The sequence below is a fragment of the Acanthochromis polyacanthus genome, chromosome 1 (genome assembly GCF_021347895.1).
Source record: "Acanthochromis polyacanthus isolate Apoly-LR-REF ecotype Palm Island chromosome 1, KAUST_Apoly_ChrSc, whole genome shotgun sequence".
Lineage (NCBI taxonomy): Eukaryota > Metazoa > Chordata > Actinopteri > Pomacentridae > Acanthochromis > Acanthochromis polyacanthus.
Genome location: NC_067113.1, coordinates 24178448 through 24240057, shown reverse-complemented (window position 1 = coordinate 24240057; position 61610 = coordinate 24178448). Strand labels below are relative to the sequence as shown.

Genomic DNA, 61610 nt, shown 5'->3' with positions numbered 1-61610 from the left:
AATCATTTATATTGTATGAGCCAATTTTCATGTGATTTCATGCGATGTATTTAACTAGGGGCGTTTCACTGTAATGTTTATTCATGTAAGTTTTTAATCTTTTAACCCTTTAAAAATAATCACATTCATAGGCTTCTGTATGTTTTACCATAAAGAGTGATAAGATGTGATGCTTCTGTTTCAAAAATAGACATTCTAAGTGTTTCCAAGTTTACTTTGCATCATTTGCTTACATTTAAAGTACCCAGCAGCCACAACAATACAGGTGACAGCACATGTAAGTGAAGCTGACTGCAGCTTTATTATAAACTAACACAGATACTGATTTGCTGTAGTGTTTATTAATCTGCCAAGGAGGAGTTATGTGACGATCTGCGTTGGTTTATCTGTCTGTTAGCGACATTACTCAAAAATGGATAAACACTCTCTGAACGCTCTCAGTACCTTTCGAGTGTATATTCTTATGTATGGTAATTTCTAAAAATGTAAAAATGTATTACCGTGCATTATTATATAACAGCTTTATAATGTAACATCAGCATTCATGTCAACAAAGCTCATTTGATGGATTTGCTTGATTGACAATACTTGAAAAATATTCTTATGTCTCTTGATAGTATTTTAATGTTTACAGTAACTTGTTTGAAGCACTGAGAGATCAATTATCTGTGCAGACTCATGCAGACAATGGAACAAAAGTCGTCTCATTGCAGAAGACGGAGAACAAGGCCTCCTGCTTATCCGACCTACCTGATGATTGCGGAAGGTGATGACGTGGAAACTGTCAAAGCCCAGAGTGCACAGGCTAGTAAAGGCAGACCAGCAGTTTACAAGCATGGTTATATATTCATAAAGAAAAGTTGCTGTATCATGATGTTTTATGGTAGGCGGCTAACTAGTTCCTTCCTCAATTCTTCCCCCCAGGAGGAGCCAACATTCATGGCAAAGCTCCTCTACTACGCTCTCGTCTTTCTCAGGGTGGCTCAGTGGATTACCTTTTCTTGGCTCCTGTCTCACCTCCACATGGGCGCTCCGTGTTTCCTCCTGGCCATGACTTCTTGGTTGTATTCGAAGCCGATGAAGAGTGCTCTGAAATGGGCTAAGAGGCGTCTGAGAGGTCCAGATGCCTGAGCTGTCACACTGCCACAAATAGATGCATGAGCAAAATGAAAGGAAAAAAAAAAAATCTGCATTTCAGTAATTTCTGTCAGCGACTTCATCTTTTATTGATAGCATACAAATTTGCTAAATCACTTCATTCCTTTGTGGGTCTTTCCTGCTTCAGGCCAACAGAAGAATGCAAAAATCCTAATTGTGTGTTGAGACCAAGACACCACTGCAACAACAGCTTTAGGTTCCATCCATTTTATTGAATTTATAGACTTTCAAACAAACTTGTACAAATTGCAAAACAGCTTTTGGTAACATGTCATTGTTCTCTTATTATCGTTATTAGGAAATAAATTAAGTGGATTAAAAGTAAACATTGTGAATAGAGAACATAAAAATACAACAGAAAGAATAATACAACAAAGAGCAAAACAAGAAAATAGAAAGAATGAAAGAAAAAAGAGGCAACTGTTTTCCACAAAAATCCCAACTGCATCTCGTGTGCAGTAGACAAGCTGAACTGCTAATCAGGCTAACCGCTGGTCAGTGTAATGCAGTACCTCCTAGTAGTGAATGACACCACATTTTGAAATTTACAACATCAGATGTGTGCTATTTTGCACTGTAGTATTGTCTTTATACACCAGGTGGCGACACAATCACACAGCCTGGCCTTACCGCCCACTCCCACCTCCATCAGTTTTCATACCCTGCACCTCAACAGATTGGGTGATCTGAAAGAAGGACAGCTGTCATTTTACTACGAAGCCTCCAAAAGCAACCTGTCTTCATTGTGTTTGTTTTCAGATGGGTGTATGCATTCTGCACTAAATCATTCAAATACTGTGGAGCGATTTCTGAAGCTAATGCATCAGTTTTTTTGCAGATCTGTCTTGTTTTTTAACACTGTAGGGCTGAATATGATTGGTGAGACACTCACAAAAGTGCAACCAGTGGTTTCTTATCCTCTCCATACAAAGATCAAGATTTGCACAGCACTATTCTATAAACATGCACACCATGTATTCACTGTCTGCATTTAAAGTCCATAGCTGTTTTATTCAAATCAGTGTTCCATACATTTCACTTTCCACAGACACAAAATTCTAAACTTTCCCCCCTCATCTTTCACTATAAATCCAGAAGATTTGTATGGGGGAAATTATCTTGATGAGAACAAATAATAAATACACCAAGGAAAATGTCAATACCAGCTCTGTGTGAAGAGCAGCATGTTTTTGTGTGGGAGTGGAGTTGAGGCACAGGGAGGCATAACAGAGTGGAGGAATTGATGCCCAGAGGGCGTTGTGTTCGGGTAGAGCGTGTCCACTGCCAGCAGCATCTGATTTAGCCTCGATATTTCATTCAAGCCGGTCTGTTCACATTCTTTGCTACTCACGGGGAGGTGCACTTTGTCAATGGTTAAATATATAAAATGTGCTCGTGCACAACAACTGCAAAGTGCACTGCACATGCCATAATGAGTTTAAAATGTTAAACTGCAATATAAGAAATGTTATTTGTGTCTATGGACTTAGCATTGCACAGAAACCGCAGTCCCAAATAAAATACACGGGAAGGATTCTCTCTGCTTTTTGAGAGGTCAAGGCAAAATAATGTTCAATCTCCGTTTTGGTTCTTTGAAGAACTGAGAATTATTTTCGGTAACTTGGTCACATAGCCCCTCTACATACAGAAGGCATTTCCTCACAACAACACAGAACCTCAGAAAACTTCAAATAGCATTGGAAGTAAAACCACCAAAAAGATTATTTGTTAATAATATCAAAAATACCAACAAACAGGCAAAAAAATAAAACAGATTGGTCACAGCAAATTTATGTACACATACACATTAAGAAAAGAGCTGTCAGTGGAGTTGAGGAAGGGTTGGGTGAATGGGGGAGAAGGAGGAGAAAGATTTGGGCAATTAGATAAGCCCTGTATCTTCGCTATACAGGGGAGTTACAGGGGTTGCCGCGATGGCAGACCAGGGACGGACGAGGTGAGAGGGAGAGGGAGAGTCGCGGCTGTACGTTCACCTCTTCTTGGGGGCTTGGGTGGTGCGGGGTGGGGTGACGGGCCGACCAGAGTTTACACCACCGTACTGGTACTTCGCCTTCTTCTCTGAGGGCTTCAGGATCTTTAAGACACGAAGAGAAATGAGAGAGAGAGAGAGAGAGAGATGAATGTGTGACCGGTATTGAGACCGGTCAGACAAATATCAACAGTTCAAATAAATGGAAATTGAATTCCTAACACTACCTGGAAAGAACACATGAGGGACTCATCAACACTCATCATGCCGCCTGCATTGTCAAACTCCCCGCAGTAGTTTGGAGCAGAAAAAAGTGTGACCAGTTGGCGTTTGGCAAAGAACTCGTATCCATCCTCCACAACCTGTTAGACAGAAGACACATAACGTTATTCCAACGCCTACAGCGATCAATACCAAGAAACAGATCTTCGGCTAGTTTCACGATCCAACTTCGCTATCAAGGTTTGAGTGTACCAAACCACCTACAGCTGAATCGATATGAAACGCCCAATGCAGAGCCGAAATAGTCGCAGCTAATTTAACAATAACAACTCTTGTGCTTGTGTAGTTCTTCAATCAGTTAATGTAAAAGTTCTATTCCTGTCAGAACCGATAAGCAACATTTTTAGGTCATTATAAAAGGTAAATACTCTGAATGTTAGTGTCACGAATGCATTGAGTGCCTTGTCATTCTGCGCTTATGACTATTTTAAATACAAAAAAACAACAACTGAATGCTTGTATATAGAAAGACAGTGGAAGAAGAGATGGAATGGGAGCAGGAAATTAGGGGCTACATAGTTGCTAATAATATGTTTAGCTTATGTTTTAGCTTTGTCTTCTCATCAGCAACAGTAATTAAAATGGAAGTCAGGTATCATTAAAGTGAATGGATGGGCAATTATAAGTCTGAGAACAAACAAACAAAAAAAGCCCACAAGATCAATTTTCTGGCTGTGTGTTTGCAGCCATTTTCACTGCACACCCAGACTCTCAAACTTAATTCCACTCCTAATTACCTGGTGGGCTCTGCAGATGAGGTCCAGGTCATGGCGGTTTAGAAACTTGCTGACCACATCTGCCCCAAAGGTGAAGGAGACACCACGGTCGTTCTCTCCCCAACCTTGCACGTCCTTATCTGGATCTGACCACAACAGGTCGCACAGCAGGCCTGGGAGACACGAAGACAGAATACAAATGGAGATAGGAAGCACAGAAAACAGGAGAGAGTTGAGAGGAGAGCATAAACAGACATCGAGCGGAACAAAGTGCTAAAAATCCTACTGACTTTTCTGATGTAACACAGAAGATCTACTGATGTAATAGTTGTTCACTCAGGAAGAGAGGAGCTGGGTTTTTTCCATTTAAACATAAACTTACATTCCCAAGGAAGCGAACATGTTCACTATCAAGTACGTGCAGACACATAAGTACCTGTATCAGGCACATCTGTTGGCCTCATGATCCTGCGAATCTGCTCCATTGACTGCAAATCAGGTGATAGGCCTGAAATAGATAATGAAGAGGTTAAACTTCATTGGAGATGCCATCAATGCATTTCCAACAATGGCTTCTAAATACTACAGTTCCAAATTGGGACGTGGAGAAAATTAGCGTCATGAGGAGCTCTCTCACCTCCGTGGCAGCAGAAGATCTTCTCATCAATGATAGCAGCAATGGGGAGGCAGTTAAAGCAGTCAGTGAAGGTCTTCCATAACTTTATGTTGAACCTGCGCTTGCCTGGTGAAACGAAGAAACACATATTTTCAGCACTAAGTTATTTTTGCTGCTGAGGACAGTTTGTGTGTATACATGTGTGCAGCCCTGAGGTTATCTCTACGCACACTCATCGTAGAAGCCGTAGATGCGGTTGATGGAAGCACACTCATGGTTGCCCCTGAGCAGGAAAAAGTTCTCTGGGTATTTGATCTTGTAGGCCAGCAGAAGGCAGATGGTTTCCAGAGACTGCTTCCCTCTGTCCACGTAATCACCCAGGAAAAGGTAGTTTGCCTCTGGAGGGAAGCCACCATACTCAAACAGCCTCAAGAGATCTGTGTACTGCCCATGGATATCACCTGAGAAAAGATGGAAGAGGAGAGGACAAGGTGTTAATTAGGGGTCGTTAGAAGGAAATAAGGTGGGAGCTACTTATAGACGAAAACAAGAATTTAAAATAGAAGCAGAAGCAGTGGCAGCATTTAGAGACCATGAAAACATACTAGAATATTATCAAAGCAACTACAGGAAAAGACAAAGACCACCAACTACTCAAAACCACATTCTCACTCTCATGTATGCACACACATCCCTTTCTCTCTGAAGTTGTTCTGATTGAATCAGAATGCAGGTTGGTAGGATTATGTGACTTTACTTTACTGGAACTACAGCAGCAAACCAAAGGATACACACACGACATGAACCATTACAACTGCCACCAGATCAATGCTGTAGCCGGCGGGCAATGAGCCACCAAGGGAAAGAAGGCTCACAATCCAGGTTAATCAAAAAACATGAAGGACGCACATACCCTCATCCACACGCACTTCCACAGAAGCTAACTTTAATTTTAACAACTCTCCCAGGACTCGGGGTCAAACTCTTCTGTGTTTGACATTAGCCGGGCAGTGATGAGTTGGAGTTGCTCTCATGAAAGCACAGGATCTCTGCAGAGGAGACTCGCTTCATCACCTAGCCAAGACCTGCTTCCTTTTATATCCTCTTGCACCAACTTAAGGGTTGCTCTAATTTGGGCTAAGTGCTCCAGACACAGATAACTGCAGAGAGCTGCACCAGAACGGCTGAGACAATAATAACAGACCTTATTGTGACCAAAACAGAACGCAGATTCATGTGCCACACTCTTTTTATGGCAATGCTTCATTACAAAATGGCACCAAATACAAATTAAAATGAAATAAGTCCTTGTTAGGTCTTGCAGCTGTCTGACCCTGAGATTAAAATGACCAACAAAAACGGAAACTTTATACTGAAGTCATTTTACAGTGCCCGTCAGGAATCCATGCACCAAAACCCAAACCGCAACTGGCACCAAAACCTACATGGCAACAGGCTTCTGCTTATTTTGGTCTGTATTTTAAGATGGCATGCAAAACGTCTCTGTGCAAATGAATGATTTCAGGAATACTTCTGAATGTTTGAAGTCTAACTCTGTCTTATACTTAGTCCCCATAACGTTCTTAGTTGATTTGTGTTCCACCATCTCTTTGCCCTGAACACACCTCAGGTTACCGTCTATTTTGATGCAAATACTGGCTATGCTATCAACATCACAATCCTTCACATTAATAATACAATACAAAAATTTCAATGAAACAAGTCATAAAGTATTAACACGGTGTTCTAGAAACATAATCCAGGTCACAAGCGGTTGGTATGAATTCAGGAAAGCTTTGAAAATGTCCAGACTTTAATTGTTGTTTTGACTTGTATATTTTTTTTTAGAAAGGAGACGGATGAGATGATGAAATGGCAAGTAGGGATCCAATGTGTCATTATGGCCACATTTCTGTTTTCTAATTAACATTACTTTAGTGCCACAATTACAAAATTAGTCATTTCATTATTATTTTATCTTTAGGCATACACCGCAGTTGTGCCAAACTTGCTAAAGCTGGAACAGACTTCAAAACTGCAGAAACCTACAAATGTCACGTAAAACACGAACACACCAACTTTGACCAACACAGCATGTTTTAAAGGCTTGGCAGTGAAAAAACAGCACGTACTGAACAAGAAAGTAAATACAGAGGACTGAGTAAACACAGAGGACATCACACAGAGAACAATACATGTTGTTTGTGCCAATACAAAAACAGACAAGGACATGAGAAAATAAACAATTAGCATAGCTCATCTATGCTGCAGAGTCTGCTCAGAAAAGGATAGGGAATGTAGGAACAAAGCCACATTTGGATAAACTGGTAGATGGACAGGCATGGCAACACCGACTGTAATCTCTGAGGAGACAGTTGGAGGTGAGTGAACTGGGGCTTATTATAAGAGCAGATTTAACTTCAGCTGAGCTGTGTTACTGTAGTAAAACCTGGATAAACCGGATTATAAAATGATACTCTATCATTCAGCTTTGATTTCGGTATTTTTATTTCTCCCTTCCCCACTTGTGATGTTGACTATGCTCATTTTAAACATGTTTAAAATACAATAAATCAGTTGTAGGTGGAATTAGTTCACACCTACTATTTGATTAGTTAGTTTTACACTAAATATCCTCAACTCCTCATGAGGAGTTGTTGCATTTTATATTTTTTATTCTACAAGCACTTTTTGTTTTTTACTTGCACCTTAGCTTGACTCTTCTACCACATGTAGTATGTGTGAACTACTGGATACCTTGAATTTCTCTACGAGAGTGAATAAAGCCTCCATCTATGACTAAGTTATTACTGAGTGTAAATTGTGAGCTGTTTTTCTTTTTATGGGTCAGCCTCTGCATGCCCTCTCACAAGGAACTGTAGGACGACAGTGAGTAAATTATTTACTTGACCTGCTCTGCAGTGTCAAAACAGTGTGAAAATAGCAGCAGAGAGATTTAGGTTTTAAAAAGCAGACCGAAAGATGGAAAGCTAAAAAAGAAAGCCAACAAATTAAATAGACAAAAAACAATACTAAACCTGAGGTCAGTGTTTAAACGAGCACGATTTATCTTTCAAGACAACACAATATAATAAAAAGTTCAAACACAGCCCCACGGTAATAAAAGTGCACAGCGGTCCATTACATGCCACCCATATGAGGTGCATAAATGGATATTCATATCAAGCCAGCCATCAGGGCAATGGTACTTAAGTAGTAAAATTGCAATCAAATGCACCGTTGCGTGACCTCGTGGAAAACAATCAACTAGTTCAAGAGCACCCACACAAAACCACAACACTATGATGGCAAACACTGAATAATACAGCTCAGAGAAACATCTAAATGAAACAACATAAACACTAAACTACCGGCCTGTCTGTTTTCATTTATAACAAGATGTGAAAGTATCACCTGAGGAATCCATATAACACCTCATGATGCAGGTGTAAAACTAAACAACACAAATAAACCTGTAATCAGAGGTTTGATACAATGAAAAATGCAAACAGTGAGCACAAATCAAATCAAATTCAGGGCAAGAAATAAATTCTGTGATACTCTACTAAAATATGACTAGCTGCAGTTTTTTTTTAAATACTAAAGTATGTCTTTGCTCCAGCCTATGCTAGACACAAAACTTCTCTTCTGCTTGAGAAATCATGTCTGGCCCAACTGGCCGATGTCAAACCCTGTCAGAGCTTTGCTGCTCTTAAACTGTGTCCATTTTCTCTTGTCTGCCAACATAAAAAAATTAAGTAGTCAGCTCAGTCATTTTAGAAAGAAAATCTAATTGTCTGGCAGTGAATTCTCTCAAATTCTCTGATTTAACTACGACGGTGAATGCATGAACAAAATGTATTTTAGTCTGATAGATTTGCAATCAACTTTGAATGAAGAATACTTCTAAATTAAAATAAAGATTTTAACCACATGAACCCTGAAACCATGTTTGTGCTGCCTTTGCTCTGTTCATAATAGTTTTTAACAGATCCTTTCCCAGTGTAAGCACCGCAGTCCTTGTTAACTGCAAAAATGTTCTGTGAAGCTCACATGAAGCTTATGCTCCGAGCAGATTGAGCTGGTCAGATCAAGTGGATCTGCTGCAAAGTTCCAGTGTTTCTAGAGCAAAAATTCAGCTTTATATTTCCCTTGCCAGCATTTTCATGCTCAAGCCTCATATTAGAGAAACACTCTACTGATTCATCACTTCCATTAAAAGCACATTAGGGTGGCAAGAATGAACAGGAGGGATAATTACTGTGAACAAAATCTGTTTCAAAGTCCTATCCTTTAACTTTTACATTCAAAGCTGTTGTAGTGAACTAGAAAATGATTTCATCTCATCACCTTCAGTCGGTAAAATGTTTGTGTTAATTCTCAGTAGGAAATTCAAAGCATCTTATTCACCTCAGATTTACTCACATACAGAATATACAGTGTGCATCCTTTTGGTCTTCCTTCAGCTAATGCAACAGGTTAATAAACTACAATATTTTCTGAATCAGTCCAATCCTGTTATGTTCAACATGCTCTCCATTTTGCAGACAACTATAATCGCCGGGTGTTATTAATCATCGTCATTGGCCTACATTATTTTGACAATAAAACTGCTATTTAACACATCCCCGCAATGATGGTTTAATCATTATTATCTAGGTCACTGAACAAAGAACACCATTGTCAATAACACTGAATAAAAATCCAAGTTATGGATTTCACTTTATTTGAATAGATGATAAAGCCAAACAGTGGCAAAGCTGCAACAGTGACATTAAGGTGATACATGTGAGAAAGAGCAGGCGCAGAACCTGATCCGAGTGGTCTTAGTAATAATTAAAGACATTCACTGTTTGGTCTTTACAGTCGGTGCCGATGCTCAGGAAGCCTGCCGTCACGGCCGAGGGTTAAATGCAGCTAATCAGTCTAGGGTTAGAAGTTCAGCAACAATGCAAAGAAAGTTAAGTAGCGAATAAAAAATTTAACACAGTGACGGATAACATCACCTAAAACTCAAGTCTATGTGGAGGAAGACATTTGGGGTCTTTACAAAGCCATGTAAAGTCAAACATGTGGATACCATCACTTTTCCATTATTTAGAGAAACAATCAATGGGACTTGATTAAAATGCTACTTCCAATTATCACATGTATCACTTAAAAATAGAAATGGAGCTATCTGAGGCTGATACAATACTAGACCTGCATAACAACAATTTCACAAAGCAAATGTGTGTGAGGGAAGGAACTGGTAAACAGTATATGAGCTTGTGTACTGTATTTTCAAGGACTTGCACATATATTAAACAGTTCATAGCTGTTTGCAGTTGCAGCTCTACACTGGAGGGAAGAGATAAAGCATGTGGGAGTGTGCTGAGATATGCAGGAGCGAGCTAGAGATAGTGATAGCTATTTCAGCTGAGGAAACAGGGAGCTCACTTGTGCATGCGCTTCTTTGCTTGTTTGCAGTCTGGCTATATTGTGAGTGTAAGACCGTGACACACAGTCTGTGTATATGTATGGATATATGTAACCTTCTGTAACACACACAGGACAGCTGAGTCAAGAGAATAACAGTGGTGTAATGTATGACCCGGGCTGAGGCAGTGTTGTTCAGCGCTTTCCTCACGTTTATGGAGTTTGCCAGTCAGTGAGAAAAAGCGCCCAGCAAGGGAGGACTGGAGGCATGCCATATTAATCAAAACTTATTGTAAAAAAAGTAGCCGGCTGGACTTAAATGAATATTCGGCTGTTTGGCTGGCAGCCAGCGTGTATGGAAAACTCTGGTTATCCGTTCTGGTTACATAAGTAAACTCTGAGCTGCATCAAAGAAATAGATTGCTGCTCTGGGCTGTGCAGATCAGGCTTTGTGGTCCGTGCTCTGCAGAGTGGGAGTTCGTCATTGGTGCACCCAACCCATCGGAGTCAGAATGTAGCTTTCTGCAAGAGCTGTACTTTAAAAAAAATCACATTATTCTGTTGTTTGACATTTGTGAAGGGCCATAGGAAAATATTCAAAACATATACAGTACTTGTAAAATCAATTACTGGATAACAGAGAAAGCAAACATAGAAAATGCCAACCTTCTTCCTTTCTTCTATGCACAGTTTGAAGGCCTTGTGTTTTTCTTTAGCTGGTATATGACTAATTTCTCATTTTCACTGCAGCATGTCAGTTTAAGTAGTGGTGGGATACGCACGGCGGCACTGCATTGATCTTCAGAAATCAGATATTTTGGCAGGCTAGAGTAAATAACTGAAACTGTATATTTTACAGTCATTTTCAGATTATTCTTACCTTCCTGTGTTTGCAAACCACTCAGTCCAGCCAAACTTTGAATGCATAGTCAGACCAGAGAATATTACGCAGCAAAGACAGACAAACAGGAGAGCAGCACAAAGCAGCAAGTAAACAAGCAAAAGCAAGCATGAGATGGTGAGAAAATAAACTTTAACAAGAGCAGAAATGGAAAGCACTGACCACAGATCTTCAGGGGGGCCTCAAGCTCCAGCAGGATGGGCTGGCTGAGGAAGATCTCCCTGGATTTGATGCAGAGGCCCCGCACCTCGGCCTCCGTCATCTGGACTATCTTCCCCGGACGGCATCCTCGCACTGGAGAGGAGAGAAAAAAACACAGTCAGTGCTATCAACAGTTGCTATCAGTGCTAATAAAGAAAAACCTGCAACCCCCAAACACCACAAAGTTCATCAGAAGGAGGCCATGAGAGAGTAATTTTTAACCTCAGGGGGGAAAAAAAACACTTACAGCAGAAGCAAATAGCTATCTTAAAAGCTGATGAACTGTGGGCGTAATGACTCTGTAGCTTATAGCTGCTTAGTCTCAGCCATACTTTAGAAACCCACTGCATACACTATGAGAGCAGCTTGCATCTTCAGCAGTGGTGTGGGTTTATTGGCTGTGTAGTTGCACTGTTAGCTTAAGCCTACTTTCTGGCATTCTGCCACAGCTCTGAGAGCAGATTTATCAAAACGATGAAAACAGGAGCAAGAACTGGCGTAAAACGCTTGCTATGGTCAGCAGCTGAAATAGTAAAGATATGACAAGTGAGATTATACGGAAAGAAAGTTGCTTCCTTGTCATGTCAGCTGGAGACCAGAATATAGACATGAAAGTTTATTTTGGCTCTTAAAAAAGTCTGATATACTTGATATTTGTATTTTATTTCTGGCTTGGAAAGCTTACTTGGTGCAAAATGAACCGTTTAGGATGGAAAGAAAAATGATGAACAAGCCCAGAACCAAAGCATTATGTAATAACTAACCGTTTTGTTATTGCCTTAAAGCTAGACGCCCACTAAAGAGTCCAATACAGTGCAGCTGAGCCTCTGGAAAGGATGACAAATTCTACATGCGTCAAACAGGGAGCAAAAATGGATTAACTAATGTACTGATGATGAATTCCCAAAGCTTAGTCCACATGTTATTGTGCGTATAGAAATGTACACAAGCAGACATAAGCTACTTACACAATATATGCAAACTTCTTTACTGTCACTGTTTCATGAGTCATCGAATCCAAAAAAAAGTTTGAGAGAAGTAACAGAACTAGAGGAATGTGGATGCTCACAGATGGTGAATCTTGAGTGCCAAAAACTATTTGAGGGCTCCACCAATTTTAATTATGGTGCTTTAAACCATCAATTTTCCTTATCCACCATCTACTGTATCTGCACTGCCTTGTGCAAGCGTGCCGCGCATGGCAAGAAGCATGAAATTGCAGAAGTAAGGCTCTTTACTCAGCAGCCAGGCCTCATCAGAGCAAGAGTGAGTTAAGCTTGGATGCTTAGCCTGCTCAGCTTTAACACTGAACCCTTTACAGTTCACACTTGCACTCTGCAGACTGGCACTTTTAAAAGAGATTACGTTCCTAAGAACATTGAGGGGCAAAGGCTAAAATGAAGCAATGCCATGGATTTGCAACCATCATCAACCAAATCACTGTTTGTGTGTGTCTGAAACTTTGTGACTGTACACATGACTGGATAAAGGAATGCTGTGTCCCCTAAGTTTTAATTGTAATGAGTAAATACTCTTGCTGACACTTGGCTTTCCCTCAAGACCGAATTTTCTCAGACAGCAAAACATACAGTAAGCTACTGTGTGATGCTGAGATGCAGAATAAAGGCTCAAGGCCTTTCAAAGTGCCTTGTTTGGAAACTAAACACTAAACAATTTTTAGTCTCTTGATAGAATTCTGTATATGTGTGCTGAACTTTAGGAAATATCAGCAAAAAGGGGTTTTTAACTGTTTTCAGAGCAGGCTCAAGACCAAAACTTTATATAATTCCACTCCTTTCCTTTAGAAAGTCTAGAATAGGAATCTACTGGAAAATAGTTCCGCCTTGGTGGCAGCATTTCACTCATCGTAATTATCAATTTATCAGTTGCTATCAAGGCGTGTGTCTTTATAATACTCACTAATGACTCTGTATGAAACCCACACCACTAACTACAAAGCCAAGCACTTATGTAACAGGTCTATGTGGTGATAACATCCAAATTAGTCATTTGCTTTGTCAGCATTACAACAAAAAACAATCACCATTGTCTTTTATGCACCACCAAGAGCACAACAACAGTGAAAATTTATGAAAGATGCCAAGTCCAACTTGTGATAAAATTTGAGCAACATAATCAACAAGTCACCGTGTGAGCTGAGTGCCAAGAAATCCAAGATCCAAGCTACCCAGCTGAGAAGAGAGGCAAGCCACAGTCACAGTCTGCAGATGAATACCAACTAGATGAAGACTATGACAGTGGAGATGCAAATTGGTATTTTTTAAAAGACATTAACTGTAAGCTTTATACTATCATTTTTTATTGTTTTAGTTTACTCTATTTGATGTTAACTTTTTAAAAACCAACACTGCAACAAACACAAGGAAGAGGCGGTGTGACAGTGTTTACCAGCAATAATTGCACATAACAAATCCTAGCATAACATCTTGTCTCATCCCTCCAACAGAGTCACACCTACTGATGGAAAGTATGCCAAGGACAGCTGAATTTGCCGTAGTGGTCTGGTCTGACTCAAAGGATATCTCACCGGGGAACAGAAAAACTGCCTGTCTTCTTTGTAACAGGTGGATAGCCAACACAAAAGGACTCTTGCACATCTTTCTCTCTTCCTAGACCAAAACTTAGCCCTCACACACCAACAAATGTCCAAAGTGCAAAAGCAATAATACCTTAGACATGAACTTTTCTCTAGACTGACCTGAGAAACATACTGCTTTGACACTTCTTTCTAAATTTGATACCTTCCATTTGCCATTCTCTCTTGTACTTATAATAACACATAGACATTTAAAGGGAATGTGAGCATGAATCAAAACAACATGTCCTCTAAAATACACACCTACAAACCAAATGACCCAGAAAAAGGTAAAATGACTCAAAAATCTTACTATTTGGCACCAGAGGATCTAGTGACAAGGACATTTAATATCAGATGAGAGGATTAGCAGTATATTTTGTGTTTTATGTTTGAAATTTCGTTCCACAGCTGAACTATCTGTCCAAAAATCCCTTCACAAGAAGGTGACATTAACCAGGTCACCAATGGAAACTGAGCTTTAACTAAATCATAACGTCAACTGTCAGGTACCGCGGATATAGAGCTAAAATTCAACCGTGTTAAATGAAAAGCAAAGATTGCTGCTGGCAATCGGTGTTTCTGTATTTTGTGTTATAAAGTGTTACCGTTACAGGTTACACGCAAACAGAAAATCGTCCCCTGCCCCTCCTTCTCGACACCAGCCGTTTATAATTGAGCAAATGAACCAGAACGCCGCAAAAAAAAAAAAAAAAAAACACCAGAAAGAAAGTTTAATTAATGCTAAAGTATAAACCACGACGTGATATGTTAGTAGCCGAGAGAAACGTAGATATTACTGCGCAAACTGAGACATGTAGGCGTTCACTGCGTACACTGTTTATAAACACGGCCAGCTAACGGTAACGTTAGCCGGAGCTAGCCGGGCATAGATCGTTAACGACTGACTGACATTAGCGCTACGAGCTAACACTTTCCGGCGTCCTGTGAGGCTACCGCGAATAGCTACGAAATCACTCTCAGACCCAGTCTAAAGGACCCAAACGTACACCTCTGCTTAACATAAAAGACTGCAGTAAAATAATTCACCTTCCAGGAGCCGAGAGATGAGGCTATCCACGTTCAATTCACCCTCCGCCATCTTCACACTGATGTAGTACAATGTAGCCGGTTCGATCCCCCCCGCGGACACCAGGAGACGCTGTTGCAAAAAAAAAAAAAAAAAAAAAAAAAAAAAAAAGCCAAACATAAAAGGTAGATGCCCCAATTTTCCCTTGTTAATTTAAATTGATTTCATATTTTATATCATTATAAAAACTTATCAACGTTAGAAAATAGCTGTATTATTTTGTATTACTTAAAATCCCTTGTATTTGCTGCACTTGCTACTTATTTGTCTTCTTGCACTTCCTGTTTACTGTCTTGCAGCACTTGCTTTTTCTAACCTACATGTTAGTGTTTACTCTCATGCATTAAAAAACAATCTGAATTTCTATTAAATGAAAATCCATTTGGCAATGAAACTATCTCTAATTCTGCAACAAACTAATTTGCACCCAGCATATACTAATATTTTGAAAATGTTTTATTTGCATTGCTGGGAGACTAATAATAACTATTGACAGTCATACAGTAATTTAAAAATATGTATTTACATTTAAACTTCATGTATTATTGGTCTTAATTAAGTAAAAAATATTAAGGGTATCAGAATATGTACCTAAAGTGTGAAAAGTACAGTAATTGAGTTACTACGTGAACCTGTTTATTAATTGGATTATACATTTGAAGAATAAGTGCATCATGTGTGTAAAGTAAATCCATTATATACGCTGCTAAAAAATTATTAGGAGTTAGGTACGATATTTTAACCTGAAACCTATGGTGAAGTAAAATGATAAAATAGCAGGGAACGAAAATACAAATAGGTCAAAATTGCATTTCAGCACTTCAGTAACTGTACTTTTCACCACTATAAGTTTGTGACATCATAAACAGAAGCCGTGGTTGCTTTCATCTCTATAAGCAGGTCATAAATACACACGTGGACAAAATTGTTGGTACCCCTCAGTTAAAGAAGGAAAAACCCACAATTCTCACTGAAATCACTTGAAACTCACAAAAGTAACAAGAAATAAAAATTTATTGAAAATTAAATAATCAAAAACAGCCATCACTTTTGAATTGTTGATTAACATAATTATTTTAAAAAACAAACTAATGAAACAGGCCTGGACAAAAATGATGGTACCTCTATAAAAGATTGAAAACTATTTGACCAGAGTGACATGATTAACTCAGGTGTGTCATTTAATTGACATCACAGGTGTTTCCAAACTCATAATCAGTCAGTCTGCCTATTTAAAGGGAGACAAGTAGTCACCCTGCTGTTTGGTGAAAAGGTGTGTACCACACTGAACATGGACAACAGAAAGCGAAGGAGAGAATTGTCCCAGGACATCCGAAAAAAATTTATAGACAAACATCTTAAAGGTAAAGGCTATAAGACCATCTCTAAACAGCTTGAAGTTCCTGTGACAACAGTGGCTCATATTATTCAGAAGTTCAAGACCCACGGGACAGTAGCCAACCTCCCTGGACGTGGCCGCAAGAGGAAAATTGATGACAAATTGAAGAGACGGATCGTTGGAATTGTATCCAAAGAGCCCAGAGCAACCTCCAAAGAAATTAAAGGTGAACTCCAAGGCCAAGGTACATCAGTGTCAGATCGCACCATTCATCGTTGTTTGAGCCAAAGTGGACTTCATGGGAGACGACCAAGGAGGACACCACTGCTGAAAAAAACTCATAAAAAAGCGAGACTGGAATTTGCAAAAATGCATGTTGACAAGCCACAAAGCTTCTGGGAGAATGTCCTTTGGACAGATGAGACCAAACTGGAGCTTTTTGGTAAGGCACATCAACTCTATGTTCATAGACTCAAAAACCAAGCATACGAAGAAAAGAACACTGTCCCTACGGTGAAACATGGAGGAGGCTCAGTAATGTTTTGGGGCTGCTTTGCTGCATCTGGCACAGGGTGTCTTGAAAGTGTGCAAGGTACGATGAAATCTGAAGACTATCAAGGCATTCTGGAGAGAAATGTGCTGCCTAGTGTCAGAAAGCTTGGTCTCAGTCGCAGGTCATGGGTCTTCCAACAGGACAACCATCCAAAACACACAGCCAAAAAACACCCAAGAATGGCTGAGAGAAAAGCGTTGGACTATTCTAAAGTGGCCTTCTATGAGCCCAGATCTGAATCCCATTGAACATATGTGGAAGGAGCTGAAACATGCCATTTGGAGAAGACACCCATCAAACCTGAGACAACTGGAGCTGTTTGCTCATGAGGAGTGGGCCAAAATACCTGTTGACAGCTGCAGAACGCTCATTGACAAATACAGAAATCGTTTAATTGCAGTGATTGCCTCAAAAGGTTGTACAACAAAATATTAAGTTATGGGTACCATCATTTTTGTCCAGCCCTATTTCATTAGTTTGTTTTTTTAAATAATTATGTTAATCAACAATTCAAAAGTGATGGCTGATTTTGATTATTTAATTTTCAATAAATTTTTATTTCTTGTTACTTTTGTGAGTTTCAAGTGATTTCAGTGAGAATTGTGGGTTTTTCCTTCTTTAACTGAGGGGTACCAACAATTTTGTCCACGTGTGTATGCATGCTTTATCAGACAGCCATATTACGTCAGGTCTGGACTGAGCAGTCAGTCACACTAGATAACTTTCTGATGTATAAATTACTGCAAATGACTTATTTCAAATGAATCCAAGCAATTTCATGACAGTCAAAGGCAATTGTACTTTATTTCAACAGAAAAAAAAAAAAGAAAAGCTGCATAATTACATTGTCTTTCCCAATACCACAAATGTACATTTTTTAGATACAGAAAGAGTAACTTAATTTAGTTATGAGGCAAGTATGCTGCATTTACATCACATTTATCTCACAATGTTGGCTAAAAGCATCCCAGTGCATTTAAACATATCTTCATTTGAATCAAAGTAAATATACAAAGCAGTAATAACTTAATGTGCAGTCAGTGAATGCATTCTATATTTTTTTTCAGAAGAAATCCACTCATTTGTAGTGGTTAGTGATTTTATTGGTTCATTAAATTAGTTGTTAGACCAGCTACAACATTTAAATACACACCTCACTATAAACATTTTCATTTTTAATGCAGGACTAACAGCAGAGTCTCATTCAAATTTCTTAATTATTGCTTTCTTTACGTACAGGCTGGTGTATATTTTCTACCTTTGCACCCAGTAATATTTTTGTAAGTTAAAGGATTAAAAAAATATTTGTAGTAGTCATGATAGAAGACCAAGCCATCATATATTCATCATGATGTTTTATGAAAAACTGCCTCACCAGCAACATTGATTTTAAATGTTGTCAATGCTGTTTTGTCTTTCTTCATTTTTTCCTTCAATCGTAACACACAAAAACACAATAAAAAGCACTTTAAAACCCTGTGCCCTTCATCTCTACTGTAGCCAACTTCGTCTTCTTACTCTTTCTCTTGGCTATGTAGAAGAGGAGGAGCCAGGTGGCAGCGCAGCCTATTAGAAGGCCGACAACAGCCAGCACAGCAGCGAGCCACACTGGCACTGTGTTCGAGCAATCTGGGGGGAGAGGTTTGGCGGAGGTGGTCGTCGAGGGCCTTGTAGTGGAGGTGGTCGTCGAGGGCCTTGTCGTGGAGGTGGTCGTCGAGGGCCTTGTAGTGGAGGTGGTCGTCGAGGGCCTTGCAGTGGAGGTGGCCGTCGAGGGCCTTGCGGTGGTCGATTCTGGCAAGCTGTTCACCCTTGTGAAGATGTAAGGATGCTCCTGGAAAGCACAAATAAGAAAAACGAGTCAAATTCACTTCCACAAACTAGCATATACACAACTAGGTCAGCTGTAGCATGTGAGAAATGCTTTCTCACCTCAGTTGGGCACTTGATGCGATCTCTGGCATTTGTGAAAACGTTGTATGACTGCTTTTCACCCACTGGTTCCAGCTAGAAATTGAAAAAAAAAACAGAGATATATCTTTGTTTATTTCATGCCCAAATTGCAGGGAGATGTGGTCGTTTCAAAAAGGCTTCATCTAAAACCCTGCTCCTGTCAAACATGGTTAGCCCTATTACGGTTTGGGTTGCCAAACTCACCATGTTATTCCACAGATTTATGGCCATCTCAGCTTGTCCCCGTTCACTGAAGTGGAAACAGTCCTCAGAGAAGTAGCTGTCATCAGGATAGCCATCCTTTGGGAGTAAAACATCACTGTTAGTAGCTGCAATGTGCTCCGAAGAGAAGGATTTCATACTATCCTCAAGGTAAATGTTTATATATGTAGAAGTGGAGACTTACAGCGGTCACAGGAACGATGGTGTTTCTAAAAAAGGCTGGACAACCGCAGCAAAATCCTCTCTGCCATCATAGCGGCCTGAGTACACCAGTCTTTCAGTCCTGACCTGACAGAAATAAACGCCGATGTTGTCACACCTAATGCAACGACCCAGTTTCACCCACACGTTTCAGAAAGCACACATTTCGGTGTCATTGCTCCTGTCTGCTAACCTGTATCTCCCGATTAAACCATTTTATTTCAGCCAGTTCTGGTGAATCCTCTCCCGGTAAAAGGAAGCATGAACAGATGAACCTGTGGATCAAGAGCAACATCAAAAAGGGATTGTGGAAAATGAAATGCTTTTATAAATGTTAAGTCATCACTGCTTACAACATAACATATTTCAAACTGGAAAAGAATGTGGCTTTATTATTGATTCAATCATTAGATAGTCCTTTATAAAATACCGAATCATCTTGTTCTTTACTGCTTTGAGTAGATGTGAATGAAGAGAAGTGATTTTGACTTGGATTCAGCGGTCCTGATTTAATGAAGAGTTGATTTAGTAAAAGTGGAAGGATGAGCTTACGGTTGCAACACATTGCACCCGAGACTGTCTCTTTTAATCCTGCGAAGGCCTTCAATTTCCAGGATCTCCAACACATTGACAATCACTCTGGGAACCTACAGTCAGACAACAGTCAGAAAACATCTTTTTTTTTTTTTTTGCAGATTCAAAATCAGAATTGATCTTTCCAGGGATGATAATTGAAGATATATTTACAACATCAGGTAAAGGACATTTTGATATTATTGCCTAATCACCTCTTGGTACAGGAGATCCAAGCTTGCCATCATGTGATTGCTGAAGTTCTGAGGTGAAAAGGTGGCCTGTGGGTTTGAGACACAATTTAAAAGGATATTCATTCATTCATAGCAAACACGTGTACACAAGCTTACTGCCGTGACCGGAGAAAAGCAGCATAATGAAGCCACGTTTGAGAGAAGCTGGCCAAGTTTGGATCCAAGCGCGGATCAACCAAAAAGAGAGTCACGCAACATGTAACAGCACAGCAGCAACAACTAACCCTAAGCTGTCACTACCACAGTCTCAGAGCTCATCTTAAATTGATGCTGCGCTTTCATATTCTGCTTCAAAGCACAAACATTAAAAGAGAGACTACCCTGGCAGTGGAGCATGAGGAGAGTAATGGAGAGAGAGAAGAAAAAAAAATGAGAAAGGAAAAACAGAAAGAGAGAAGGAGGGAGCGAGACGGAGACAGGATGAAGAGAGTCTGGGTTGACTTCTGTGTTGTTTATGCCTCTTGGAGAACAAGGCCTGTCACTGTGCCTCGTGAGCTTGTTTAATGCAGACAGAGGCTGAGATCGAGGAGGGAGGTTGGGGGGTGTTGATCTGTGTTGGAGGGGCAAAGTGACAGAATGTGCTCATTGAAAAGAAACCACGTCTGCTCTCATCTCACTGTGACACAATAAAACAATTAAGGGAGGGCCGCTCACAAAGCTTGATTATTCTGCTCCAGTGCTTAGTCCCATTTGGAGAGTGATATCATGAGACAGCTCAACACAGGGCATCGCACAACAGCACAGGGGATGTTTAGCCTCTCTACTACAGCAGGAGATTCTCCTTCTTCAGGGGGGAGTGCTTTAAAATGTCCTTCATCCATTGGATTGACCTGCGCTTCCTGTGACGACTTCTTAAAGCAACTCACCCGGTCGTTGCAGTACTGACACAGGTCATTGCCTCCGATGAAGATGGTCACAAGCTTCCAGTCATTCTGAAAATCCACCGTCTATTTCCATTGCATACATGGTGAAAGATTCAGAGAGAGGCACAATGCGAAGAATAAATTACCTTCTTTTTCTTGGACATGACTATGAAATATTGAATCAGTCGTTAATGAATATTGAACTCACAGATTCATTTTTCATGGTATCAATCAAGGTTCGAATCTGCCCTGGGATTCCTCTGTATGTAATGATACAATTAATGCCCATGAGTGTACAAAATGCTCACAAAATAACACAAAACCTGACAGCTAAAATGTTAGAACTTACGCTATTTTAGCACCCGATATAGCCATGTTAAAGCCAGTCTCATTTTTCCCTGTTCCCTTTGACATTCCTTTGATTGTAGGGTTGAACTTCTTAAGGATATCTGATGTAAAAGAACAAAACAAGTGAAGGATTTTACTGCGTAAAAAGACACAATTCTAGCTTTGAGCCAAATCTGCCATCATGTGGTGCTAGTGTGCATTACACCTCAACAGACACGACTTACTGGGTAACGTTGTGACTGTTTCAAGACTGTCATCCCCTCCGATGCTAGTTAATAGAAAATAGACAGTCAGTGAATGAAATGCTCACAATGCAACGGACATGAATGTGTTTATGAAGTTTCTGTGCAGTTTCTCACCTCCATGACACTCCTCTGTACTCAGTTCTTAGCTGCAGCAGAGTTTCAGCCCTCGCACCAAAGGCGGCCTGCGTGCAGAAAAAGCTGGTTACAGTATCGAATCACTTCCAGACACATTTTTCTCCTTCACCCTCAAGCTCATTAAATTGACATTGCTCTCTTGGCTTATACATTAGCTGATTTATAGCTTCCTATAGGGAAATAGAATTGGGTAACTGCATTGATCCACTGGTGGTACTATTATTACTAACACCTGATGCATTAAATGGCATTATTTAAAATGACAGACTGTTACTAGCTCTAGTGCACATCCCAAAGATATGAAATATGACAGGAAGAATTTTGTATAAATATAGAAACCCATCCATACGACAAGAAAATGCAGTAGTGCTGCCATTTGTTAATATTATTATATCACGGGTGATAATATTTATGAAATACTGAAGATTAGGTCATGAATTAATGGGATGTTATTATGTTTTATGGCATCTAATTTAGTGAAAGAAATTAAAATAAATGAATGAAGGATAAATAACTCCATAAAAATATCAAATGAAGAAAAATGGGAGAGCAGCCGAGAGCTCAGGGGAAAAGTTAATAAGTGGGTAATAATCTTTATTCAGCAAAACATTTACAGGATTTGTTCCATTAAATCAAATCTTTGGTCTTATTCTTGTGCACAAACTTACTGTCAAAGAGTCTCCTACAGCGCCCACTACCTTGATATCAGCTGGTCGAACCCTATGAGCTAATGAAAGGTCAACATGAGTGTATTTAACATTGAACCCTTATATTTCATGTGACTGAGTATCGTCTGCTTGTTTACCTGAAGTGGGCACAGAGTTGGATGGAGCTGTGTTAGCGCACAAGAAGTCGCTGCCCCAGTTCTACAGAATAGCAGAGACACATCACAGGCATTTCTAATTATAATCTGTTTCTTGGCATCATGCATAAATAACAAACACTTGCCTGTCTAAAGTGATGCAGTGTGTGAAAGACAGAAACTATAACGTACTGTAACTGAAGGAGGAGTGGGTGGAGGACCAGGAAAAGTGTAGTCGCTATTGACAGAAGTCCTGAAGTATGGGTTGGCCTAGTAATGAAATAATTTAAAAAAAAACAAAAAAACATTGATATGCAGAAGTAATAAAAGCAGCAGTGTATAATTTACAGTGTCTCATAAAGTGTTACCTCAGAAGGGCATTTCAGCTCAATGCCTTCTGTGAAGTCTTGTTCAAAAGTCTTGTTGCCCACTGGCTCCAGCTAAGAGACAGTGAAAATCGGAGATTTATTATGGGACCGTTTTAAGAGAAATTACCAAAAATATAAAAACGGGAAATGTCTTTTAATGAAGCAAATCCCACCATGTTATTCCAAAGAGCACGAGCCATGAGAGTGTGAGCTTTCTGGCTGAGATGGAAACAGTCAGGTGAGAAATACGTACGATCAGGCCGTCCGTCCTTTAAAAAGAGAGGAGGAAGAGTTAAAAATACAAACAGCTAAATGAAAACACGAATGTTTCAGATCTGCTAGTTTTTTACCTCTGTATAGGGGAGGAAAACTTCTCTGAAGAAGGGCTGCAACACTACAGTGAAGTTGTCATGTGTCTCATATCTCCCAGAATCAACTAGCTGTCTCATGGCAAGCTGGATGAAAAGACAGACACAACATAAGGATCAAAACAGAAGCGGAAAGAAATCTTTAGACTTTACAGTGACAATTATTTTTGATATGACAGTGGAGAAGACTTACTTTCTTTAGTCTTTAAAATGTGAATGATTTTAGTTGATCTTTGCCAGTTGTTTGTATGGTATACGTTTTGCAGCACAAACTCAATTTTTTTCCAATTTAATTTTTGCATATAAAGCAAGAAAAATAACATTGCTGCTTGTAAAAATGTACAAATCTTTGCTAATAGTCATTTAAATTTACAACACGGTTGGTTAATGGTTGTAAAAAGCGTTCTTTCACCTTGTAAAAACACTGATAAGGAAAAGAAATAAAAAAATATTGATAGTTAACAGTAGTACATCCTGTTTGCATATAAAATGATTTTACCTTATTAAATTTGTTTGTTTTTAATGCCTGTGATTAACCCAAAAATAAATATACAAAACAATTTTTTTCCACAAGTTTTTCAAATTTACAGACCGAATGGGATGCTAGAATGCTGCCATGATGCTATAATAGCATGCATATATACATTTTTTTCAAACCTACTTATGGAATTGACAGAACAGACAGTGTCTACTTACTTTAAAGCCTTTATTTAAATAAAGCAACTGCAGGAATTTGCAATGTACATAGGAAAACAGTGAAAAACCGTTTTAAGGTTTGGTACCTGATATGCTCTGCTGACGCGTTCGGCCTGCTGGAGTTCAACCGATCCATCTTTAGGCTTCAGAACGCAGGGGCAGACTAAACTGAAATGTAAACGTCAAAACTATCAAACTATGACAACACTTTTTGGTCAAACTTTTTGCTTTAAATGACCAAAAAATATCACTGACTTTACAAACCAGGTGGGACAGCCGAGAGTTTTATCACTGTGCACGTCACGCAGTGGTAAAATGTTCAACATCTCGACCAGATTCACCATAGCACGAGGCACCTGGAAGACACAGACAGTTGATCTGCACTCTGTAATGTGGATTATTATCTTGACATTGCAAACGTATAGTGAGGTTGTATGTTTGTGTCGTGTAAGAAGATGAAAACACACCTCCTTATGGAGTATGTCAAGAGCTTCTTGGATACGAACGGCCACATTCCTGGCTGACAAACGCACCTGTGGAGAAAAATATATGTCCTACTCATAAAAAAGATGGAAGCATAAAATGCCACCTGTGTATACATACACGTGAAAACTGAAAAATATTCAGCTACTATTTCTTTACAATCATTGAATCGTTTGAGTTGGTGAGTCATTTTTTTCAAAACAAAACTCTCAAATATCTTGCAAATTCTGGAATTTATTGGGTTTCCCAGTTTTTTATTCTGATTTTGGGTTGAAATAAACAAGCAGTTATGTCCTGTTTTAAAAAGTGTGACGATCATGTTGACCATTATTAGTTGCCATAAAACAAGTAGATCGTCACATTTTAGATTATCATGGCATTCAGGCATGAAAATGAAACTATAAAGCAGGCTTGATCTTGAGAAAAATGGAGAGTTAAAGCCAAGAGATTGAAATTAGGACACATACAACTGTTGTGGAAAAATAATTTAAACCAAAATCCAACGTAAGTGCAAAATATGACAATACTTTAAAAATCTGTGGGGGAAAAAAAAGCAGTACTCACGCTGTCTGTGCAGTAGTCACATATGTCATTGCCACCAATGAACATGGTGATCACTTTCCAGTCGTTCTGGAAATCAATGCGCTTTAGGAGATAAGAGGCAAACGTTCTGTTGTTAATTTACTAAGTGTGGACATAAAATGGAAACAGTTTCCACATGAGGTCATGTCTAAATGTATCTCTATTCGCTGTCTTACCGAATCAGTTTTCATTTTGTCCACCAGGACGCGCACCTGTTCGACCATGTTACTGAAAAAAAAGCAAATTCTTTGTTCTTGTGTGTCATAGTTCTGCTAAAGTTGATTTGTTTAACCTCCAAAGGTAAGGTAGTTTACGAACTAAGTGAAGCTAAAACGAATCAAAAAATGTGACACACCCACTCTTTGCTCCTGGCACAGCCTGATTGAGAAAAGATGCAGGCTGGTCTTGGCTACAGATTTCCGTTGAGAATCCAGTCACGGAGGGATTAAACTCCTTCAGGATGTCTGCAAAGAATCATTGGAAAGCTCAGAAATTTATAATAGAGGTTTGATTGGTACAGTTTGTGGCAGATATGCTCCTTTAAATAATAGCATTTTAATTTCCAAGTATAAGAAAGCAAGCAATTCAGTCCATTTATTTGCTTTTGTGTGGTTGGAAGCTTTGGAAAGAGCTAGTAAGTGAATTTAGAGTTCACTTTAGTTCAGTTTAACTAGTAGTATTCAGTCTAGGTTGGCAAAAAAAGGCCCATCGTGTCATGTCCTATAATTGATTTCATATCTGCAGCACAATTTAAGAAATAATTCTGGCTTATGAATCATTTGTGAATTTTATCTTATATTTGTAATGTTTTGATGGTTTAGCATTAGCAACCAACAACATTTATCTGATTCACGCCAATAGACGCATCAAAGGCAGGTCAGCTAGACTTATATGGGGCCTGGTGATGATAAGACGCTGTAATTGAGATGTTATCAGTGATTCAATTGGCAAATGAGGGTCATCTGTCTAATAAAATACACTGGAACAAAGCCTTTGCACGTTATGTAATATTTAAAAATGAATAAAAAAAATAAAGGTGGCAAACATACTTGGCAATGTGGTCACAGTGGTTATGTTTTCATCACCACCAATGCTGAAAATCGCAGAAATAGGCTTTAGTTAGTCTGAAATCACAGCTCACAAGCTTACAAAATGAACTCTCAAAGCATTTTTTGCTAAATGTTTTCTTTAATTTATTACTTACCTCCATGACAGCCCTCGGTACTGATTTATCACCAGCAGAAGGTTGTCGACTTTTGCACCCACACCATTGGCTGCCTGCATAAAACATCAGATGTGAGATAGTAAGACCAGAAGCAGCTTTACTGCATAATAGATTATTAATTAAAGCTTTACTTCAAGGTCATATGCAAATAGCCACAAACAATAGCAGGTGACATCCAACCTGATAAAGGCTTTTAAATCCTAAGATCTACCTTAACTCCAACCTCACTCGTAAATCATGGCTTCACGTGTTTCCACGTTCACACAGAAACAGTGCAAACACAACAGGTCCACGTTTCTACATCTTTATATATACTGAATATCTTACACTGATTGTGACAAGTGGATATTTTTGAAGCATTTTTAATATGAATCCAACAGTTCACAAGCACAGTAGTGGGAATTTAAACACTCACTGTCAGAGAATCCCCCACTGCTGCCACAACCTTGATGTCTCCAGGTCTGAGTTCATGGACTACACAGGAGAGAGAGCAATGTGTTTAAGCTTGATTGAAATGAACAACAACATTTCACAAAATTTGTAAGCAGAGTATAAAAATATAAGCATTTTTACCTGAAGTGGGTGTAGTAGGAGATGGACTGCGATCTGTGCAAGGCATCTCAGTACCCATAATCTAAAAAAGAAAAACAGCATACATATCACTAAACTGAACTTCATAGTCTGTCATAATGCAATCTGGGTGAAATTGCTAAAATATGAATCTTACAGGATCAGTTGCCACGGGGACCTCTTTCTCAGTGGGGGAATTTATCTGTGTCCGCAGGAAAGGTCGCTCCTGGGATGAGAATTGACAGTTTTGACAGTTAAAGAATTAGATAAATCTTCAATTGACAGAAAATCTGTTCTGTCAGTTGGAGAGCAGCAACACATGAGATCAGCTTGTGGGAAACTTTTGAATTAACAGCGTTGGCCTGTCTCACCTGAGTAGGGCAAGGAAAAAGGAAGACACTGGCCTCCATGACCTCGGCCTGGCCTTGTGACGGCTGAAGCTGTAGCCAGAAAAGAGCAGAAATGTTGTGATTGGTTCAGCTATTAGGGTCAAGTGGAGCCATTCTGCACAGCCAATAATCATACAGTGTCGATCAGTATTGATTAAACAATTGTGCTCTTCATATGTGCTTGCAATGTGAACGCTGCTGGAAAAAAATGATCCTGTAGATAATCGCATGTCGTTAATCTTTACATTTTTTATCTAATCGCTCGTCGGACATGCGAACGTTCACTGTGATCAACGATCCATCTCACTTTTGCTTTTTTCCTGGCTCATTTAACAACACATGGGCATTATCAGAACAACATATATGGCAGGGCATAATGTGATATACTTTATAGTCTCTGTACAGAATTTTGTAGTTTAAGCTACATATTGCACAACTTAATATTGGACCGGTAATAAATTGTGAAGCGTACTTTATAAAACGCACTATTGTATAATGCAAACTGTCCCTTTAACTGTAATGTGTGATTCTGATTGTAAAATACTCACCAGGTTTGTCCATATCTGATTAGCTAATTGGTCAAGGTCAGACAGCGGGTTTTCCTTCAAAGAAACAAATGATGGATCCAAGTTACACATTAGCCAGATTCCTTCATGTACTATTACTGAAAGCCAGGTTGCGTAACTAACAGTTGATAGTAATATTATAGGTAATTATGAGATTTAGGAAGAGTTTTCCTTCGCTTACAGAGTCTGACTTAGGTTCAAGGATAACTGGCTCAGGCTGCAGGACAACAGTGAAGTCTACACCTTCGCTGTGCCACTTTGGATTGTCCAAGACATGACTTAGAGAGTCCTGAAAATGAGTCAGATGGATATTTGTTAGGCTACCATTAAATTATGGCCCATACGCAAGAAAAGAAAGACACAGTTATCACGTACTTAGAAGTATTTTACCTGCAGTGTTTTCAGAAGAGTTGCTTTATATAGACCACGGTTAATGTTTTTGTTCTTCATACACTCACACCTGTTGCATAATAAAAAGCAGCCATGTAACTAACACAACTTCACAGTTAACTGACTAACACTAGAGGCAGTATACTGTACACTTGTTCAAGGTTTATTCCAGTTTATTACCTTAAAATAACAAGCCATTACTCTATAATTTTTACTTAAAACACTCACTTGTCTTGATGATACTCGCTCCACGTCACCACATGAACTAAAGTGCGATGCAACTGCAAACGTACACCAAACAAATTATCATTATTGCTTGTTTGCTTGTGGGTTTTTTTTCTGCTGTTTTATCTGTTCATGGCAAATCTGTATTAAAAAATACACCATACCCTTTTCTGCAGTATTTCCAGAGCTGCTTCCACTTCCTGTACGACGGCTTGCACGTCTGCAGCAACCTGAAGCACAAAGAAACGGTAGCAATGCTTTAGAAACTCGAACACAGGGTCAAATGCAACATGAGGTTTTTAATAGGCGCGAAACAAGCAAGGAGTCTTACATTTGGCGAACAGGCACACATTGAATCTGTCGGGGCGAACAGCAGCACGAGCTTCCAGTCTGTCACCTGCAGGAACATACAATAGCAACCACATTAGTTTTTCCATACGTCATGGCAGATTTGGGTTTGTTCTTAAACATATAGTGTGCTTCAGCTGGGTAAATGAACCTCAAAATTATTTAACATGGCGTGAAAACCTACAACATTAAGGGCAACCATCTCATTGTGAGCTAAACGCTAAGACAGACTGTGACTGAAACAATGACTGCAGTAACACCACGTCTTCTTCTTCAGATGTTTCTGCCACAAAATTTGGTTTAAGGAATAACCTGCCAAGCAGTAGATCAGAAGATCACTATTATTTTCATATCTGTCCATTAAACATTAAGCTACACCCAGGAGACAGTTAGCTCGGCTTAGCTGAAGCTGACTGTGACAGAGCCTTGTTAACTGTGATTTTAAGATTTGGTGAAAGTCGTTAGATTTTCCCCTCGAGGAAGGGAATAGCACACAATCCTTGATCTGGGATTCTGCTTCTAGTAAAAGTTCTTATTTATTAAAAAACTCAGAGTGGTAATGAAACGCATAATAGTGGTTATGCAATGGTTTATTGTACCTCATGTGAAAGAGAGAGAGAGAGTTCCTCAGCTTCCTCCAATAAACTCCTGAAACACATAAACATGTATGTGTTAAGAATCCTACAGCAGTGTTCTCATGCAGGATTTACCTGTGCATGTGTGTGCGTGTTACCTGGGCTGCACTGAGGTCTGATCCACATGTTGAGTGATCACCTCAGGACTAAACATGGAAAGCAACTCTGTTCAAATCACACAGACACAATAGTAGATAATTTAGTAAGAAGTGTCTGTATAATCCATTAAAACACTATCAGTTAGTGCACAGAGATAAATGCTGTCACAGAAAGGACAGCTGGAGAAAGCTTTAATTCATGTTGCCAGTTTTGCTTGCTGTCATGTGAAATGAAGACTGGCGACCTGTGTTTATGGCCCATTATCTTATCCTACCAGATAACCTCAACAGAACTATGGCTTTATTGTTCTAACGGTTTTTCTCCAAAGTGTGGGTCGTACCTGCCGTTTCCTGTGACACGGTCTTGACTCTGACCTTGAACTGAGCTCTCCGCAAATGCTTTCAAATACATAATCACCAGAGCCTCTAATTGTGTGAAAAGCATCAGTTTTGGAACTAATGCACTGAAAGTTAATAAGTGACAGCGCGAGATAAAAGCAAACTACAAAGAAATCAATGACCAAGGCCGGGGCCTGAAAATAGAATCACAGAATACAAAACATAAAAGATCTGGCATACTGAAAGTGCTGATATTTAGTTTGGACATTTAAATTCAGGATTCAGCTTTAACAACATGAGACTTTTCTTTTTGTTGCATTCAAAATGATTGCAATATCTTGTAATGCAACAGTATAATAACACGGAAGGAAACAACATGATGCATGCAACAGTGTGAAAAAAATAAAAGCAATATCAAGGATAGAAGAACAGTTACTAAGCAACGACACCATTCTAGGTTATTCACCATGTGATGAGACTGACTGTAAGTGAGGGTTTCGACTTACCAGCTAGTCTGCTGACAATTCTGGGTGCTTCATTCCTAATGAAGAAGGCAGACACATTGTAGGATATAATATATTCTGTGTATATTTGATTGAATTTAGCTTTAAATGCAATCTGCAATGTACGCATCTATGTTCAGTCCTCTGTATTATCAATGTATGTTTTGTACTTTGTATTCGTTGCTTTCTACCTCTTTGAAAGTGGCATGCCCAAAGTGTAGACAGCGGCAACATCATCAGGTCTGAGAGCATGGACTGAAAAAACAAGAAAGTTAAATGTCAGCGATGACGTGATGCAGCACCAGACAATATGCTCCACAGGGTGCATTATTTAAGTAATAAAACTTAAAAACAAAGCCTTCAAGTCAGTAAACGGAAATATTCTTATTGATTATTATTGCAGAGTGCATTACCTGAAGATGTTGGGGACACACGGTCAGGCAGTGGTGAGCAGAATATGGACATGTAGGTTTCTGACTGTAGCACAAAAAAATAGATGATCAGTGATACAGCGGCACAACAATATGCAGAGTACAGTATTAAAATATATAATTAGTCATATATGTATTATTTATTAAACATCAACAAATCATATGTGACATGCAGTACCTCCTCTGATGAAAATTCATTTTGTCGCACAGCTACTCCAACAGCATCTACATGGGACAAAAGACAAAAAAGTTGACTTAATATATTTCTAAAATAGTGAGCTGAAAGTAACTTGTGAAACTGACACTTAGGGGGAAATTGCAGTTTAAATTTTATATTTAAAAAATTTGTCTAAGTATAAAAAGTTGGTGAGAATAACAAAACTTTCATCCTCTATGTGCTTCTTTTTCCATCTAAATACAATAGCTTTTAAACATTTAACATTTAAAAGGTTCTGTTTTTGTTGCCAGGACTGAGATTTTGATCCTGACACCGATCCAAGGATCAAAAGTTATTTTCAAATGATTCATGGAATTTTCAGTGAATATACTTTTGCTGTTTGCTTGTGTCAGCAGACACTTCTCAGTCTGTGCCATAGACTGTGGCATAACAAACTTTCTTTGTGATCTACTCTTTTTGTTTGCAGCCTAAAGTCCTTGAACATACACACAGTCAGCTTTCCATATACTGTGCACATCAGCAAAAGCAAGACACCATATAATGCTGGTGAAAGTTTAAACTCTGTAATAAAGCAAAGTACAGTAATGCAATAAGTAAAAGATACTGTGCAGATTAAAGTATAATTTACTTTCATCCTCATTTGGGAAAATGACTTGTAAGTGTTAAATTAGGTACAACATGCATCAGCCAACAGTGTGAACATGACCACAACAAATCTTTGAAAAAGCGGATGGGAATAGTGACTATTCAGTCACTATGACTCTGATCTCATCACATGGCTGTGCTGCCGTGCACTCAAAGTGCTTGACCGCATCGAGTAAATCAGTGCTTTAAAATTGTCTAACAAGTTATGAATTTCAGCATGTCCTGTATTTACCTGTAAATGTACTGCAGGATCCAAGGAGGGCTGCCAGGATCAGGACAGCAGATGAAGCCATGATGAGGCGAGACACTGAGTGCTTTCCACACTGAGGGGTTTGTGCAGTTCCCTCCCCTTTTTCCTCCCTTCAGCCTCAGAGAAAGAATGACGGGAAGCGTTCACTGACTGGAGAAGCACACTGTACCTGTAAAGGGTGTGGAAAATGCAGCGTTCCAAAGGGGCAAAGTTTTAAAAGGAAAAGAAGAGAACAAGGATGGTTACTACAGCTCATGTAAACAGAAAAACCAGCATTCCTGCTAATTTTCAGAGTCACTCTCTTTTAGTCTCTTTTATATTCTCCTCTTGTCTGTTTATCTGATCAGCCAAGTCATATCAGATCCTCCCTATCTCGATTTGTCAGTGTGTAGCCATCTCACCTCAATTTTAATCTGTAAATCAGAGGAATATACTCATCTCTTACAAAACAGCAAACATATTTTATGATGGCCAATAAGACATTAAGTTCGGTTTATGACTGTCACCTTTATGTTGAATAAATCATTTATAAATTTTGACAAATGTTCAAATGGTGAAGGGTCACAGTCCCTCATAAACAATACTAGAGCCATCTTTTTGTCTGTATTTTGAAAATACTAAGTCAGACGGAAAAATGTTAAAAATGTGATCAAATGCAGCTGTATATCAATGACTGGCATAGTAGTATAGCTGGAAAGAAATCTTGAAATATTATAACTCATAACTTGCTGGTTCTATGGGTCTTCTGTTTTTAGTTGCTATGTTGTATCAAGGACAAATTGTCTTTTCAGAGCAGCATTAGCATCCCCCCCCCGATATAATCATCATCTTCTAAAACTGTAGGCCTGAACTATTATATATTACAAGCTCCTCCATCATATCAGCGTCTAGGAAGGGGTTTGTGGACACAGCGATAGCAACTCGAGTCATTTTCCAGTTAAACGGCTACATTTCTGATTCACAATAAAACTCATTTGGGCATAAAAGCTCAAACAATCACAGCAACAGTTTAAAAGCTTTTGTCTTATTTGACAATTTTCCAGACAGGAGCACTATATTAACAGAATTATGTGAACAATAAGGATCACTTCATATTGTGCAATTTCAATTTAAATGACATTTTATACGCAGTCCGTTAATTTAGAGTTATGTCAGTGCCAGCAATGGCAGTCGATGAGGTGTAACTTCCTCGTGTTTGATGTCCTTGTGTTGTAAAATGATATGTTAACAACCAGCAATTTAGTAAAATACGACAGGTTCACTTTTGGAGATGTTTAGAGACATGATTGGATTGCAATATACTTTATGGGTTTGCCCTTAGATTAACGGTGCAGATAGCCCGACCCTTGGAATCAATGTGGAGGAAAGCAACGGGATATCTTGATGTGTTGAAGTCATCAGATTTATATCAAGCAACAAAAATAAAAAGATGGGTGGCAAAAATAAGGAAGAAGTTGAATAACATATTGAAAAGGTAGAATAAATTAGACCACATTCCCTATCATCATGAATGAACCAAATAAGGAAATGTTGTTTTTTTGAAGGGATTGTGTTTTTTGCTAAAGGAGTGTTCCAGAGTAGGAGCACTGAAGCTTTTTTAGTGGACCACCATCTTACTAAGACACTCTACAGTATGTTATTTGCCACCCAACTGTACATTCCTACCAGAGGACTAGGAGTTTGATGGTTCTGCACTTGGAGATCTTGGAAGTGTTCTGTTGGAAGTGTTCTGGGAATTTCTTGGAGTTGAACGTGTTCCAGTCACTCCTTGGAAACACAACTCCATCCTCTCTTTCCACTTCTTTGCACAGTTCCTCTTTCAGTCCCTGGTGCTGAAACTTATCGTCCTTGTTCTTTTGGTTGTCATCACTTGAGACGGCTACATCCATGATCGCTATTGGCAAACCATTAATGCGGTGCCTGGTTTGTTTGGTCAGTCGATACACGTCTGTCTGTACCTTGTAATTTTGGCACACATTTTGACCTTTCATAGATGCAAAAGCAAAGCTTTTACTCATAAAATCAACAATTGTACTTACACGATAGCAGAACATCCCCTGATTGTAATGCAGTCATCATTCATTTTATTGGTATTTATTTTGTTGTTTATCTTTATAGGAACAGCGCACAATTTAAAGTTATTGCACCAGAGTTACCAAGCAGCTGATTTGTATCTGTTGTCACTGCACATGTAGACAAAAAACAACCACAGGGCAACGATTGCACGTCATACAGTATAAAACTGAGTTGGGTACAACATGTGTGCAATATCACTTAATGTCAAATGATTCCAATTCGCAACACCTCGCAATAAATGCATTATTTCTAAGTTGACAAGTAAAGCATTTATGTGATAACTGACACACAATTTAGAAAACTCCTTCCTGTTATCCCCCCACTACCCTAATCCCCACTCTCACCTAAATATGGCAGATGCCTTTACCTAAGCCTGGTTCTGTTCGAGGTCTTTCTTTTTCCTCTCCGGTGTGGGAGGTTTTTTTTGGTTCCTTTCCACTGTCACTGACTGTTTGCTCACAGGAAATCCAAAGGAGACTTTACACTGTTATATTTTCTCTTCTCTGTTTAAAATTCATGAAGTCTTCACCTAACTGTCTTCACTTTACTATCTTAAGAGATATGAGATGGCATATGTTATGAATTGGCGCTATTGAAACAAAAATGAATTAAATTGAAAACCTGTGATCACTGAAACCAAATTAAGTACAACTGTGGTTTCCAATAAGCCTGATTGCATTGACATCACTGTAGCATAACTTGCCAACACCAGAACTTTCTCACCTTTGGACCTATGGGCTGTGTCTATCTATATTTCTACATCATGGCTCCTCATTGAAAAGGAATGAAAAAATTTAATTATGAGACCGCACAAAGACAGATAACAATACAGACAGATCCACAACCAACTCGAAGAAAATACCCAGTTATAGCAGTAATCAGGAGGTATAGAACGAGACTTAATACCACTAATCAGAAACACAATCGCCGTCCAGGGATAGTGCCGTTTGCACAATCCAGCTCAAAACAATGGACTGCCAAGGGCTTCATACATTACACAGGGGTTATCAACGGGAATCAGAGTTTGTGTAATAGCTTATGGTGTAAAGCACAGATCATAATTTCAACCTCTATGAACAGCTTGGAAAAAAAACACATTTTCTTGCTATCTGGGGCAAAACTGCAAGACTAAATCTTGCTAAAGAACATCTAAAAAGCCTGATGAATATTGGGAGCACATTCTTTGGTCAGGTGACACCAAGAAATTCGATAAGCTTGGTTAGGCTCTGGCGTTCACTGTGGCAGTCCTGTGGCCAAGACTATCACAGTGAATGTTTTAATATCACGCTGGAATATTCCGCTTCTGTCAAGCGCTAGCTGATCACTGATCTTCTTGTATCCTTTTCCATCTTTCTGAAGCCACACTATGTAGATCCAAAACTGAGAAAGCTCTGGTGCTCCCAAGTAATACCCATGCTTGTGCAATGAGGCGAATTGGAAATCCCAAATGCATGCAATTGGATTTCACAGGTTTTCTAACCTGGATGTCAGTGATTACAGGTGTATTCACTTTTGTTGCACTGAGTTTCTACTTTTGGGCCTGTTCATGAGAAGAAATACTCTTTTTTTTTTTTTTTTTTAGCTTAGACATGATGCAGTTACTAATACTTTGCACAGACCTGTGTTTGCAGCTGTGTTGGACGTGCTGTTCCGCTCTGCTGACCCCTGGTGGAGGCACCCAGGGGCCGCCGCAGCGCGTCACAGCCGGATGTTGATACTAGCTTGGCGAGCACAGCGCAGACAGGAACAGCTGAAAGAGAACAACAAAGCCCCGACGACGACGGTATAAACAGCAGATGTGCGCCTAAAATACACCGAAAAGATCGGTGACACCGTCGCTGACCGAGGCGTTGATCTCCCCTGAAACGAGTTTTAAAAGGTACGAAGCCGTAATTTGTAGTTGAGCCGAAATATGCGTTTTGTTGTTGTTCTCTTCTTCCTAGCTTGTTGTCGTTGTTGCTGTTAGCCGAGCTGCTAGCCTGCCGTTAGCATGGCTAAATGCGGACGAAACCAATCAGCGAAACTGTCCAAAACCACATCAAAGGGAGCTAAAGTTTTCTCCATTTGTCAGTAAATGTAACGTTTTCGTCGTTTAAAGCAGGGTTATTAAAATATTCTTCACAATGACGTTGATATTCAGCACCATTTAAAGCAAAGCTGCCACCTACAGTCAACATTACTCACGACAAGCCAGTCAGGAACGTGAAGTACTTGTTGAAAAGACCAGGAAGGTTCTGAGTCAATGGCAACTTAACAAGACAACCCCCAAAATAAAGTTCTGAAAATAAAAAATAGAACACACAATGTTTAGATTTTTGTTGAGTTTGTCACTTTTGTTAGTTTCCTCATGTTCATTCAAGTTTGGTTGGAAGCATTGTTGTACGTTAGAGGCGGTAAATTCATTTGTGCAGCATTAAAAAAAAATAGTACAGCATTACGTATTCCTACAGTTCACTTTGGTTAAAATATAATCAAAGTGGTAAAGAGGATGTACTGAGGACAAACAGCAGAATTTTACACAACCACTATCACTACCATCGCCACATATTCAATCTGTGAAGTCTCAGAAGTGATTTCACATTTACACTTTCTTCCTAATATTATGGCTTTCTTCATTTTAGTATGTTAGGTTTGAGCAATATGAATAAAATCATGTTATTGTAATGTAATATAGCACATAATTTGGGAGATCAGTTGAATAAAACTGTACAAGTAGATGTAAATACCTGAGAAATCAAGGTACTTTTTCATATTATCACATACTGCTTAAATATCTAATGCAAAAATATCTAAGTTCTGACTTGTTGGTGGGATGTCCCAGGCATTTAAACACTTTGAGGTCATATGGGCGCATTATATGTTGATGGCATACCCACTGAAAAAACTACCATAAAGAACTATGGAAAAGCAGTTCATGTGCTTGTCTACTAATCGGGTATGTTTATATGTACCATAAGATTGAGAAGCTTGACAAATTCCCCTACAATAGCCACAAACATGCAGCATGGTTACAAGAACAGCTACATTACCGTATAAGCAATACGGCAACATCTTTTTGAGTTCACACATTTATTCTGCCCTGTGATACACTTTCAATGCTTGGCAACCCTTGGTTATTTTATTGTAAGGTGTTACAGCCTGTTTAATGTTTATAGTCAAGTCCTGTTATTTAACTGTCCCACTATCAATCATTCGCTCTTTTTTCTCTCATGTTAACCTCAGTTCAGTCACTCCCAGAGATTAGACGATGGGCCGTATCTTCTTGGACCACATTGGCGGAACGCGCCTCTTCTCCTGTGCCAACTGTGACACCATCCTGACTAATCGGTCTGAGCTCATCTCCACACGATTCACAGGAGCCACCGGAAGAGCGTTCCTCTTCAATAAGGTACAGTGAAATGAGGCGTGAAGAGGCCAGCTGTGACATGTCCTCCTAAATGAAAACACTCTATGTATAATCAGTATTTTATTCCGTGCTTCAAAACTTGTATCAAGCTAGTATCTCGACCCCACAGGTGGTGAACCTGCAGTACAGCGAGGTGCAGGACAGAGTGATGCTCACTGGCAGGCACATGGTAAGAGACGTCAGCTGCAAGAACTGCAACAGCAAGCTGGGTTGGATCTATGAGTTTGCCACCGAGGACAGTCAGCGGTACAAGGAGGGACGCGTCATCCTGGAGAGGGCTCTGGTCAGAGAGAGCGAGGGCTTTGAAGAGCATGTTCCCTCAGACAATTCATGAGCCCCTGGTGTTGGATTATGGGAAGCTCACTCCCGTGCCCTCCTTTTCCTCTCCTTTACCCCCTCGCCTCTGCGCTGCACACCACCACCTGCAGACTTAGTGGTCAGTGAAGTTTTGGCTTCACCCCTCCCACACCCCTTCCCTGTCTGTGGTCTATGACCTTAGACCTCTGCTGATTAGAAGATTGGTGTGCTGGATCTATTCTTGCTGAATAGGCTTCCCCAAAAATACTCCTCGATTTATGTGTCCCAGGGCGGTCCCACAAAACAGCTGGGAACACCGCTAGCGACTTCACTTAAGCGTTCAAGCACGGTCACACAGAATTCTCATCATCGCTGCACAAGGCATGCACCACACTTTCATGGTAATTAAACACATGCATGATGATACATGGGTCACTCGCATTACAAAACATCACCTAGTTGTTTTATTTATCTAAATAACTGGAGGCAGTAGAGCTGAGTATGATCGTCATCCCAGTGTGGGCGAAGCAACCAGCTCACTCTACATGACTCCGTTTAATGAGCCAACTGAGATGTCACTCTACATACTGCTTTTGTGGAATTTGTGCTTCTGTGTTGTGAACTTTGTCTCAGTGTACTTGTCACTGTTTCACAATGAATGCAATTTAAGACCGTGATAGTCGTTTATTCTGTATAAGTTACCCTTTTTCTGAGCTTGTAGTATAATGGATGTAATAGTGTTTAAAATCTCTGTTCTCATCCAAATGATACCGCACAGATTGATGTCATATTTAAGTATTCATTGTTGTGTTTGACAATGATAGCAGTTTTATTTGAATTTGGCTGAAATGATGTGTATTTATTTTGAGTGAAATGTACACATAGTGGCTTAAGTCAGCCATTTGATAGTGTAGAAGCGATATCCCATGCAGCAAACAGTCCTCCTATTTAGTTCAGTTCTACCGGTCTACATCTGTCACCATAGATTCTGTGCCTGTGTGTGCTGTGCGAAGAACAGCGTGTCACTTTGGTGACTTGTCAGAAGCATGTAGCTTTCAGCCATCGATGTGGACGAGGCAGAAAGTGTCTGAGACGCGATGGAGACGTTCTCTGGCTGCCTGCTGGCTTAAACACAGGATAATGAGAGGATGGGTCATATATTTGAAAGTATGTGATCATCAAAGACAAGCCAAAAGAGCTTCTGAACAACGAACAACAACAATATGTTCAAATTAAACCTGTGTTTAGCCATGCTACATTTGTTTCTACACAGTTCATTGCAGATGCTGTCTCCTAGTGTGAAACTACTATTGGGATAGTGACCCTCTCTGTTTTTGTAATCCTGGGCTTAGGGCATATTTGGTCATAAGATGACAGGTCGCTTACAGCACAAAGTCAGGCAAGCTTTAATGGAGTATTTATCTTTAAAATCAAACTCTTGTGCTCCGACCAGGCCAGAGCCTCCATTTTATATCATCAAACTGTTGTAAAAAGACATAATTTTCATGACCTTTGAGGTGAATTTTGGACTGAGTTACAGCACAGCTCTGTGGCCCTGGTGTGTCATTGTGTCATGTCAGATTATGCATGCCTGTAGGCGTTACTAAAATGGTTCACACTTGACTAGTTTGACACTGTTAATGTTTTGCTTGCCTTTGCAAGGTCATACAAGACAGTGTGAGTTGTCATTTCTATAAACAAGTTAAATATATACAGGGCATTGGCATCATTCATGCCCCAGAGTCAGTGCAGTGTGCAGTCAGTGGCCACAATAGAATATTATCATTTTGTTGTTCACTTTTAGCATTTTATTGATATGCTATTTGTTTTTATTTGCTTTAAATTGTATGGTTATTTTATTGACTGATACATTTATCTTTTTTGGAATATTTTCTTGATCAGAGAATTGGAAAATAATCGTTTTCTTCTGTGGCTATGACAAGATTTTCTCTGATGTGATTTCTAAATAAAGATGTATTCTTGCTGGTTTCAGTTGTGTCAGTGTATGATCCGTATGAAATCTATACACTTTCCTGTCAGAGAGGACAGGTGTTTGAGCATATGACTAAGATCATCGCCAACTATTTCCTTCCTCTTCATTAGAACACATTTTAATGTTTCTGAGCTTGGTGCTCTCGACAAATTTGGACATAAGCACATATGGATGTACAAATCTGGTGTTATGTTTGTGTCACAATGGGATGGGATGGTGATGAGGAGGAAATGCTATAAATAAACATGAGTAAAACCAAATCCTTGGACCTCTAGATGGCAGCAGAATACTGAGTGATGCTAAATCCCCTGCCTGCCTCTGACGTTAACCTGCTTGGCAAAGATCTGTAGAGCTTCACTGCAGTCTGGAAACACGCGCCAGTGATGTTGCTCACTGGTGCAGCGAAAACGAAAGAGCCTTAATGAATAATTAGCATTTAAATAAATGCAAAAGAATGAATAATATATGATTGACTGCTAACAGAATATGTGATTTAAAAGCAAAAATTGCACCAGAAATATAAGGACTGTCGCATTTTAATCCCTATGTCGGCACTCACTATGAATCACCCACGATGAAAAGGTTTGACTGCATTCGGTTTATAAATAGGAAGTGACGAATCAATCCTAATCCACCCACTAATATTGCAGTGCTGCCGTGGAGTTATTTATAGCTCTGATCCTGTTGGAAGGCTTCTTTGTTGGTGTGTCTGTGTCACCGCGGTGGAATCAACAACAGGTCTGCTTCTCTGCAATCACTCCTGGAGGCACCCTACACTTACCACTCAGCTCTAAACTTAGCTCACACAAATATTAATTAAGGTTGTTAAACATTACAACCTCTTCTTGTTACAGCTATTTCTGCTCCCACTACAGTTGACAGGTTTCTTGGCTTTTTATTTTGAGGGATCTAGGGCATTTATGGATTGGGATCTGGATGTTTTTATGACCCCATCTAGTGCCATTTAAATGCTGGACATGACTAGAGGCAAAAAGGAGGCTGTATCTCCGGGGAACTCAGTGTGCTATTTTATAATTCAGTAGTCTCTGACTTTGTCCCTGCATAACCTCAGGATTGTCTGCCGTCTTTATTGAAAAAGCCATCTGGCCAGATAAGGATAATTACACCGCGTTGTTGATCCTATTTGTCTGTATGCAATTGGATAGACACTGAGCACATTTAGATGTGAGATAGCCTTTATGTGAATGTGTGTGCTAATGAGTATTTCCAGTAACATTCAGATACTTACACAGTGATTTTGGTCACGAATCGGAACAATGAGATTTTCCAAACGCTTTGACCTCAATCTCCTATACACTCAACCAAGAATCCCTCTTTCAGGAACAAATGTAATTGGGGGGAAAAAAAGACGCATTAGTGAAGTGATGCTCCCATGAGTCTCTTCCAGCCAGATGAAGTCTGTGTGCATCATCCTTTTTCCTAACACCCACTGTCAAACGTACCAGAGCAAATTTTGAAGTTCTATTCAGATGCAGAGAATGAACTAGAGGGGAGGGTGAGCAGGTGGGTGGAGCAACAAACAAAAAAAGAGGCTGGAGCATAATTGCTCCCTTAATTGGCCCATGATTCATCACCCTCGGACAGCTATTTTAGTTTATCCTTGCCTTTTGTCTTTCTCTGACTCGAAGGGATGTCAGCATCACCCCTCCCTCTCTATCCCCCAGGAGAACAGATATAGAATATAGAAATAAACTTCTCTTTCCTCCACTCGCTTCACTAACACAAGGCAGTGACATCATTCTGTCACCAGGAGAAAATAGCATGCTTTCCATTGACATCACTCCACATCCCGTTGCCAGGAGACAGGGGAGTCAACATTGGTTACTATGGCGACTGCACTTCACCTTCAAAGCTCTTGACCTTTTTGGTTGTCTACGGTAGACTAGAATGTGTGTGTGTGACGCGTGTTCGAAACAGACAAGGCAAACCGTGGCCTGTGTTGTGTAATATGAGCATTCAAGGTCTTGTTGACTCATTCGCTGCAATGTAGTGATTGTTACAGTACATTCTAGATTAAAGGACTGCTGAGACAATACACAAGGTGGCCTGCAGCAAATAAAAATGTCAGTGTAAAAGCATAACATAGTGTAATGGAAGACAGTGTTCTACACAAGGGAAGCAATGAATAAAAGGAATTAAACTTTGGTCAAAATTTATACAAAATGTCATTAAGATATTACAGCACCAACCATGTTTTTATAAGTGTAACATTTTAAACTGAATCTTTTAGGACAAAACAGTATATTTACAAGCATTATCAGGAGTCAATATTTACTAGACCACACCACAACAATAACAGGAGACATCAATGAGTTGATATAGTATATTTATTTAGATTTTTTTTTTCTTGACTCGTTACAGTGTCCACTGTGTTTACCTGAGGACAGGGACTTTAAAGAGGTCCAGCATCAGCAAGTAAATGTATAATGAGCAACACAAGACAACACAAGTGAAAGACTAACATGTGGAGATTGTAGCTGGTTCAGGAGTTTTAAATAGTCTGAAGAAACATATATAGTACCATGTTTGGTAAACTACTACATGCTGATGATAAAATCATTAACACAGCTGTATCACAGTGATTGGAATCAGCCCCTTTACAAGTAAAATACAGGAGCTTTAGATTCGCATAAACAAAGGAAAAAAAGACACTTCCTGTTCTGTGACGGACTGTGAGAGAGATTTGTTTCACAAAACTGGGTTGAAGTGGTCAGCTAGATCACACATTGCACAGTGTTAGACACTCCTACAGACTAAGACACAATTGTTCCATCACTGCAAGAACTAATGTGTTTTTAAGTGGTACTGAGAACAATGGCAAAGAGAGTCAGTGGCTGAAAGTGCGGTTGAAGCACTGCTCCAATCTTGTTTCAATTTCTGTCCTTTTTTGGCACAATTGGAGTAGCTTTCTCAGCTGTCATTTGCTAATTGAGTTTAGCAGGCGCATCAATGCCAGTCCTCTAGTGAGGGACACAGGCAGAGGTGGGCATTACAGGGCTTTTTTGGATTAGGTTGAGTTCAGGGCCAGTTTTCCACTCCAAGTCTGGTTCTCTGTGCCACCCTCAACGTTGAGGGGTAATGTTGTCCCAACAGGACATTCTTCCACCCCAGTACCACCCACATCCTGCCTCTACAAGGCATCTCTTCATTCCCAGAATGGGCACAAAGCTCATCTGCTCCAACAGATATCCAGACATGAGATAACATCTTTGATTTTGATTTGATGCTACTGCAAGTGTTGCCTCATCATAGCTACAGGCAACCTTGCCAGTAGTGTGTGAACCGACTGCTTCCTGACAAGACAGACTACATTCTGTTTGGTTACTTTTTTTTTTTTCTTTTAAACATCGTGTCTGCTTTTCTCACCTTTGGCTTTTATGTGCAAAAGCTACTTTAGCAAATGAGAGACTTGTACAGTAATAAACATCACATACTCTATCTCTAAGGAGTAACTGGAAAAATAAAATTCCACGACTTGTATAAAAATGGGTAATTATACCCAATAAAGGTAAACAATGGTACACATATATACCTGTATACTCCTTAATAATTCTCTGGGAATTATATCGGTCCTTTTCTTTCCTTGCTAATAACTGCTAACTGATCAGGAATCAGTGCTAATTTGAATATTGGTGAGAGTCAAGTCATCATATGTACAGGCGCTCTGTACTATGGCTCTGCTCCATTAATGATATAAAACTGAGAGCAACGTAGCATACAATAAAACTAGTTTCAAAGACATGGCAACAGCATAACAAATACTAACAGCATTGTTTCATGACACATGTTCACACTGAGGTTCTGAACAACCAACCATAATAAACACCAACAACATAAAATTGAGAAAATGCACTGACAGCAAGCTAAAGAACAGAGATTATACAAGGAGAGACCTACAAAGGGCAGGCGACACATCATATGTGATGAATTCCTCTAACCCAACACAGATAAACGTACTTAACATTCCTCTTTTACTTCATCAACAGAAAGGTAAGCTCTCTCCACTGAAGCCATGCATACCATCAGGAGGTGCACTTACCTCTCTGTCTAAGGCATGGAGCATTGGGTTCCTAAAAGGGACCTTCTAGCCCTCTGGACTGAACAGGCCAAGACAACTGAGTTTTCAGTTTGCTTGCTAAATATAGGTGAAAAGATGTCATTGTCCAGTCAAAATAGCTTCTTTTTTTAAATCCTCACTGCAACTTCCTATCTAGCACCTTATTCTTCCCACCTACATCTGCAGCCACTGACTTCCAGTATCGATGGCAAGCCAGCTCCAGCAGCTCTAGCCCCCCAACCAGCTTCTGCTGGGCCATAAACACTCCAACCAGGACAAGGAAGTAGAGCCTGAAAGGAGCCCAGAGCCACAGGCCAGTGAAACACAGAGCAATGAAGCTGCTCCAGTACAGCAAAGAGGCGGCTTTGATCAGAGCCACTCGCAGCTCTGACTTACAGGGTGGCACACGAGCAGCGCCATCCCTGTCAAAGGCCCGGGGCTGGCTCGAGTAAAAGTCCCGAAGACGGATCTCCTTTTCAGCCCAACGCTCTCGACACCAAGACTCTAGCTCAGAGGATGAGGGAAGTGAGGACACTGGATAGCGGCGGACGTGGAAGTGGATCTCGCGTGGGAAATGGCCCAGTATGAGGTGGCGTTCTGTCTGAGGGATGTTCTTGGGGTAGGCCACTGTAACATCATGGACGGCATCCAGGTTGTCTCCTGGGAAAAGGAACAAAATGTTAAACAATCAAAAGAAGAATTCAGGCTGATAAAGCTAAAAAAAACTAAAGGAAGATGGTGAATTCGTTTTTATGAGGATAAACTTCAATGTAAAATAGTCAAATTTCATTAATCAGTGTCCTAAACAGGCAGACAGACAACTCTTTCTGTAAACCCTGCAGATCAGACATGAAGTCATGCCACTATGGGGATTATTCTCATTAGTTACAGGCACTGTGCTATGCACCCTTCATGGTTCTTTAGCCCCATTACACAGATACCTCTAATTACTCCAGAACTTGGTGTTTTAACACTGAAGTGAGCTCTACACCATCCTCCCTGATCTGCAGTGCCCTTACAACATGCAGGGAGAGCTAAGTGAAATATCAAAAGTACAGGACGACACCTGCCAGCGCCTGCTCCTGTGCAGCTTAGCGCTAGCACAGTAAAAATAGAGCTGAGAGGGGCACAGTGGACCTGGACAAAGACAACATGCACAGTATGCCAGTCAGTGGTGCAGAGAGAGGGAGGGGAGAATTAGCCAAGTCTGATGATATCACACTGATTCACAACACCTCCTTGGAGAGTTAGTGCCATGCTCAGCATCCAGGGTGGATCTGAGACAGCAGGGCCAGAGGTGGTATTTAAGACCTCTGGAGGACTGCCAGAATTAGCTCATAGAGAAACATGAGAATCTCAGGGGAGTTGTAATAGCTGACTGTAGGATGAAGCATGGGTCTGAGACTTTGAAGATGAACAGGTATGATCCCACTTCTACAAACAGCACCAGTGGAATAAAGTCTGTCATCATAGTAGCGCATCATTTTTTTCCCCTTTGGTTTTGCTGACAAAATGTTTCCATCTTGGTAACAGGCTTTGAGTCCTGCTCATTTTCATGTGAACAAATAATGCATATCATCAAAAACGAATAAACACATAGCATGTGCCTGCTGTCTAACCACCAACGAACATTTATTACAAGCAGATTGCCATCACGTTTAACGTAGACATTACATAATTTCCGAAGCTGTTTAAGTGGATCAAATCTGACCTTTTCGAAGTTGGTCCACAATAAAGGTGAATCCGGTGGTGCGGGGGTGAAGCACATACTCCAACTTAGGCAGGCTGTTCTGTGTGGCAAACGCATCACTCTTCGCTCTTGTATTTTCTGCGAGAAACAGACATGATAAACCTTTGGTGACTGTAACCAACAACATGAATGTAATATGTATGCATCAGTGCTGGTAAGTAAATAAACCTATGTATAATATACATATAATTATTCTGTATGTTTAGCTCTACTATTATATGTTAAATGACAGAACAATTAAAACATACAATACATTAAATTCCTTTGTAAGATACTTCAATTACTTTTTAAACCAGCAGTATTGGTTGTGTTTATTTTGTCTTTGTATCAGCTGCTTTCAACTCTGAAAACTAAATATCAGAAAATGTACATAAACAGAGCAAGACAGAGCATTGTTGATATGTTGCCCCTATTATCAAAAGTAGAATTTGGTTGATAGGGGCTACATAATAAAAAAAATGCAGTGTGCTATGATAAAAATACTAGTGACAATAATAGCCACATTGGTTACTGGATATGACTACTTTCATAAATATATCTAACAATGATTTACACATTTATAAAATCCACAGGGGGACATAAACACAGGAAAGATGGCTGTTTATTAACCAGACATTCCACAGGAACTTTTTGCAGGAACACGTAAACTATATCATGATTCGTTACTCATGTTACGTAACAAGCAGCTAATTCAGATGGACTGCTAGGACAAAAAGACTATGGACAGACCTCTGCTGATCAGGCCTCTGCCCTCACACAAAGCAGTGACTTGTGATTCTTACACAATCTTTCATTCAATTCACATGAGTTCTACTTCAAAGAAGGTCACAGAATTATTTTAAGTATAAGTGCACCATGAATTTGATCCTCTAGATGGAGGTCTGTACACATGCCTCTAGAATACGTATTAGGGGACTAAAGAACAGAACAACTTCCGCGTAAGACGTCAGAGCATGCCATAAACATCCGCTTGTTTCTTGCGTCAAAATAAGCCTCGAGGTTTAAGAGGCTTAAGCTCCCGCTGTGCCAAAATGCAAACACACACATGCACCGGTGCGTACGCAACACCAAAAGTAAAACAATATCTAAAGCCCTAAATCTGCTGGCCAATTATGATGCAACTACACCGGACCCCTCATGACATCATGGCATGCAAAGAGAAGTTAAGCTTCCCTCAGTAGAGCTACTCAGGACTTTTGATTGGCTTAATTGTGATCAGAAGGGGCTTTAGGTTCTGGTGTCACCACTGCCCGGACTGAAAGATCAGAGCATTCTTGCAGACATGACTGTGTGGCGTGTGTGTCAGGGGATTTAGGTATGCCTTATCACTTTGAAATTGTGTTTGCGTAACAGTGTCAGTGCAAAGGCGTCAGACAGGTGTAGGGCCACATCGAGCTCTGGAAACGCATTCTGAGAAATGAAATATAGGTAAATGGTCCCACGAATGGATGGATTGTTGCATTCTGTGCGTCTCACCAGTGAGGTCCGTGCCTTCGGGGAACAGCAGCAGCTGCAGGGGCTCTCTGATGTCACAAAAGTAGTCCAGCATGTTCTCTAAGTGCTTCTTGTCCTCCTCCCAACGCCGCTGAATAAAGACAAAGCAGGCCACCTGCATTGCCCATCCTGCAAAGTACATATAAAGTCTTTACATGCATAACTGATTACTTGCCAAGTAGGGCATGTGTTTTGCAGAAAAAACACCTGACATCTGTCCTTTCCACCAGACCTAAAGTATGCACTGCTAACGTAATGCCCCTAGAAATTAGGCGACATCATGCATTTTCATACCACTCCACAGCTCTGCAGACGCTTTTAACTGTTCCTATTTCTCTTTAGACTTAGCTGATTTGGACTCTGTTTATTAAAAGTAAACTGCTTTGCAATCGTGCATTTTTTAGGACAGGACAGGGCACTCACTGTATACCCACCAAAGCCAGGTACAGCCTTGAGTGCAGCCTTGAGGCAGATCTTTTCCAGACGAAGGTAGCTGTACCTGAGCAGACAACACCACAGAAACATCCAGTCCAGACGGGTGCGGTGATTCATGATGATCACGCTTCGCTCCCCCGGGATGAAGCCATCACCTGTTATCACCACCTTCACCCCAAACACCAGCTCCAGCAAAGACTACAGAGGAGAGAGGAGCCGGGATGGAGGGAGGATGGAAAAGAAAGTGGAAGGGGAGGAAGAATGGAGTGGGCAGAGAGGATGGCAGATTGAAAGAATTTGAGAGGTGGATGAGACAAGAATGATGAAATGAAAGAGAGAGGTGGGACTGGGAAGAGGAAAGATGATAGATAAATTGAAGCGAGAGATAAAAGCGAGAAGAAAATGAATTAGGCCAACAATTCTTGTGATTACTGTAGAAGAACTGTGTTTGAATTGCTCGGGAGTATCTAATTTGCTCTTATCTAAATGAATCAAGTGTACCTATTAGAGGTTAAAATCTCATTAAACTGGGACGCAGAAACAAGGCTTAGATGACGCAAATTATCATCACCCCAAACAGATAACTTAAGGCCATCTGGTACACACAGAAATAGGCTAAGTGAAGGCTAAGCTGGTGCACGCACCACAGGCAGGGTGAGCCAGGTAGCAACGATCCGATCAGTTATCCAGCGGTACCAGGCAGGAGACAACAGCATGAGGGGCAAAACTGGACCCAGCATGAAGACGCTTCCAAAGAAACTACCCAAAAACAGGGTCACCACGAAGTAGAGGCCCCGCACCGACACAGCCATCTGTGAGGAATGAAAAAGACCAGATTAGCATCAGTGCAAGTCAAATAAATAAAATGGTCTTGAGCGGTCAAAGTGTGAGCAAAGGCTGCTGTAGCAGGTAGAGGGACAAAAAAATAAAAAATTATAACATATATGGAATTTATCCCCGACTTGGATCTCCACTATGGAAAGGAGCTGAAAAGGATTTGGATCTGTAATATGAAACAAATGTGATTATCAACAATCTCATCAATAGCAAAGGCTGCTGTTCCGTTCCTCTTCTGACATATTTTCCCACAAACAGTGGAAAATCCAGGGCAGACATTCCGAACGTGGAATGTAAATAGGGGAACCTTTCTGACTGTGGGTGACAAATTGCGGTCGCATGGTCACTAAATCAGGTGTGTCTGTGGCTTCGAAATTATTCACTGAATGTACGGCAGGATGAGCTGTGTGTTACTGACATTCCTAACAGACAGAATGAAAATATTACAGCTATATCCAGCCAATCTTGTCCATAACGTTCAGATGCAATCAGACATAGAACAAACGCTGCCTTGCCATTTTCAAAATTAAAATACCGAAAAAGGACTTGGGTACAGGCAATATGACAATTTATGTGTTTATCAGAGATTTTGCTAAACCGTGGTTGCTGACATTTTAATATTTGAGGCTATTGAAGTCAGTATTGTTGATAAAAAGTAGGACGATTGGATATGTTTTCCATTTAGAGTCTAAATTGATTTTCCAGGAAATCTACTATATCATATAAACACTGGGATTATATCTACTGGAAGACAGAATTCCATCCACTTTACTCAATCCTTTGTGGAGCATGCGGTAACCCTTTTATTAGGAGTGGCACTAAAATTAATCACACAATGACAAACTAATAAAAATTCAATTGAAGTTTCAACTTTATTGTTCTTCGATGACAACATTGGTTCCAATAATTATCCTTGCGATTAATCACAAACCTATAAATCATGCATCATTCAAGTGACTGTAACCATGACTAGGCGACTTTGACAACAGAAGAAGTGGTGTGAAAGAAAAATATAGATACTAAAGGAAACCAAAACGTGAATGGAAATCATTTAAGCAAGCTGAATGCTTACTATGTATATTCAAAACAGTAGCTGCAAGATTGTAGAAATACTCAATGGTCACTTCATCTCTGAGTTAACTGAGCCTGTAATCCCTCTGAAACTCAAAACCAAGTAATGGGACCTTCATTTGTCCATGACATGTCCGTTGAATTAAAAGCTTGCATCGCTTGTCATGTCACTGACATCAGAGATGACAACTTCAAGTCCCAATGGTTAAGTTACACTTAAGCCCCTTTCAGACATGCAATCCTTTTCATTAATATGACAGCAACTCAACATGTCTGAATGCACACTGTGGTAACTTTTACGTTAAAGTCCCAACGTCAACATTTAATTGACCTTGTAACATTTCTGAACCGTTTTCAACACAGCACAAGTCTGAACTGAACCCAGTCACATGAACAGACAGAAGTGCGCAAGCAATTCTACTTCAAGATGTGTGAAATGACTTAGGAGAGGCCATTTTGACATTTCACCACCAGTGTTCATCCAAAAACACCACAATAAGAGTATTTCCTCTGAGTTTATTACACCTGCAGCAGAAGACCCATGAGCTTCTACAAAGCCACGGAGCTGTGCATTTGCACAAACGGATAAACAGAAATGGTAATTTCATTAAGTACTTGTAATTAGAAATTATCCCTGACATGGAGACAGCATCAGACATAATCTAAAGGAGAGTCACATTGTGTACTTGTCTTCACATCACAATAGTGAGCTTGTCACAGAGTCACAGTTCAGTTTGTTGCTTTCAGCGGTTTTTAGAAGTGTTTAATCTGAGCTATATAAATACTAGCAGCATCAGCAGCACCCAAAGTGAGGCAGTTACATGCATTTTACACACAGACCAACAGCAGTAACTTAAGCTATAATTCTAAATTATCCCCGACATTGAGTCTGAATTGATCAGGTTCAAGTCACATTGTGCTTCTACTGTTTGTGAAGTCATAGTTAGATGACCATCATACACTCAACAAAAATATAAACGCAACATTTTTGTTTTTGCTCCCATTTTTGCTGGATATTGGCGGGAACTGCCTTTTATTGTGGGCAGTCTAAGGCACACCTGTGCACTAATCATGGTGTCTAATCAGCATATTTGTCTGATCATTTTGTCTGTTAGGAATGTCAGTAACACACAGATCATCCCGCCGTACATTCAGTGAATAATTCCGAAGCCACAGACACTTGACTTAGTGACCATGCGACCACAATTTGTCACCCACAGTCAGAAAGGTTCCCCTATTTACATTCCACGCTAGGAATGTCTGCCCGGTTATTGTGGGCAGTCTAAGGCACACCTGTGCACTAATCATGGTGTCTAATCAGCATCTTGATATGGCACACCTGTGACATGGGATGGATTATCTCAGCAAAGGAGAAGTGCTCACTGTCACAGATTTAGACAGATTTGTGGACAATATTTGAGAAAAATGGTGATACTGTGTATGTGGAAAAAGTTTTAGATCTTTGAGTTCACTCATAAAAAATGGGAGCAAAAACAAAAGTATTGCGTTTATATTTTTGTTGAGTGTATGTGGATACATTTTTTCAGTTTTTGGAAATCATAAATAAATTAGATTGTTGGTTATTTGATATTTTGATAAGCCGCTATTAGTTTTGAGTTAGTCTTTTGTTTGTTATTGCTATATATTTCACATCACTAACAATAATGGAAAAGTGACAACAAGGGCTGGAAAAGTGTCTGAATGACACAGCGCCATTACTATAACAGACTGATGAGGCCAGTAATGTTACATATAGCATGCTTGAAAAAGGCGGCATGAAACACATCTCTTGATACATTTTTTTGATAGATCATAGGTCATCAGTCGCCTTCGACATCAGATGAGAGGCAAGTAATTCCCTTCATGCTGTCCATGAAGAGCTGCATTAACTGCCACCTTGATCTCATGAGGTTATCGTTGCCAAAGTTGCCTGATGTCAGAGCACAATTGGTGATCTGTTCTGCACAAAAATGCACTTCTCCAACACGCCTATCAGAGTCCTGGGCAAGAGGATAAATACAACACTATCCTCTACATAGCAACTGAGTTAAATTGCCCTTGCTGCAAGACAAATATCTCAATGGGCTGCACTGCATGCTGTAACACAGATTTGATTTGATGTTCACTGACAAAGTGTCAGGATTGACATGAGTTGCATGTGACTGCAGAAAAAAACAGAAATGCATGCAAACATAAAGAACTTCCTAAACAAATGTTCCAGTCTTAAACTTAATAGTAAAACAAGTTAATTACCAGCAAATTCCCCTTGAAATTAAGGTTTAAAGAGGAAATACAGCGAGTCTTGATTTGATTAGGCCCAGTTCTTGCTGGCATAGGCAGTCTGAGCTACAGTAATTCTACAGGAAGCCATTACCTCCAGCAGGTGTTTTCTTCTCTTACATGAACTGTAGGTCACACCTTTCTACCTCAATTACTGTTATGGTTATACAAGCCCTTTGGTTGAGACTACTTAAGCCCAACACGCTCACCATCTAGCCCTTGTTAACACTCTTGGTGGCACCATGACGCAGCAAGTCTCACAGCAGCAAAGTGGCAGAAGGTGCATTTAAACAGCGCAAGAGTGTTTGTGTGCACGATTATGCTGGCAATGAGGGTTTAAGGGTTACTGGTTTTAACAACGGAAAATGTGAGCCATGAGAGAGGTGAGGAAAACAAGCTTGCTCAGCACAATTGCCACAATTAGACTGTGTCCCCACACACAGAAAAACACTCCCTTGGGTTGCTGCTGGAGCAACCAGACAAGTCTTGTTATAAATGCGGAAAAAAGGTATGACACCTGGAGCAGGGGATGCGAGAAGTGAAGGGAATTATGAAAATTAAACTATTAAACAAACATGTTTTTCTTCTGCTTGGAGTGGACACCAGGGACGGAACGCTATTTATATAAGGCATCCACGGAAACTTTTGTTTTTATTCTCCAGGGCCTAGTACCACTTGTGAGTTTGATTTATTTCCATCCATTTGGTTGGTTTAACATTTATTTAATCACCATAGTAATGATCCTGAAAGCACTTCCCCAAACACAGCTCCACACGCAACACACAGCATACTCCTCATAGTCCAAGTCTGAATTCTCTGGCAATCATTGTGCATTCCTAACTTTAAGCTAAGACCAGACATCCCAACAGAGCAAAGCAGAGTGAAGAGGTCAAGCATGTCTAGGCTAAACAATGAGCTTAAGTGGTGTGTGTGTGTGCGCATGTGTGTTTGTGTAAAAGATGGAAAAGAAAAGAGAGAGAGGAGGAATTAAACGGGTAATGCTAACAATTTAAGTGCTATTTTACGACACTCCGGTAACTTAACAGATCAAACATCCACCAGACTTAAACAAGTCTCCAAGTTGCTGTGATAAACAAAACATTATCTCTGTTACTAATTCTTAATACTGATGCATTTTTTGACCTGGAATCAAGTCTCTGCACATTTACAAAGTCACACAAAAGTCTTACGTAGATTGCCCTTTCCTTAAAACATGCAAAGTGCTCAAAACGACATGAAACACCCAGAGAACACAAAACGTCATGCCCATCAACATGCTGCTGATTACATCACTGTATGAGTTCTCAGTACTCACGGGTCACATTACACCCGTCTTCATACTTTGCCTTCATGTTGATCTCAACTACATACCTGTGAACTTTCAAGACTGCATCGTGCATGGTTGTGACGCCATCACATTGACAGAATCTGTCGCCAGACATGCCGACAGACATGTAAACGCCAGCCAAAGTACTCAGAACTGCCTTTGTGGTAGTTCCCGCTACAGTAGGTGTCTCCAGGACTACATTTAACCATGATGACACACGCAGACAGATAAACTCATAAGCTGAAAACAATACCGAACATGCTGTCACGACTGTAAACCACACGTTTTCACTGTACGGGCAGAGAAAGAAGCAGTATTGAAAGAAGAAATTAAGCATAGAGGGACACATTAGTGTGTATAACTCAATTAAATAAAGAGGTCTGAACAGATTTGTCTTAAAGTCGGTTATAGTGATATTAGTATCTGGTTTTCAAGAGTTCATTAACAACATACTTTAGTGGTAGATGATGGGTAATATTCTCTGTAGGCATAATACCAGCACTCAGGTGAGGAAGCCAATGTGTCATAGTTTACTACCATCAGCAACTATAACAATAATCCCAGCATAAACAATCCTTTTTAACATCACAGACTTATTATGATAGTACTTGAATGTAGAAGTGAAATTGAAAGTGAAAGTTGTCCAAATAACCAACTGCTAAGTAATAACTTTTGAAGCAGGTGCATACTGCTATCCAATCTACCAAATTGTTTCATTCAATATCCGTTGGTATTATCAGAGATTAAATCTGCCGCATTTGGAAACAGAAACAAACCACACCACATTGATATAAATCCATGTAAGTCGTCTAACATGCTTTTTTTTTATTATTATTATCGTGGTATACATGTCCATACATTATCCCAGGGTGGGGCAAAGAGGGAGAAAGGACTTCAGCCAGAGAAACACAAGTCAGGCAACGTTTAACTTCAGAACTACGAGATGTGCCATGTTTTCACTGTAAATAATCATCCCTTCGTAAATTATTATTTGACTTTTGGGCACAGAAAACATTGCTGCGACAGACCCGAGTGAAATGGACTGGCAAAATGAAAAGTTGATGTGAAATGTTACGTACCGGGCTATTTACTAGCCGCAATTACACGTTGCCATGCATAACCTTAATTTATCATTAAAATTAAGGAACGTTCCTTTGTGCAACTCTTCACTAAGTTATACTACAATCTCCGCTACGAAAACCTGATGTCTTTGGCTGCAGTACAGATGATCTCAGGCTAACACCAACGGCAACATTAATGCTAACATTTACTGCTAACGTTGTGAGCTAAATGGAACATAAGCTATCTCAAGTTAGCCGACGTTACCCTGCTCGTTCTAACAGGCTTGACTAACGCACCAGCTACTGCTAAAGAGTCACTACAGACTGTCAGGTAACACACATACCCACCTTGCGTCTTTTCCCTCCTGAATCAAAGTTTGCTTCACGTTTGCTAGTAACGTTAGCCGCAGTACGTCCAAACACTTGGTTGCGACATAGTAACTTAGCAAGCCAGCTAGCAGCTTGCTAACATCGGTTAACTAGCAAAGTTAACGAACAGCAGCGTTAGCAAAGAGCGGTCGTCTGTTGAGGGAGTTTCGTTGTTTTTCGTGATCCAACCGTGGAGCCAAAACGTTTTTTCTGCATTAATTTACTTTCTAAGAATGCGGCAAATGTACAGTCTTCATCCGTAATGCTAGCTGAGTCGACCTCTCAACTTGTTACCTCTCACCTGTCATTACAGCCACACATCAACAGGGGGTGCTGTTCGTATAAGCTTTATTGCATAAGGTAAGTGACCGCAAACTGCACACACAGCAACATTTGCCAAGGTGTGCCCTCAGTCTGAATGCTATGTAGATTTCACAGCATGATAGTGACTGTGGTTGTTGTATTTTTAGCGCATATCTGCACATATAGGATGTGCAAAGGGAAAAGGTACACAATGGGGGAAAGACTCCAAGCACCCACAGACATGTACCAGCAGAGGGTTGTCAGGATCTTGAAAGAAAGCGGTCTTAGCCCAGCACACAAATCTTTAAATTTTAACCTGATAGTTGCACCTAGTTATAAAATAAGTCTTGTCAAGTTATAAGTGGCTGAAGTGTCAGACATTGTGTTCTGGGTGAAATAAGATCATTCCACTTTGTCTCTGTCTCAGCCCATGTTCCACAATGTCACAGAGAGTGCACACCAGCGAGACAAGTGGTTTTCAAACTGTGTGCCTTGGAAATAGTCTCATTAATGGTGAAGACATCAATGGAATCGTAAGTAACGCAGCAAAAATGTGTAAGAACCATTGAACTTTACCAAGTTTTCCCATTTTTATATTGTCAGTTATTAATACTCATTGTAATTTTAAATGATTGCTTCATTTAATGGCAAACTGGGTTGACTGATGCCTTAAATAGTCTGGGAAAGGAGATGCAATTGCTGCCGAGGAGATATAGTAAATAAATACATAAAAATCTGATCAAGTTTGCTGTAGATAAAACTTAATGTTGCAATGAGCATCCACAAACTCATGTCACTAAAACTAGATAAAATATGATTTGAATTCCTTCCTTTAGTGTCACTGAAAGTGACTGTTTTTTTTCTTCAAATGTGCCCCCTGCTGTAGATGCCATAATGATTGTTAAAGTCTCTGCTCAATGTTATCCTTACATGAAGTGTTGTTGTAGTTTTTGTTCTAGTTTATCTACATTTCTTTTACCTTTGTTTTCTCTTTACTGCTGATTTTAACTCCTAGTGTGCTTGCCTTCTGCTGAATTTTTTTTATCATCATTTGCAGTGGATGATATTATAAAAATGCTGTGGCTGTTTCATAAGGTAAAAGAAGAAATAAAAGATTCAGGGTTAACTATAAAGGATTCTAGGCAAAAGCCCCGGACACACAGGCCTAATGATGACATGTATCAGCGATGGAAGAAGTATTCAGATCTTTTATTTGTCCAAATGTGTCCACATGATTGTGTAAAATACTCTATAAGTGATAGCCATCCATGTATTGAAGTAGAAGTACATTAAGCATCAATGTGCCTAAAGCATCAAAAGTAAATTATTATGCAGAAAAATGTACCGTTAATGTGTTATTGTGTAGTATTTAATTAGTGTTCTGGTTGCATTAATGCATGAAAGACAATATATTAAAAATGGATCACACATGTTTTGGGGCATAATTTTGATGCCATGTATATGCAATGAAGTAAAATATGTAATATTTCTCTTTAAGATGTAGTACAGTAGCATAACATGGCATGTAAACAATAACTACCTCAACACTTTACAGTACTTTATCAGTCTGCCAGGCTAAGTACATTATAAATAAAACAACAGTTACATAAGGGAAACTTGCCAGTCCCCACATTGTCCAGAATAAAAAGTTCATTAGACCACTTAACCTATCAGTGCAGCAGCATATAAGTTAACCCTCATTGCCATCTGAAAGTGGAACAAAAAACCTCATTATTCCAATTAACTAATTAAAACACCTGCGTTTTAATCATTAATGCAGGTTAACAATGAACAGAGCAAGTCTACAACACTCCACTGAAATGTTCATTATTCCTGCCTCTTGGTTGGAGCGTTTAAAGAGTAAACAAGCAGTAGGCTTCACATTGTTCCACATAGACTCTGCCTACTTCGCTTCAGGAAGTTGAACCTTTGCAAAGGCCAAAATACCTTTAAATCATGTTTGAAATCACTGAAATAACTGCATGTCCGTTTCTGTTTTGTGCTCACTAAGCCTCTTTTAAGTGCTTGAGAGGTTTTCCTTATGTTATAGTGTTTTACCCCAAAGTCTCCTTGTTTGTAATATGTCAGGGCTCATTCTGTATAGTATTGATGATATACCTCTTGACTGATTTCTCCAACATAGCCTTTTAAAGTAGTGTAAATCCCAGCATGTGTCATTTGTTTCTTTTACCCACAGTTATGAGCTGCTCTACTGTTACAAATTACCTCAGCATTCAGTGATGTGTGTGTGCGCACATTGGTCAATGTGTCTGAGTGTATCCGAGCATGCAAACGGACTCTCTGGTGTGTATATATGCGGCTGTGTGTGTGTGTTTGTGTGCGCGTGTGCAATGAAGTGAGTGAGGTAGAGACGGACTGACAGACGGGGTAAAAGAGAGAGTGCACTTAGTCAAACTCAAGACTTTTCCATGACCTGCTCCCTTTGGCATGCACTCTATCTGAGAGACAGAGTGAACTGTATAGCTTTATCAGTATAAACTTCTCAAGGGTCAACGCATCACTTCAGAGGGAACGGAAAAACTTTGCTCCGAAACAAACCCTCATTTTTTCACTTTGGTGCCAACTCACCTTCAAAGCAGCAGCACATCCACAAGATTGATGACGATTGTCTAAGATAATTTAGCTGAAGCATAAAGATCAGGTACTCCTAATGATATTTCCTTTAGAGAATTCCAAGTATTAAAGCCCTCTGGTTAAAAAACCCCCGAAAAAATCTCTCATTTGAATCCATCAAAAACATAAAACACGTACACATGTTTTCTGATAAAAGTCGACTTGGGAGGTAGGCCAAGCTAACCTTTTCACAATAAAATCAAACGGGCTGATTAATGTTGACACCAGAAACAACATTAATTCACGTTCAACATACCATTCCTCTTACATAAGTTCATGTGACTTTTTTCGGGCATTGTGCGCTGTGTTTCGGTTTATTTTCAATGGAGTCTATTGATAGCAATTTAATGAGGTTTAACTTTAAAAAAACAGATTTGATTTATTTTTTTATTTAACATTCTTGCCTCATGTGCTTATTTGGTAGTTCAAGGAGGGGACATGTATGGATAAGATTTTTTGCTTTCACTTCACGTCCTCTTGAGCCACATGTAGCGAGCACATGGCTGTAACTCCAGTTTTGCATCTTAATTTCTGTGTCTGTCTCCATCTGTGTCTCTTTCTTCACTTTTTCCAGCCTGGTCTGTAGGCAGTAAGGATTACAGTTGTGTGGTCATAAGCTCTCCATTTATATCAACAACAGCCTGTGGAAGAGTTGCTGCCTGTGGGTTAGCATATTAACACACAAAACTACAGCACAAAGCAGATGCCATCGTGCCGGTAGTGTTGTATTGATCACAGCTTTAAAAGCTCGAGATGCACTTTACATCACCCGGGTAAACAGAAAATGGGCCCCAAGGTGTTTGAACTCGTCACTCCATTCGTCCTGTGGGTGTGAATCCAGCAGTTGCATTGTGTCTTCAGTTGCTGGTCTGCTGATGTATGTTTTAAAAGAGAATTCTGGCAGAATTGAGCCTTGATTTACTGTGTGGTAAATTACTTTCAAATAGCCGTCACTACTTTGTGGTCTTTTGTTCTCGATTGCTGTATCACATGTTGCTGTGGGGTTTTCAAATGTCAAACGCATTCAGTGAAAGGCCAGCTTACACAATTAGTTACCTCACTCATTTTTCAGCAGTGGCATGCCATTTCTTTCTCTCTCTCTCTGTTTTCCATTTTTTCCTTCTGTGTAGCTTGCAGTGTCATTCGGAAAGTACGTTAGTTAAAGTTTATTAGGGCATGATGACACTGAGCGAGTTTCCGAGTGTCATTTTTGCTGTGATTGCATTTTAGCTTATCTAACTCTTATCTAAATCGGCCACACACAAAAAAGACACTGGGCTTTAATCTATGATATAGCAATGCCACAACGCAGTATTATTTATGCTCTACCTCTTCTACATCCTCCCTTGACTCCCTCACCTTTTAATCCCCCTCCTCTTGTTGTATGCCTCTTAGCGTATCTTATTCTAGCTCTTCTCTTGTTGACGGTGCCAGATATGTGTCTACGCTTGGTGGGCCGTCTCCAGACAGGTTATAAATAACTATCAGAGTTTTTTTGCTTCATGTCCTGAGAGCTCTACTTTCTTCTCACACTTGAGGAACCATGGGAAAAGAATCTTTCCCTTACGCACATGGCACTCATAATAACAGACACGGTTATACATAAAACCTCGGCGCACATGCGCCGGTTTGCAAGCTTAGCACATGTGCATGAACATACAGAATTAAAGTCACCGTTTTATACAGTAAGGTTGCGGGACTAAAATAGCAAGGTTATAAGAGCAGGGGCACTGTTTATAATGAAATATAACCTGCACTGTGGGAATGCAGAGTACATTTTGTCTGTCAGTATGGGAACCTTGCTGAAACAACAGAATGGGATAAAAGTCTGGGAGAGCAGAAAATAGCACAAAAAAAACAACTGCATTGGATCAAAAAGTAAGATGTGAAGCGGGAGTGGAAAAAACATTACTTTTCTCCTCATGACATACGGAGAAGGGGGGCTTATGTTATAGGAAATGAAAGGGGGCTGGTGTGAGTTTATGTGTCGAGGAGTGACAGTGAAACAGTGTTAATGTGGACTATAGTTGGGAGTCGGGGAGAATTCAGGGGTTGGCAGGTCAGACTTTGCTGACACACTGGGATCAGCGATGGGATTGTTTCCACTGGAAAGAATTCCAAGAATGAGCTAGAAGAGCTATCAGTGACTTCACTCAGAGGACTCTGACAACAGTTTTAATACATCGCCAGGCACACACGCTCTCACACACTTTTAAAGATACTGCGTCTCATGCCAACAATGGTGTGCCAGACACTCTCCGTTCTCCTGTGTCACCGTGTTCTCACCGAGCGCTCATCTTACCATTTGCAAAATGAATGCTGTCACCTCTGACCACCGGCAGTGTAGTTAAGGCAGAGATTTATCACATAAAGAAATTACTTTTTACTCGAGACATGTAAGAGACAAAGGCGGTGAAGATATTCAGTGAACCCAGCTAAAACACGAGGGCAAGTTCAGAGGCCGAGCTAAGAATAAAGCCCTTAAAAACATGGTTTCACATCGTAAGGTGACGGTTTAATTTAATGTCATAAAGTCGTCACTAAATGAATCACAATCTTATTTTAAACTAAGATTAAAAAAGCAGTTTAATATAATACTGGGAAATACTTTTAGATTAGGGTTATTGGTCATTTCCTTGTGTCTGTACGGTAAAGATGAAGTTGGTGTTTTTTGTACAGATAAAAGGAACAAAGTATGATGTGTTGGTGAACTCCAGAGATGCTGATTGGTGAGTTTAGGGAAAGTCTCTGTGTGTATACTTTGATTAGATTAGATTTTCAGTGGCTTGACAACATAAGCAAACAACCAAACAACTGTCTTTCAGATTCAAATGATGTAAATCCTGTTCTTTTGTAACTTTTTTCCACACGAGCAATTTGAGTCTCTATGGGAGCTGATTATTTATAGTAAAAAGATTGCTGAGAAAATAGCCGTTGAGCACCTTCAAACTGAGATGTTACACCTAAAAATTCCTGCAGTTAAACCTTGACCTTTTGAGGAGCCGGTAGACAGTAAATGCAGTCAAGAGAAAAAAAATCTTACATAATAATAAAAAAAATGTTAAAGCCTTATTAATATTTCTTTCAGTTCCCAATCTCAGTTTTGTTTTTACAGTCATGTTTGAGGCAAAAGGAGCTCTGATCACAGGATTGCATTACGTAAACTGCAAAGGTTCTTTACAGGGCTAATCAGCTGAGAAGTGGCTGAAGGAAAGCAGCTAAAGATAAGAGCACCTTAAAATGTCAAAATGCTACGGAAAGATGCTGCAGGGCCTCCTTTCATATCTCCTTTAGCCTCAGAGACACAGGACCTTCTTTATTAAACTGAACTATATTGCTTTCCCCAGCAATATTTGAAATACGACGTAAAGTTCAGAGGTCTCTGGCTGACGTCACACGGCTGCGTAGCTGGATGCAAGTTCACCAAGCCTCCCTAAGGACTGTCCTTTTCTAACTTCTTGTGATTTCTTCTTTCCATGATCTCATGACTTTTTCCACTGAGATCAAGGAGCAGTCATTAAGAAAGGACATTCGTTTTGTAGTCTGCTCACAACGAGACACCGGCTGCCAGGACCAGACACGCACACTGTGCTGCTGACCACCATTATCAGCTGGGAGGGTATTAATAACTCTTTATACTCCATTTTTTCCAGGAAGAAGGAAGCAGGACAGAATAGAAGTTTATTGTTCCCCTTCCAGGAAGTGACTGTAAGGTCCTAAGAGTACCACCTTGGCTAATCTATCAGGCCCTTGGCCTCCAAAGGTCCTACCACAGCAACTCTGATGCACTATTCCCGGTACTTAGCAATCAAACTTGACCGAGTGGGTCACTAATATAGTACATAGCAGCAAATCACCTGAGAAGTTTCCATTGTAACAATGATCAGAAAGCTTTCTGTTTATTCCCCATAAATCCCCCAGTTCCCCATTAGAGCTTTTCCACTCAACCACATTTTATTGTATCATTGTGGAGTGTTTATGGGGGGAGCGTGAGGAGTTGCTTCCACAGGCTGTTACTGTGTTCAGTTCTTCTGTAACTGTAAAAGCCTCTAAAGATTGGCAGGTCAAACCATTGTTCCCCATACTAGTACTTTTAACATGTTCTTTCTTTAAGAACTTAGAAATGAAAGCCAGAGTTCAAGGAGACTTTGCAGCAACCGGGAGGTAGATTTGTGAGCAAGTTGAATACAGGAAGTCACATGTGGCCTGCTCTCGCTTCTATATATACATGGATGTATGCGATACACGCATCTGTTTTCGTAGAGAGAGAGAGAAAGATACATGAAGGATGCCGAGCAGGAAATAATACTGCTTTTCTGTAACCACAGCAGGTGAAATAAGTGGGGAAAAGGCAGTGAGAAGGGGGGGTTGGGTTAGCATAAAGAAAAATGAAAGTAAACAGAAGTAGAGTCTCTGTGGAAACCATTTCAATAGTGCTGGAGGATTACCCCTGTAAA

The 61610-nt window shown here is 39.9% G+C and overlaps 4 protein-coding genes across 5 annotated transcripts; 1 reads left to right on the top strand and 3 right to left on the bottom strand.

Moving 5' to 3' along the window:
* Positions 1–1349: 1349 nt before the first annotated feature.
* On the bottom strand, positions 1350–15037 carry LOC110955917 (serine/threonine-protein phosphatase PP1-beta catalytic subunit-like). The gene is made up of 8 exons (XM_022201092.2): positions 14929–15037; positions 11244–11375; positions 4993–5223; positions 4784–4888; positions 4583–4654; positions 4168–4319; positions 3376–3510; positions 1350–3253 (listed from the first exon to the last, which is right to left on the bottom strand). Exons 1-8 carry the CDS (start codon positions 14978–14980, stop codon positions 3149–3151), a joined length of 984 nt encoding a protein of 327 aa, XP_022056784.1. The 5' UTR covers positions 14981–15037; the 3' UTR covers positions 1350–3148.
* A 2608-nt stretch (positions 15038–17645) lies between these two features.
* Positions 17646–35542, bottom strand: LOC110955915 (phospholipase B1, membrane-associated-like). Its single transcript, XM_022201091.2, is given in 45 exon segments — positions 17646–18691; positions 18790–18864; positions 19015–19110; positions 19217–19248; positions 19251–19320; positions 19427–19508; positions 19786–19880; positions 20022–20087; positions 20927–21007; positions 21132–21183; positions 21273–21372; positions 21496–21539; positions 21631–21698; positions 22320–22378; positions 22457–22517; positions 22646–22723; positions 22822–22893; positions 22995–23090; positions 23172–23276; positions 23972–24053; positions 24141–24241; positions 24353–24418; positions 24933–25013; positions 25127–25178; positions 25306–25414; positions 26000–26043; positions 26155–26228; positions 26591–26649; positions 26749–26809; positions 26903–26971; positions 27117–27185; positions 27683–27736; positions 27882–27989; positions 28091–28160; positions 28319–28371; positions 28480–28545; positions 28647–28712; positions 29263–29311; positions 29397–29463; positions 30242–30276; positions 30430–30493; positions 30652–30715; positions 30848–30894; positions 31725–31911; positions 35438–35542. Coding segments are annotated over 44 exon segments (3366 nt in total). The 5' UTR covers positions 31786–31911; positions 35438–35542; the 3' UTR covers positions 17646–18328.
* Positions 35543–35548: 6 nt separating this feature from the next.
* LOC110955914 (protein yippee-like 5) lies at positions 35549–39513 on the top strand. Its single transcript, XM_022201090.2, has 3 exons — positions 35549–35697; positions 37041–37206; positions 37334–39513. Exons 2-3 carry the CDS (start codon positions 37066–37068, stop codon positions 37556–37558), a joined length of 366 nt encoding a protein of 121 aa, XP_022056782.1. The 5' UTR covers positions 35549–35697; positions 37041–37065; the 3' UTR covers positions 37559–39513.
* A 2331-nt stretch (positions 39514–41844) lies between these two features.
* On the bottom strand, positions 41845–54541 carry lclat1 (lysocardiolipin acyltransferase 1). 2 transcript variants are annotated; one of them, XM_022201088.2, is made up of 6 exons: positions 54196–54541; positions 47916–48083; positions 47271–47469; positions 46819–46965; positions 45304–45420; positions 41845–44252 (listed from the first exon to the last, which is right to left on the bottom strand). In XM_022201088.2, the coding sequence occupies exons 2-6, from the start codon at positions 48081–48083 to the stop codon at positions 43729–43731; spliced, it is 1155 nt and encodes a 384-aa protein (XP_022056780.1). In that variant the 5' UTR covers positions 54196–54541; the 3' UTR covers positions 41845–43728. The 2 variants fall into 2 exon arrangements, with proteins under 2 accessions (XP_022056780.1, XP_022056781.1); XM_022201089.2 differs by lacking the exons at positions 47916–48083; positions 54196–54541 and having other exon boundaries at positions 47336–47458.
* Positions 54542–61610: the final 7069 nt, after the last annotated feature.

Excerpts from the sequence above, each read along its gene's own strand:
- lclat1 (XM_022201088.2), bottom strand. The coding sequence starts at position 48,083 with ATGGCTGTGTCGGTGCGGGGCCTCTACTTCGTGGTGACCCTGTTTTTG. Across the intron at positions 46,966-47,270 it reads CAAGGCTGTACCTGGCTTTG|GATGGGCAATGCAGGTGGCC; the intron begins GTGGGTATACAG and ends TGTACTTTGCAG. Across the intron at positions 45,421-46,818 it reads CGAAGGCACGGACCTCACTG|AAAATACAAGAGCGAAGAGT; the intron begins GTGAGACGCACA and ends TGTTTCTCGCAG.
- LOC110955914 (XM_022201090.2), top strand. The coding sequence starts at position 37,066 with ATGGGCCGTATCTTCTTGGACCACATTGGCGGAACGCGCCTCTTCTCC. Across the intron at positions 37,207-37,333 it reads GAGCGTTCCTCTTCAATAAG|GTGGTGAACCTGCAGTACAG; the intron begins GTACAGTGAAAT and ends TCGACCCCACAG.
- LOC110955917 (XM_022201092.2), bottom strand. The coding sequence starts at position 14,980 with ATGGCGGAGGGTGAATTGAACGTGGATAGCCTCATCTCTCGGCTCCTG. Across the intron at positions 4,655-4,783 it reads GATCTTCTGCTGCCACGGAG|GCCTATCACCTGATTTGCAG; the intron begins GTGAGAGAGCTC and ends TATCTATTTCAG. Across the intron at positions 4,320-4,582 it reads AACAGATGTGCCTGATACAG|GCCTGCTGTGCGACCTGTTG; the intron begins GTACTTATGTGT and ends CGTGTCTCCCAG.